Consider the following 65496-nt stretch of genomic DNA (forward strand, 5'->3'; position numbering starts at 1 on the left):
TCGGTGCAGGTCCTCTGTCTCCAGTGAGACCTGCTCTCCTACTCCTGGTGCAGGAGAAGGGGGGCACATTCACAAAGGGAAATTTATGGTCTGCTTTTAGGCAGGAAAGGGGAAGATCGAGAACTCTTCCTACATCTGTTGGTTCTCAATTGCCTTCAGCTCAAAATAATGTTTGTGTCCAAGTGGCATATTTTAGAATGGCATATCCTGATCTCCTGCAACATAAAAATTTGTTTTAAAGAAAGATCATTTCTAACCAAAGAAAAAGAAATAGAGAGGCAAAAGTTGTGTCAAAATCTGAATGCAAACTAAACCAGATTTGCTTGAGGCTTCTGCTGGCATTATTAACTACAAATATATTTGTGAGAATGTAAATTAACTTTAGATCATCATAAATCAGAATTCTCTGGCTCAATCACACAAAAAATAAAATCTCTTAAAATAAGGGTCTTCCAAATCTCATCCCTACCCACATTTGGCTCCATGTTAAGAAGCGTCTGCTGTTCCGCAAAATGGCAAAGAGTCCAATGGATAAAAGAGCCAGGTTTCTAGGGGAGTGGAAAGGTGTTGCTCACTTCCTAGGAGAGCCCGAGGGAAATTCCCAGAGTTCTCAGATCTGCTCCGGGGGCCTCAAGTTTCCTAGCACCACTTGTTTAGGCCACTGGTAAAAGCACAGAAATTTGAAAAGAATTCATTTGCTTTAATAAATGAGAGCAAATTCATGGTTAACCCTTTAGTTGTCCTTTATGGCTGTTTACAGACATGATATTTTAACTTTATCTGGCCATGTAACTTGCTTCAGCAAACAAAATGTAAGAGGAAGTAATGCATGGCATTTCCAGGAAAAAGCTTGAAGAGCTGGGGCACGATTCCCCACATGCCCTTTTCCCTCCCTTTGAGGCAGGGGTTCCATCAGCTTGGGTCCCTGAGTAGCTACAATGAGCTGAGCACCCTCAGAGCGTTAACTAATGTTGGTCTGAGTAAGTAGTGTGAGCAGAATATACTTGGTATGTTAATGTGGGAGCTGTTTGTTACAGCAGCATAAACTGGCTCATCTGAGTAAATCAGCTCTACAGTTATCTGCATTTAGACGAGGTGATTTGAATGAGCAGAGAGAAGGTTGGGGGTCACAGCTAGCCTGCAGCTAAGAACTGTGCTTGTCACCCACCTAGATAGTATCCATTCTGTGGGTGCTGAGGATGGGAAAGTTTGAGAAGTACTGTTCCAAGCTGGCTCTTGGGGGAAAGTTAGATGTTTTGGGAACACTACCCTTTGAGCTCATTAGAATATCACATGTGCTAATTATGAGCTGAATTTCTATTCACTGGGTCTGGAAATACGCCTCTGTATACACAGCATCTGAAGCACCATTCCTCACGAAAGCCTTACAGACATTTTTATAAACCATTTTTGTAAAAGTATACAATTGACTCTGAGTAGTTTCCAAATCAAGCTCTAAGAAACTTACAAAAAAGAGGCTGCCCAGGGGACACCTCAAAGCGCTGTGGGAGGAGGGCACTTTCAACAGAGCACCTCCCTCTTTTAGCTACTTTGCTCCTATGATTATCTTGGAACAAAATCTTCATGACTACAACAGGCTCTAAGTTCTGCTGTTTATTTATTTTTTTTTTTCAACGTTTTTTATTTATTTTGGGGACAGAGAGAAACAGAGCATGAACGGGGGAGGGGCAGAGAGAGAGGGAGACACAGAATCGGAAACAGGCTCCAGGCTCCGAGCCATCAGCCCAGAGCCCGACACAGGGCTCGAACTCACGGACCGCGAGATCGTGACCTGGCTGAAGTCGGACGCTTAACCGACTGCGCCACCCAGGCGCCCCTAAGTTCTGCTGTTTAAAGTCCACATACCGGAGACCTAAAACAGTGCTGAAAGTAGAGGCCAGCTTGTAGAGGGGCTGAACTCAGCCACAGATACGACTGGGGACAGGGATGTTACAGATGAAAATGTAAATAATAAACTTTGGTTAGGCAAGGGACTAAACACATTTATAATAATAAAAAAACAAAACAAATAAATTGCTAATATCTGTCACCATCTGGCATGATATATTTTCTAATCTGTTTCTTTTACTTATTGTCTGTCTCCACCAACTAGAATGGAAGCTCCGTACAGGCAAGGTTTCTTGTCTGTTTTGTTAACAGCTGGACTCCCCAGCACCTAGAATGATGCCTCGTGTATAGTACACACTCAACACGTATTTGGTGAATTTGGCCACATGCTAGAGTAAACCCCAGTTTTCTATCTCATTTCATTCTCACAAAGACACTACTAGGTGGGTCTGTTCTAACCTCCATTGCATAGTCGAAATAACTGGGGTGTGGGCAGGCTAAATCACTTGTCCTGGTTGTACAGCTAGTAAGCAAGGAGACTAGAATAAGAGAATATCCATGCCCTTATTTAATTTGCAATTAATGATCCAGAACTCTTCTTTCTCAATCAGTTAAGGAAACTAATTTAACTGAAATTCATCCAGTCTGCATTCTTCCCTTCACTCAGGTAGGGGTTTTTTTTTTTTTTCTATTCTTTACTGTACACATGAGTAAAACTGAGGCACAGAGAGGCTGAGAAACGGCTGACAAGGGGCTGGGCTAAGTTTTGGACCCAGGGAATATAACTGCACATATGCTTTAAGCACCAGGCTATAAAAGCCAGGAGTCTAGGGCGCCTGGGTGGCTCAGTGAGTTAAGCATCGGACTTCGGCACAGGTCATGATCTCACAGTGAATTCGAGCCCTGCGTCGGGCTTCGTGCTGACAGCTCAGAGCCTGCAGCCTGCTTCAGATTCTGTGTCCCCCTTTCTCTCAGCCCCTCCCCTGCTTGCACTCTGTCTCTCTCTGTCTCTCAAAAATAAATAAACATTTTTAAAAAATCTATTTAAAAGCCAGGAGTCTGAGTGTCTGCTTTCAAATGCAAACATGGAGTCCGAATTCCTGGTCTTACATATTAACAAAAATGATACTATAATTGACCCTGAACAACACAGGTTTGAACTGTGCTGGTCCATTTATCCATGGATTTTTTTTTTCAATAAATACAGTACAATATTGTATTTGTATTTTGTATTTGTATTTGTAAATGTAAATGTATTTTCTCTTCCTTATGATTTTCTTAACATTTTTCTTTAGTTTGCTTTACTTTAGGAATACGGTATATGATACATATAACATACAAAATATGTGTTAATTGACTATGTTATCAGTAAGACTTCCAGTCAACAATAGGCTATTAGTAGTGAAGTTTTTAGGGAGTTGAAAGTTATACTTGGATTTTCCACGAAGGGAGGGGGAGTGGGAGGGAGTGCAGTTGGCACCCTTAATCCCCGTGTTGTTCAAGGGTCAACTTAGTCATGCACTGGTATTGGCTCCTGTCCCAGATATACAAATACATTTAATTAGAGTACCCCACCTGGGAAACAGACTGCTAAGGCATCACAGGTGATAAAACAAATCAGCATACAAGGGCTTTATAAAGCTGTTAATCTTGACCAAATGCCCAAGAACTTTTCAAGTAAATTTTTTGTACTGAAGACAAACATTCAGTAATAAAAGCAAGTAGTTTACTCCTTTTTATGAAAAAAAGCTGTATTCATATCTTCTAATGTTCCCTTTATACATTCTCAGAAATGTTCCGGCCAAGTTAGAACCCAGTCTGACTTTCACAGGAACACATGGGGAACCCACTAACATCAACAGACTTGTCTCCTGGCTGCTCAATTCAACTGCAGCCAGATGGAAAATGGAAAATGAGGGCGGGGTGGGGCCTATTGTCAAAGGCACAAAGAAGTTACTGAACAGAAACAGTCCAGAGTCTTACCCAGCTGCTATGAAAGCGCCAAGTATGATGGTAAAAACACTGACGATGATGTTCAAGGAATAGTGTTTCCTGGGATAAATAGATGGATAGATGATAGAGAAAGAAAGAAAAAGGAAAAAATATAGATTATAATTCTTAAACTGAAAATACACATTGCTCACAGTTTTATAGCTAAAATCTAACGGACATCGCTTTACAGAGAGAAAGCACTGTAAGTATCTGTAAGAGGATTAATAAATCAGACCAAATGTCTTTTTTAAACAGTTGTCTAATTTAATTATAAGTGTATTTCTCTGTTCTCATTAGAAAGATGCTATGACAGAATGCAGAAGGGCTCCTGCCGACAGTTCTAGATGGTCTTATATCAAGCATCCAAAGACTAAGATAAAATTCAACATAGGACTTAGAACATTGGGCCATCATCAAAATTCCATTGCTAAATAATCTTCCTAAGCAAAATCAGGAACCACCTTTTCTGATACTGGCCTGAGTATCTTTATGGAAAATTTTAAACTAACATTATAAAAATTAATTTATTCCTATGTTCTATTGTAATCACTACATCAGAATGGATTTTCATGACTTCCTGCATTCCTATTCTATATGTACACATGGAGAATTTTTCCTCTGTATTCCTGTCAGGGTATATTCCAGCTAGCTCAGGAAACATACTTACATCTGTTTGGGGATTGTTGGGGTTGTTTTTTTTTTTATAATTTTCTATTATAAACACATATTATTAGTCTACTATAAAATCACAAGCAAAAAAAATCACTCATGTTCTTATGGAATCATGGAAACAGGAGACTACTTTTAAATGAATAAACCATTTGTCCTTAAGTTATTGCTACTAGCAATTCAAATTGACTATTTGGAAAAACAATTAGATATTGAGAACTTGCTAAGCAAAAATAATATGGGATGAGGGGAAAGGACATGAGAGGAACAGAGGAAACAGAAAAATCACCCAAGTATGATGGTTTCCAGGAGTAAAGTAAGTGGAATGGTAAATTTCCTGAGCACGGTGAACATCGGCAAACTGTCGGGAAAAGATTCAAGTATAGTAACATCAGACACCAAGTATTTTTTTCACATGCTTTACATTTTTAATTAAGCCCACTAACTTTCCAAATTAAATATAAGAAATTAACCTTAATTCTCACATATAACACCAACAAATCACATTAAATAATAGAAATGGAGATTTAGTAGTTTCATGCCACTTTTGCTTATTAGCAATTTTTTTCACTTGCTAGCAATTTTTAAAAATCATGTTATCCAACTACTGCAAAGATTGTGCTAAAACTACAAAGACTATGCTAAAATACCGTATGCAGTATACACCAACACACCCTTTGGCAAATTAAGTTGGAATTATGTATCAACAGTCATTAAGTGCTAACCTTGGACCTAATGATTTCTTTTTGGGAAATTCAGCCCAAGGTAATAATACAAAAGAAAGAAAAAAACCAGGTGCGCAAATGTGTTCATTACAACAGTGTCTTTGGAGAAAACATCAGAAACAACCTAAAAGTCATACAATAAGGGGCGCCTGGGTGGCTCAGTACATTAAGCATCTGACTTCGGCTCAGGTCATGATACTGTGTTTGCGGGTTTGAGCCCTGCAGCAGGCTCTGTGCTGACAGCTCAGAGCCTGGAGCCTGCTTTGGATTCTGTGTCTCCCTTTCTCTCTGCCCCTCCCCTGCTCACTCTCTCTCTCTCTCTCTCTCTCAGTCTCTTAAAATATAAAATAAAACGTTAAAAAACAGTCACACAATAAGACAGTGATAAAATATATGATAAATCTATTTGAGGGAACATTACACATTAACTCTAGAATGTAAAACTTTATACCACTATTGTAAAATAAATATTAAATAAAACAAGGAGAATACATAACTATGTAGAAGCTACAACTGTAACATGACACATTGTACATACGGGGAAACACTGAAATCAATATTTAAAATAGTATGTTAGATGGATGGAACTGGAGAGTGTGATGCTAAGTGAAATAAGCCATACAGAGAAAGACAGATACCATATGGTTTCACTCTTATGTGGATCCTGAGAAACATAACAGAAACCCATGGGGGAGGGGAAGGAAAAAAAAAAAAAAAGAGGTTAGAGTGGGAGAGAGCCAAAGCATAAGAGACTGTTAAAAACTGAGAACAAATTGAGGGTTGATGGGGGGTGGGAGGGAGGGCAGGGTGGGTGATGGGTATTGAGGAGGGCACCTTTTGGGATGAGCACTGGGTGTTGTATGGAAACCAATCTGACAGTAAATTTCATATATTAAAAAAAAATAATAATAAAATAAAATAAAATAAAATAGTATGTTAGAAGATAAAGTTATGAGTTATTTTTTCCTCAAAACTTTATGTAATGAGGCTATATTCATTGCCTTTTAAAAATACTTAAGAACTTTCAGTGGGGCCTCAAAACTCAGAGATTCCAAAACACAGCTCAATGCACACCCAAAAAAACTGACTAGGCTGGAACAGCCAACCTCCACCTGCTTCCAGATGTCACCCTGAGAAGATGGTGACTTGGAGAAAGAAAGTCAGAACCACAGCCAGGACAGCAGTGACCATCTCCTCTGGACCAGACCTGTGGAGGGGTTCCATGTGATCAATGATGCCACAACCAGAGAACAAGTACAGAAAGAATTTTCAGGAACTTTATACCCACACTTAAAGATATCTTATGAGGGGTGCCTGGGTGGCTCAGTTGGTTAAGCGGCCGACTTCGGCTCAGGTCACAATTTCGTGGTCCGTGAGTTTGAGCCCCGCGTTGGGCTCTGTGCTGACAGCTCAGAGCCTGGAGCCCGTTTCAGATTCTGTGTCTCCCTCTCTCTGACCCTCCCCCGTTCATGATCTGTCTCTCTCTGTCTCAAAAATAAATAAATGTTAAAAAAAAAAAAAATCTCTTATGAGACTGATTAGAACTGCCTTTTTCAAAGCACCCAAAAAGTCAATTAATTCCAAAAAGTATTTTTAATGATGCCTTTTAAAAGCAAGTAAGTTATACTTAATGATGAAAAGCTGACTGTTTTCCCCTTAAGATCAGCAATAAGACCAGAATGTTTGCTCTCAACACTACATCAATTCAACATATACTTGGGATTCTAGAAGAGGCAATTAAACTGAAAAAAAAAAAAAAAAAAGGATACTGTTTAGAAAGCAAGAAATAAAGTTATCCCTATTTGCAAATGACACATAAAGAAAATCCTAAGGAATCCACTAAAGAGTTATCATAATGAATAGTTAAGTAAGAGTGCAGGAAAAAAATTGCATATACAAAAATCAATTACATTTCTATATATATTGCAATGAGCAATCCAAAAAGGAAATTAAAACAATTCCATTAATGATAGCATCAAAAGAACAAAATTCTTAGGAATAAATTTAAGAAAATAAGTGTAAGACTTGTACACTAAAAACTACAGAATATTGTTAGAGGATTAAAGAAGCGTTAAGTGGAAAGATATTCCATGTTTCTGGATCAATAGGCTTAAAATTGTTAAAGTATTGGAAATACTCCCAAATAGATCTATAGTTTCAACACAATCCTATCAAAATCTCAGTTGGCTTTTTTTTCCCCCCAGAAATTAACAAGCTGATGTTAAAACTGATATGGTGAGGCACCTGGCTGGCTCAGACAGTACAGCATGAGACTCTTGATCTCAGGGTCGTGAGTTCAAGCCCCATACTGGGTATGGAGCCTACTTAAAATAAAGATTGGGGCACCTGAGTGGCTCACTCGGTTGAGTATCTGACTCTTGTTTTCAGTTCAGGTCATGATCCCAGGGTCGTGGGATTGAGCCCCACACTGGGCTCTGAGCTGAGCATGGAGCCTACTTAAGATTCTCTCCCTGTCCCTGTCCCTGTCCCTCTCCCTCTCTCTCCCCCACCCACCCCATGCCCCTTTCCCCAGCTTGCACTTTTTCTCTATCTAAAATTTTAAAAATCTATAAAAAATAAAGATTAAAAAAATCAAAATATGGCCATGCAAGAAAGTTAAAACAAGAAAGCTAAACCAGAAAGCTAGAACAATCTTGAAAAAGAATAAAGTTGGTGGACCCAATGTGAAAACTTATTACAAAGGTACAGTAATTAGCACTATCTAGTTATTGATTATAGACATGTAATCAAAGGAATAGGATTAAGAATCTAGAAATAAATCCATACAATTATGGTCAATTCATTTTCAACAAGGGTTCCAAGACAATACAATGGGGAAAGAAAAGTCTTTTCAACAAATGGTGCTGGGACAACTGAATATGCATCCACATGCAAAAGAATGAATTTGAACCCCTTTCTCACACCATATACAAGAATTTATCACATATCAAAGACCTAAATATGGGAGCTAAAATTATTAAAATTTTTGAAAAAAGCATAGGGATAAATCTTCATGACCTTGGATTAGGCAGTCTTCTTAGATATAATACCAAAAGTACAAGCAGCAAAAGAAAGACTTGATAAATAAGACTTCATCAAAATTTTCAACTTTTATAAATGGATAATCAGAAGGTGATATATACAAACAATAGAATATTATTTAGCCTTAAAAAAGTAATAGGGGTGCCTGGCTGGCACAGTTGGCAGAGCATGTGACTCATGATTTTGGGGTTGTGAGTTCAAGCCCCAGGGTGGATGTAGAGATCACTTTAAAAATAAAATCTTTTAAAAAGAGAATAAAATTCTTATACATGACAACATGAGTGAACCTTGAAAACATTATACTGAAATAAGCCGTAACTTAAAAAAAAAAAAGACTGTATCATTTCACTTGTATGAAATATCTGGAGTAGGCAAGTTAATTGAGACAGAATGTAATATAAAGGTTACCTGTGGCTGGAAGCATGAGAAAATTGGCAGTTATTTTTTAATGGGTACAGAGCTTCAGTTTAAGATGATGTTAAAGTTCAAGGAATAGATACTGAAGATGGTTGCTCAACATGTGAATATACTGAATGCCAATGAACCATATACTTAAAAATGGTTAAAATGGTAAATTTTATGTTACATATATTTTACCTTAATTGTTAATTAAATTTTTAAAAACCTAAAACTTTTGTGTTTCAAAGTATACCATTAAGAGAGTAAAAAGACAACCTACAAAATAAGAGAAAACTTTGCAATCTTGTGTGTTAAGGGACTTGTATATAAAATATATAAAGAGGACTTACAGCTTAATAATAAAAAGATGAATAACCATATTAAAAATACGCAGAAGATCTGAATAGATATTTCTCTAAAATATATCTATATCTATATCTATATAGATAGATGGCCAATAAGCACATGAAAAGATGCTCAATACCATTAGTTATCAGAGAAATGGAATCAAAACCATGAGATACTACTTCACAACTACTAGAACAGCCATAATCAGAACAACAGACAATAACAAATTTGGCAAGAACGTAGAGAAGTTGTAGCCCTCTTACATGGCTGGTGGACTGTAAACTGGTATAGCTACTTTGAGAAATAGTTTGACGTTCCACAAAATGTTAAACAGAGAACTGCCATATGACCAGCAATCCTACTCCTAGACATAAATCCAATCAATGGCAATCCCATTCTTCAATGAAGTCATCCTTGTCTCCTTTCTTTCTCCCACACATGTTATTTATCAGGAAATTGTGTTGGCTGGTCCTTCACAATATATCCAGAACCTAGATTGTGGCCTGAACATAACCTTTACCATTAAAAACAACCAGGGGAGGGGTGCCTGGGTGGCTCAGATAGTTGAGCGTCCAACTTTTTGATTTTTGCTCAGGTCATAATCCCAGGGTCATGGGATGGAGCCCTACATCAGACCTGCTTAAGATTCTCTCTCTCTCCCCTGCCCCTCTCCCCTGCTCATGTGCTCTCTCTCTCCCTCCAAAATAAATAAAATAAAATAAAATAAAATAAAATAAAATAAAAATAAACAGGGGATCCTTGGAGAATGGCAGGAAAAGTTCAAGACAAGCCTGGGACATCATGTGCCAGAAAGCAAGGAACTAACCAGAGCACTGGGGCACTAGAACATAAAAGCCAACTCATAGGGGCTCCCATTGGCCTGAGATGGGATAATGTGAGCATCAAAAGAATTATTTATATAATTAACTAAAAACATCAAGTAAATGAAATAGATCAATAGAATATACTAGAGCACCCAGAAATAAACCCACACAAATATAGTCAACTGACCTTTGACAAAGGAGCAACCATAATTTAATGGAGAATGGATGGTCTTTTCAACAAACCATGCTAAAACAACTAGACATCTACATGCAAAAAAAGGAATCTAGACAGACCCTACACCTTTCACAAATAAACTCAAAATAGACCATATGCTTAAATGTAAAATGCAACCTATCAAATTCCTGGAAGATAGCACAGGACAAAATGTAGGTGATGGGGTACAGCAATGAGTTGTTTTTTTTTTTATCTTTAAAGAAATTTTTTAATGTTTTATTTTATTTTTGAGAGTGGGGGGAGAGAGGGAGAGTGGGGGAGGAACAGAGACAGAGGGAGACAGAATCCCAAGCAGGCTCCAGACTGCAAGCTGTCAGCACAAAGCCCAACACGGGGCTCTAACCCACGTACCATGAGATCATGACCTGAGCCAAAGTTGGACACTTAACCAACTCAGGCACCCCTAAGATTTTATTAAGTAATCTCTACACCCAACATGGGATTCAAACTTACAACCCCAAGATCAAAAGTCATATGCTCCACCAACTGAGCCAGCCAGACACCCCTCAACAATGAGTTTTTAAATACAACACCAAAAGCATGAACCACGAGAGAAAAAAATGATATGGAACTTCATTAAAATTTAAAACTTCTCTGAAAGACAACACTAAGAGAACAAAAAGACAAAACTACAGACTGAAGGAAAATACTTGCAAAACACAGATCTGACAAAAGACTTCTATCAAGTAAATGGAAATTCATGAGTTTATAATGATTATAGTAAAAAAACCAAACAAGCAAAAACTCTCACTGGTCACCACTGAAGGTGACAGGACACTAATTTATTATACTGAACACGTATAAATAAAGCTTACGCCCTGCCTTTCTTGTGTGAAATGGTAAAAGTTTGTATTTATTAAAGAAGTTTACATAATACATGAAGACAGGGTGATCTGCAACTTGTAATGAAATAATGGATCTAGAAAGTCATCATCAATGAATCTAAAACCATTAGGTGAAAGACTGATGGGAGTGCCTGGGTGGGTCAGTCAGTTAGGCATCTGACTTCAGCTCAGGTCATGATCTCACGGTTTATGACTCTGAGCCCCATGTCGGGCTCTGTGCTGACAGTCAGAGCCAGGAGCCATCTTTGGATCTGTGTCTCCCTCTCTCTCTGCCCCTCCCTCACTCATTCTCATTCTGTCTCTCTCTCTCTCTCAAAAATGAATAAAACATTAAAAAAGGAAGGAAGGAAGGAAGGAAGGAAGAAAGAAAAAGAGAGAAAGAAAGAAAAAGAAAGAGAAAGAAAGAGAAGAAAGAAAGAAAGAGAAAGAAAGAAAGAAAGAAAGAAAGAAAGAAAGAAAGAAAGAAAGAAAGAAAAGACTGGCTGACTGACTGACTGATGGGGCACTTTCTAATGAAGGGACCAGACTGACCCCTTAAAATCATTAAAAGGGGAATCGATCAATGTAATATCATTATAAGTAGGTCACTTGAGGAAATCTTTATGGGTGTTAGATACTGCAGTGATAGATTTCACAGACTTATACACAGGCCAAAACTTATCATTTGTGCATTATAATTATGTACAGTTTATTTTATACCAATTATACCTCAAAAAGGGGTTTTTTAAAAAAGTGGGCTAGGGGGTACCTGGGTGGCTCAGTCAGTTAACAGTCCAAAGCTATGATCTCACAGTTCATGGGATCAAGCCCCATGTGCTTGGTATTCTCTCTCTCCCTCTCCCTCTGTCCCTCCTCTGCTCGTGCTCTCTCTCAAAATAAAGAAAATAAACATTTTTTTAAGAAGTGGGCTAAAACATTATGTGCCCCATGATGCAATAGAAAGAACCCAACATCACCAATAAACTGATCTTGTCTGAAAAACTGAACCTAATATGATCAAAGCAGTAGAACCAGCTACCAGTTTACAGAAAATATGAGGCACAGCAGAACACATTACATGACACCACGTGAACAATCTTTCTTCCTCCTTACTCTCATTTTCTGGTTAACTCTCTTCTCCTAGAAACCCCACGGCACTTGAGAAGCCATCTTCTCCAAATGCATGTAGGGAAGTGTTTAAGAACACTTGTAATAAAGATGTTTCTAACATTGCTACCTTGAGAACAGTGTTGTATCAATGAATGGAAGTTATACTCATTCCTCAATGCATGTAGAGCCTTTCAGAACACCTATAATAAGTATGCTTCTAAAATCACTTTAAAAAAAAAAGAAGAGGGGCACCTGGGTGGCTCAGTCGGTTAAGCGTTCAACTCCTGATCTCAGCTCAGGTCTTGAGTTCAAGCCCCTCATTGGGCTCTACACTGGGGGTGAAGCCTACTTTTAAAAAAGAAGAGGACGAAGAAGGTGGGGAGGGGAGGAGGGGGAGGGAGAAGGGAGGAGGGGGAGGGAGAAGGGAGGAGGGGGAGGGAGAAGGGAGGAGGGGAGGGAGAAGGGAGGAGGGGAGGGAGAAGGGAGGAGGGGGAGGGGGGAGAAAGAGGGGTGGGGGAAGGAAGAGGAAGAAGAAGGAAACAAAGCCTTCATCTGTGAAGCGGACACCCCTGATGCAAGGAGTGAGCAGCTGTCAGTGTTAACCGAAACCATTCCCCACAGCTGCAGGTGAACTCACTCAGAGACAAGCCAATAAGATCCATGGTAACACAGCAATAGCACCTAACTCCGGAAGCTTTAATACAAATTTGATACAATTAAGGAAAACCGTCCCAATCCCAGAAAGAAACAAAACAAAAAAAAAAAACTAAAATGTAGAACTAAAACCAGTATTTCACATTTTATTTTCTACAACTACAATCTGTCCTTTCCAAATAAGAGGAAAGAGGAGAGGTCTACTTTCTGTTGTCAGTTTTATATGTCCTTCTTCTGGTCTACCTTCCACCTGCCCCCTTTTTACTCTCACTATACAAATAGGGCTTTCCTCAATCTCATGTAATATTTTGAAAAAATCAAACTTGGTCTTTGTATTGTACCATTAGAAACAAACGAGTGAAGAACCTCCCATCAACCATTCCCCTGCACCATACCTTAATTTACTTGTGCTTGATAATCCACTTATGTGGTTTCCAACATAGAGGAGAGGCAGAGGAAACAGCTTCCATGAAAAAAAAAAAGAATATTTGATTAGAACTCCAATAATGATTTTCCTTCATATATATAGATGGTGACACTCACTCCCCATCAGTAAGCAAATCATTTCCCTGTAACAACTGTGAATTTTCCACAATCTAAAACACACCACAGGGTGCCTGGGTGGCTTAGTCAGTTAAGCGTCTGCGTTCAGCTCAGGTCATGATCTCACAGTTCGTGAATTCGAGCCCCACGAGCCCCACATCAGGCTCTCTGCTATCCGAGCAGAGCCCGCTTCATACCCTCTGTCCCCGTCTCTTTCTGCCCCTCCCCTGCTTGCTCACACACACACTCTCTCTCTCTCTCTCAAAAATAAATAAAATTAAAACTTTAAATAAATAAAACACACCACTGGAATGTCACAAGGTTGGTGACCCTTTCAAAAAGTTGTGTCTACCACCCACATTACTTTGGAGTTACTTTATTTGTTTTCAAGGTCTAGAATGATTACATATCTACCAAGGTTAAACAACATACCAGTAGTACTTGAATTAGGTTTACTGAGCTCTGACCTCCTGAATTATTTTGTCAAGAGAAATACTGTTCAGAACATACTGAAGAAACATACAAAAGACCTACTCTTCCATAAATGAAAAAAATATATATCCTTTCATAAGGTCACACACTAACTGAGAACTTTTTGACTGATATACAATCCACAGCTATCAAGGGGAGTCCAACATTTTTTTCCCACTAAAAAGACATTAAGTGTGCAATTCAGATAAGACATCCTTTGAAGGATTTTGAAATACTAAGTGTCATTTACCCCCCAAAAATTAGAAAACGTTATTATCAGGAGATTTGTTCAAGAAAGAAAGAGAGGGCCTCGCATCCAAGACCTTCCCCTTCATTCACCACATTCTGGTTGACAGCCTACAACTGGCTAAACAATAAAACTTCTGGGATATTACAACTTTAGAGGTTCTTAGGTATTGAAAAGAATCAGTTGCCCTCCTTTCCATGTATAATTCAAAATAAAAACAATACTGACTTCTAGTTCCTGGTAACGGTGAGCTAGATTATCTGTGTTAATCTCCCTGCTAAAAACAATTAAAAATGCTAGGTAAAATAACTTAAAACCTTTATAAAAGCATGAAATATGTGGGAGATAGTGAGTCTCCAAGCCAAAAACTAAAGCAAGAACAGAAACCCAGAAAAAATGGGAGGCAGAGGGCAGCAGAACTGCATCATCTTCAAGGGTCTGTCAGATTAGAATGCTACCCCCCAACAAGAATGTCTTTTGAAAGCAAAGGAAAAATATGCAGTCTTTTTCAGAAAAAAAAAAAAAAAAAAAAAACTAAGGGAATTTAAGCAGACTATTAGTAAAGGAAATTCTAAAGGAGGTAATTTAATCAGGAGGACAGTAGAAAGTGTGGGATGCAAAAAGGAGAGAAAAGCAAAGGGAGCAGTAAATACGTGGGTAAATATAAATAAACATTGATGGGTTTTTTTTAAAGAAAATAAAAATATATTGTGAGATCTACATAAAGTTATTCAAGTACCTGTTGAAAACAGCACATTAAATTGGGAGGAGGGGTAAATGTGTAAAAGTCCTTACACTGTTGAAGGGGAAGATACACTTATTTTTTTTTAAGTTTCTTTCTTGTGAGAGAAAGAGAGAGAGAGCATGAGCAAGGGAGGGGCAGAGAGAAAGAGCGAGAGAGAATCCCAAGCAGGCTTCGTGCTGTCAGGAAAGAGCCCAAAGTGGGCTCAATTTCACAAACCATGAGATCATGACCTGAGCTGAAGTCAAGATTTGGACGCTTACTGACTGAGCCACCCAGGAGCATGAGGGGGAAGGTACACTTATTAATTAACTTTACAGTTTGATAAGTTAGATATGCCTGCTGTAGTTTCCAGGTACACTAAAAGAACTGAAACAGAAGTCCACCTCATATATAGTTGATCCTTGGACAATGTGAAGCTTAGGGATGCCAACACCCGACACAGTCAAAAATCCATGTATAGCTTTTGATTTCCCCAAAACCTAACTGCTAATAGCCTACTGTTGACTGGCAGTCTTAGTAATAACATAAACAGGCACTCATATTTTGTATGTTACATGTGTTATATACTACATTCTTACATAAAGTAAGCTAGAGAAAAGAAAATGTTAAAATCATAAGAAAAAACACATTTACAACCCTGTACTGTATTCATCCAAAATAAAAAAAAAAATCCACATATGATGAACCTATGCAGTTGAAATCCATGTTGTTTCAGGGTGAGCTGTGATTAAACACTTTACCTGGAAGATTTAGCTAAAGTTTTAGGCACCTAACGATATGGCCTCAAAATAAATTAAACAAAACAAAAAACCTGACATCAATACCAAGAGAAATAGACAAATCCATAATCAGAGATGATGGCTACAATAATATTTTCTATTTCACATGCTCTTAAAATGTGACTTTAACACTTTCTTCCATCCAGAGGTATGATCTAGGTCCCTTCCTCTTAAAACTGCATGGGGTTGTTTCAATTAATAATGTACAGATGAAATGCTGCTATGTGACCTTTGAGGCTAGGTCATAAAAAGCAAGGCAGTTTTGCCCTGCTTGCTGGAACACTCACCCTTGAAGAATTCAGCACCATGTGACCACTTTGACTCCCCTGAGCCTGCCATTTTGTAAGGAAGCCCAAATTAGCCTATAGGAGTGACCACACAGAGAGGCCTAAGATTATAGGAAGAGAGGTTTGTGACCAGCTCCCAGCTGCACTAACCAGCAACCCCATCATTGTTTCCACTCTGCTACTGTCTGTCCGAAACTATATAGAAGCCTTAAGCCAGAACTACCCAGTTGACACTGTCCTGAATTCCTGAACCACAGTTACTGTGAGAAATAACACAGTGATTATTATTTTGAGTCACAAGTTATGTAGCAAATGATAACTGGAATAGGCATATAAGGTATCAACAAAAAGCCTACAACAAACAACACACTAAACGGTGAAATGCCAAAAGCTTCCCCTTGGAGATCAGCCAGTATTACCACTTCTACCAAATTGTACTGAGGGTCCTATACGATACAGTAACCGAAGTAAAAGAATAAAAGTTAGAATGTTGGAAAGAATGAAGCAAAACTGTCATTTGTTGTAGAAGATGACCTGATCGTGAATGTAGAAAAATCTAAAGGAAACCACAAATAAATTATGATTAATATTCTATAATTTTGCAAATATAAAAACAATATATAAATGCAATATAAAAACATATCCATCTAATTTTCCAAATTATATACATATATAAATATAGTCATTTATAATATATAAATGAGTAAACATCAAATATATATAAAAAGTATATTATTAAATATATATATAAATAAGTAAAGATTAAATTATTAAATATATATTTATACATAAATATATAAATAAGTAAACATTAAATATATATATACATTTTGAGAGTGAGCAGGGGAGGGTGAGAGAGAGAGAGAGAGAGAGAGAGAGAGAGAGAGAATCCCAAGCAGGCTCCATGCCCAACATGGAGCCCCCCACATGGGGCTTGATCTCATGAACCATGAGATCACGACCTGAGCCAAAATCAAGAGTTGGATGCTTAACTGACTGAGCCATCCAGGTGCCCCCAAATAATATATTTTTTAAAGATATATGCAATAGCAAAAACTCAAAAAAAAATGTTCACAACAGTATTCTCTTTACAGAACACTCAAGAATAGTATGAGTTCAGCAAAACATAATTCAGGGACACATATTAGAATAATTACAAAGAAAGTAAGAAAATTATTATTACGAAAGTCAAAATAGTGGGTAAGGAGGATTCTGTGATCCCATCTCATGATCTAGGTAATGATTACATGCGTTATTATTCATTCAAGTATACATTCATGTATGATGCCTTTTCCCTACATATAGATCATATTTCACAGTGCTTAAAGTGTTTTAAAACTATAGCATATCATAAACTAAGTGTAGCAAGGCCAACGATGTTCTGATTGTTCCTATGATGATTGGGTTAATAGCCTTCGTTATACTTCAATATTTTGTTTTTCTCTTTTTGTGGATGTCCCTGATGCTTAGTCAGACTGATGATTAATCTAGTGACAGATGCCAGCATCTTTCCAGGGCTTAGAGACATGGTAGTGAACAAGCCAGGAGAGGTTCTCACTCTCAAGGAACTGACAGCCTGATTTAACTTCCCTAAATCCAAAAATGTCATCAAAATATAGTTAATACTACCTGTTGTATAGGACTGCTCTAAGAATTAAATGGTTGACTTAAAGCAACTGTTTATTGAGCCAGCAACTGTTTAAAAAAGGTAGCTCTGTTCCTCATTCCCAGGAAGGTAAGGCAGGTTTTATGTTTCTAGTTCCACCACAGAAAAACCCATGTATTTCTATGTGCATCAAATTATATTTTTCATTCTACTCACAGCTTTTATCAATCCAGGCAAAAAATGAAAACTTAAAATAGGATCAGAAAAGAAGGCCCTATGAGCCAAATCTGGCCCATCTTTTGTCTATGTAAATAAAGTTTCATTAGAAGACGATGACAGCAATTTATTTATCTATCATGGTACAGTGGCAGAGCTGAATAATTGCAACAGAGATGGTCTGGCCCACAAAGCCTAAATATTTACTATCTGCTTTTTTACCAAAAAAGCCTACCAAATCCTAATACTATAGGGCTTTGCCATTTCAGAAGACACATAGTATTATTTAGTGTCAGTTGCTAAGCACACACTTTGACTATTACTACATTATGTTAATGAACAACTGAATGAATGATATAAAATCTCTGTTAAGAAGTTTCTACCCAGTGTAGGCAGGAAGCACAGTGTGTATGGAAACCGACATGCATTCTAAGATCAATTTGTAATTCTATAGTATTTTCATATCTTTCACCATAGTTATTTGTACTCGTCATCACATACCTTCACGGGAATTTTCTTGTCAAAATCAGGGAAGTGAATTATTTTATTTAGTTTGGACACATACAGTATCATTATGGTAGCTGCCATCTAAAAAAAAGGGAAGGAGAAACTTCAGCAAAATATCTGGAAAGACTGAGGTACAAAGACACCTTCAGAAGAAAATACATTCATCAAAAAGAATATATTATCCAAAAAAAATCCAATTTCTAGGTTCCAAAAAATAACTATTTCTTGGAATATCAAAATTGTTTTTCTTGCCAATGTATGAATTCTATCAGAACTATAGGCAAAAAGTGTTAAGATCAAATAGACTCACACACATATATGCATATTATCTCAAGGGGTTCAGAGAAAGAAATGGTGTCCCCAAAACTGGCCAGAGTAACCACAGTTGGTGAGGCCAGTCCTTGATCCTGGACCATACTTCCCATGTACTGAACATATGGACACCTTTCCACATAAAGTGAGTCTAGGGGTACTGCAAGGGGGCAAACTCCACACTAACACACTTTTTGTAAAGTCTAATATTCCTATAACACAGAAGACAAATTAAGAGAAAAACAATTTTAAAAGGGATCTAGTTTTCTCTTCAATCTTAGCCGGTACTGCAAAAATGTCTCATTCAAATCCTACTCATCTAGAGTACAAGTATATTAGAAATACTCCAGATTATTATGAAATAAAAAATTTTAATATCATCTTCCTATGCAAATTTTAGAACTTACTCAATTGTTTCCATATTATTATGAAAAAATTTAAGGCATCCTTCAACATGATTATCCCTAAACCCTGAGCCTAATGAATTTACAAATGTAATACTTATGATAGATCGTAACATAAGGCCATCTCGAATTATAATTATAGTTTGTATTTATAACTGACCTTATAATTCTTACAGAAATATACTAACATTTATTTAAAATATTCTGTAACTCAGACTTTTAAATGAGGTCTGCTGCCCTCTTCCCCCACAAATTGTGTATCAGAAAGGCTTTATTTTGAGCACAAGCCAGTGAATTTTTATTTGCCTTGGGGATTACTAAGGGCACATTATCACATATTCACTGATCTTTTAGAGTACTTTTTTCTACATTTTTCACACTGAAACATTAAGATGATGTATTTTTGGCATTAAGGAAATATATTATATTTTTTTATTCCTAAAATGATATTGCAAAGAGTACCTTATCAGCAAAACATTTAACCAGAATAATGTTTAATCATATAAATGACATCCTTCTCAAGATTCACAATTAAAAAATTAATTAACAGACACAATTTTCACAATTTTATGTTTTTCTCCCTATAAATTAAAGCAAAACCAACCAAACAAAAAAAAAAAAGGTGCCTTTGGTGCCTGTTACCACTTGCCTACTGGAAATCACCAGCATATGATCAAGATAGTAAACAAGCCACAAATTAATATTAATGGGAAATTTCAGAAGCAGCTAAATGGGGTTAGTCTGAAAGCTTATCCAATCTTGTCTTTATACTTGAGAACAAAAATCACAAACTGCAGGAAACAAAATGCAAACATGTTTAGTTAGGCCCACAGAGAGTTTTGTAAAAATCTGAATGTGTTGCTGGCATTTACAAATTTGATGTAAAAATTCAAAATCCCTGCTTCTCTTGGAAAACGTCCAGAGGTGTTAAAATAAGGGCATAGTGAACCCAATCTCATCTCCTGAGTCCTTTCCTCTCAGCACAGTGGCTTAAACTGAGTCCCAAATGCACACTTCAACTTTGGCAACTATATCCTTGTCCCACTCCAGCCTCCAATTTATTCATTTGTTCCCCACCAGGCCTTGAGGCTTTCAGTCTTCTGGCCCCTTGCTTTAAAGGGTAATTAAATTCAATTAAGAAAGCTGAAACAAGTAATTGCTTTTTCCTACAAATACAACTGTTCCTAAATTATAGAAAGACTTAAAATGTGTGTCAATATTTCATGCTGTTTCACCAAAAGTACCATGATCCTCTGGCCCTCCATCAGCTGAATAAATTTGTAAACCGCAGTCTTAAACAAAAGCACTTAAAATTTCTTTGTGTATAATGACAACTAATTAAGTGGTTAATTTTTCATTTTCACTTACCTGTCCAATTCCAAGAAAAATTGGTGATGGGAAACTATAAAAAACACAGAATAACAATTTTAGCAACTGATAAAAATTTGCAGTCTATAATATGTAATGGCAGGAGTTATTTAAAAATCTTAGACTTTTTTTTCATTCTTAGACCATTAAAACTTAACATAAAATTCATTGACTTTTCATTTGTTCATTTCTTTTCATTTTTAAACTGATTGTTGCTAAACTTGGCAATTTTCTATTGCCCCTTGTCTGTCATCATATTAACAGATAACATGACTATGTATATAGAAAGCCAAAATAATCTGGGGATAAATTATTAGAACAAATAATTTTTAGCAAGGTCACTGGCTACAAGATGAATATATGAAAAAAAACATAATTTCTATATCTACATGCCAGAAGAAACAAAGTGAAAATTTTAAAGAGATCATTTATAATAACACTAAAAGCACATCAAATAATACTAACTGTATATTTTATGATATTAGGAATTACCTTTAGTTTTTTAGGTATGAAAGGTATTGGGGTGGTGTTTTTTTTAAATGAAAGAGCCCTTCTTATAATTTAGAAATACATCTTGAAATGCATATGATGATATGTTTTTAATTTGCCTCAAAATAACTCGGCGGGCGGGAGGGCGCCTGGGTGGCTCAGTCGACTGAGCGTCCAACTTTGGCTCAGGTCATGATTTTGCGGCCTGTGAGTTCAAGCCCCATGTCAGGCTCTGTGCTGACAGCTCAGAGCCTGGAGCCTGCTTCGGATTCTGTGTCTCCCTCTGTCTCTGACCCTCCCCCGCTCATGCTCTGTCTCTCTCTCTCTCTCTGTCAAAAATAAATAAACATTAAAAAAAAATTTTTTTTAAACTCTGGGGGGAAATGGTAGGATTGAGTGCAAGGGGGGATACAAATGTAATGAGTTGTTGACACTGGATGACGGCTACTGGGTGATTCATTAGACAGATATATCTCATTTTATCACTCTTCACTTTATTATGCTTTGCAGACACTGCATTTCTTACAAAGTGAGGGTTTGTGGTAACCCTGCCTTGAGCAAGTTTATCGGCACCATTTTTCCAGCAGCATTTGCTCACTTTGTGTCTCTGTGTCACATTTCGATAATGCTCGTGATATTTCACACTTTTTCATTATTATTATTATTATACTTGTGATGGTGATCTGTGACTAGTGATTATGACTCCCTGAAAACTCAGATGATGGTTAGCATTTTTTTAGCAATAAAGTATTTTTTTAATTAAGGTATGTACATTGTTTTTCAGACATAATGCTATTGCACACTTAACAGTACAGTATAAACATAACTTTTATATGCCCTGGAAAACCACAAAATTCAATTGACTCACTTTACTGCAATACTTACTGTATTGTGGTGGTCTAGAACCAAACCCACAACATCTCTGAAGTATGCCTATGCTATTTTTTTTTAAATAATATATCCAGGAACAAACCTAACAAAAGATTAATTAAAGATTACAATAAATGCATTCCATTACAACTGGTGAGAGAAAAAATTCTTTAAAGGCCTGGGATATAAGAGAAGCCATTTTGGATTTCTTTCTAAGTCAGCATAACTACACGTACGCTTTGTTGAAACCAAAAGCCTGATTCATGGCCCACCAAGCATACAATGTACCCCTGCTTTGTGAATGAGTAGCCTAAAAGAAGACCATGTTGTTCTTAAGATAGCAATCAATGCTCCTACTCCCTGTTCCTTGACATTAAAACTTGTGATTCTTGCCTATATGCTAATATATAATCTGAGCTTTTACGAGATGTGAAAACTGTAAAAACCCTGTAAAACCTGTTCATTCTCTGGAGCTCTTTCTTCTTTGTAAAGAATATGTTTCCTGGGCAGCTGTCCTAACTTGGGCTCGAATAAAGCTCTTACTTTTAGAGACTCCAAAAGGTTTGTTCATTTTGCATCCACACAATGGAAGAGAACAAAGATGAGGACAGATACACACATACATGACACAGATGACAGTGCACAGCAGTGAGGGAAAGATGGTCTTTCAACAAACGGCATTGGGTAAGTTAGATGATACACTTCACACCACATTTAACAAGGCAGCACATCACCTCACCCTGCTCACTACCCAAACCTGCACTGGCTCCCAGTCATTCTCTCAGAGACTCTCCCACACACACACCCCTAGCTCAGCCCTCAATCTGCATGTCAGAGGAAAACACACCTATTTCAGATAGGGCAAGAAGAGAGTAAAGAGCTGACTCGCCTTATCAAAGAAAACAGAATGAATGTCTGGACAGTAACACCATGAGAATGAAATCCATTCTAGTGGATGGATACCAGTTGTGCCACCCAGATACCCCCTTCTACGCTGAGGTATTCATTCCCCAGTTGCCCAAGAACATCCTCAGCTGAAGAAAGCTACCTTGCCAATGGCAAACACCCTCCCTGTGAGCACCCTGCATTCCAAGCCCCACCCCAACTCAGAATTCTGTTGAGTCCTCTCAGCTCCAGAGCCCCTGGGATCAGGCTTTTAACATTTATTCGTTTTTGAAAGACAGAATGTGAGCAGGAGAGGGGCAGAGAGATAGAGGGAGACAGAGAATAGGAAGCAGGCTCTAGGCTCTGAGCTGTCAGCACAGGGCCCAAGGCTGGGCTGAAACTCACAAACCACCACGAGATCATGACCTGAGCGGAAGTCGGAAGCTTAAGGGACTGAGCCACCCAGGAGCCCCCAACCCCACAAAATAATTTTTAATTTTTTTTAATGTTTACTTTTGAGACAGACAGTGTTAGTGGGGGAGGAGCAGCCAAAAAAAATTTAACAGATATTGATTCTAGGTAGGGGGAATATAGATAATTATTTTCTTTGTACTTTTCTGTATTTAAATAATCCCCAATTTTTTAAATGAATTCTTGTAGGAGTGAACACGAGGAAGTGAAGACAATAAGTGTGTACACAACTGGTAAGACTCAGACTCTGAGAGGAACAGAGAAACGAGGGTCCACGAGGGATCAAAAATGGGTTGTTGCTGCTTAAGAAACCTGAACACGTTTTCAGGGCTAGAGCTGCTGAGGCAGAATGAGGAGGGGGTAGAAGGAGTGAAGCATTGCACCCACAGAGAGGAGAGGGGGACCTTAGGTGGATAAAAGGCTCCCTACATATTATAATAAGGGCACCGTGGGGGCCTCAAATGACACCTTCCACTTTCTCAATAAAGTATCGGAGAAGGGGAGTGGAGGGCGGGGGGAGAGGGGGCGGGTGGGATTCCAGGAGGCAGGAGAAAGCAGAAAGGAGTCAAAGCAAAACCCCAGAAGAAACGAGTGGGCAGGAAGGAGAGTCAGCTGAGCTTTGCGATCACCACTCTAAAGCTCAGAAGTGGTTTCCCTCCCACAACAGTCTGACTTGCTCAGTGAAGGAAGGAGGCATGCGGCAGGCTGTGCCAGACCAGGGCCAGGCCCAGTGGGCCCCAGAAAGGACTCCAAGGTTGGATGTGGACACCAGCAGGAGACAGCACTGGGCGTGAAAAGCTGGTGGGTCACAGCCAAGCATGCACCCCCCGGGGAGTGTCTGCAGGAAGCAAGGCCACATCGACTGCCAGGGTTCCCCGCAAGGAGTCCCTGAGTCCCCAAGGTTGACACCAGTCCAGATGGAGATCAGGCCTCTTCCTTCTGTGAGTGACAGGAGCTCAGAAGCCACCACAAAAGACCATAAGGAGTGGTAAGTCTGGAGCACACAGAGTCTGGGCAGTGGGGAGCCACGAGGACCCCACCCCACCTCCTGGCCACACCTGCGGTGAAACCAACATCCAGCTGCGTCCAGGGGCCAAGGAAGCCAAGGAAGCGGTGTCTTCAGGAGAGAGCAGGTTTTCACCAAAGAAAGAGAAAATTACAAGTTGTTTTTGTTTTTAGTATGGATTTCCAGTTCCCACTGCCCGAGACTCGATACAATATATTTTATAAAAACCTCTCCAAGTAATTCACAGTCCCAGGCAGGTTTGAAAACCACTGTGCTAAATGATCCCAATATCCTAGGATACATAAAGAACTAGACATACAGGAAATACTCATTGAACTGAGTACAACTAAGGTCTATATTTTTATTAAGCACCATTAGTAAATTCTTGCATGTCCTAGAGAACAGTGTATTTCAGTGGCAACAAAAAAGCAACTCCAGACCACCCCACCACCCTCATGAATCTGATTCCAAAGACCCACTAGTGTAACCAACTAGCCACAGATTCTTAGGTGACCTTGCTTTTCCCTCCCACCCTAACAGATTCTGAGAGTCCATATCCTTCAAAGATTTCTCCGTCCAACTAGATAAATCTAGCATTACAATGAACCAGATAAGTCTAGCGTAAGAAATAAGGAACACCACTCATCAGACCTGAACCCCAACCAGAAACAATCTGTTCAAAATGCAGGAGAAAAAAAATATTCCTTGAGCTACATTCCCATGACCCTGTGGATTAGGTAATTATCAAAATGCCCTTCTTTCTACTCTACAACACAATATTCTATCTTCAAACATCTAATGTTTGGATCAGATTTTTGTGGTTTATTGTTGTAACCAAATCAACCCAACCCTCCTCCCCTCAAAGATGTGCTCCTAAAGCATTTTGAGATGAGAGAATGAATAATGTTATTTGAACAGGGTTCTCCAACTGTATATTACATTACGGAAATGTGAAATGTTTACTTCTAAGGATTGAAAGAGTTTTGTCTTACAGAGAAAAAAAAACTCCATTTCCTCCTTTAATCATGGACCTCAACATTTTAAAGATGGAAAGGCTAGAGTGTAAGATATCTCATATAATCCTTCCTGGTTGGAGACTTCCCCTTCATCTTCAAAGCACTTAACCACTGTTTACTGGTCCCTGCTTCCAACAAGAAGACACCTGTTTTTGGAGGCAGTGACTGCCATGGCCAGAGAGCACACGGCTCATTCAAGTGCAGAAAATAGAGACCAACCTTCAAACTTCATCCAACATAACTGCCAACCACTCCCAAACAAGCCTATTAGTAGCATTCTCTTATTATTTTTGGTCAAAAATGTTTAGTTTTCTTTTTTGTTCATTAGCAGTGTTGGTGTTTCCCATGGACACCAGCAAGCATGCTTGCAACACACTGGGAGAGACTTGTAAAGAACATCAACAGCTGTAAGATCACCAAAAAATATCCCAGATCTCTCTCTTCCCTCCATATCTGTCTGCTGCTGCCCCTCCCCACAGTCTAAGACATCTTTTAGAATTATCTAGAATACTAGATAATTCCGTGCTTCCACCCTGGTCCTCAAGATCATGTTACTCCTCTGCTCAACACTGGCTGGTGGCTCCCATCTCCTGAGAGCCTCCATGGCAGCTTCATAGGCCCTCCAGGATCTAACAATCCATCACCCTCACCTAGTACCATTTCTACCCAAACACCCTTCTCTTTCACGCTTGGAATGTTCTTTCCTCATTTCCTTCGTGTCACTCATCTCTTGGCTCAACTGTCACCTCCTCAGTGAAGCTTCACTGATCACACTGAGATGGCAAACTCCTTCCCATGCCACACTCCCTAACTCCCTTCCCTGCCTTATTTTTCTCTCCTGACCACACAACTGCATCTGACATAATATAAATTCTATCAGTTTATTTACTGATTCAGTAGAAAGCTCCATGTAAGCTTTAGGAGGATAGATATTTGCTCCATGACATTTAGGTTTCTGATCTGCTTTATTCACTCCTATATCTCAAGTGCCTAGAATAGTGCCTGGCACATAATAGGTGCTTAAGAAATATTATTGAGTGAATGAAGGGTCTGATCCTGCCTTTCCTGCCTCCCTCCTCCCATCATCTCTCCTACCTTCTTCCATTTGCTCATTCAGTTCCTCCAACAGAGCAAACTCATGCCCACTTCATCAGACTGCCTGTCTGGAATGCTCTAGCACCAACCGCTCCATCCCAGGCACTCTCATAACATACCTGAAATCACCCTGCTTATTCTTGAACCCACTTCCTTTCTGTCTCTACCAATGGTATGGAATCTCCAGAGCAGTGGCTCTGTGTTGATCACACCTGCTTCTCTGGTACCTGCAATGGGCTTGGCACACAGTAGGTGCTCAGTAAATATCTGTGGGAGATGTAACCGGCCAAGCACCTGTGGGTCGCAGCTTTCTCAGGTATAACATAAGAAACCTGAAGATACTCTCTGAGGTCTCTTTAGGCTCTTTATAAAATTCTGATTTTACACTCTTGTAGCACAGACAGTATAGTTTACAAAGAGCAGCTTTACTTAAACGGCAGCTCCTGTGAAGCTTTGGAAGGTAATTAACAGGTAATTAACAGGACTGTAATTATCCGGCTTTTGCATTTGAGAAAACTGCTGACTTTGGGTCTGGCCCAACAGGCACAGCTATTAGATGGTGGAACTGGATCTAAATCCACAGTGCTCTCAGTGCTGCTATAAGGATAGCAGAATTAAACAGGATTTTCTAGTCCTTACAAATAGGCTCAAGGAACCAGGAATCTGGTTTACTGCACACTAATCCAAGAAAGTACGTCATGAGAACTTTTTTTCCTCGTCATGTGAACTCCTAATGGTTTTCCCCAGTCTTCTATGAATACACTGGTAATTTGACAATGAATGATCAAACGATAAACATAAACTTATCCGCTTAGGACTCATCTGATTGTTGAACATCTCCACTTGTGTAAACTGTTCGCCTTTAAAGTTCACATTCAGATCACTTGTTTCAGCGCACCGGGGCACTTGAACGCTTTGGGGTGTAGCTCTACAAGCGCGCTACGCAGGGTCTCTGTCTCGCAGTAGTAGTAAGCGGTGGAGAGGCGTATCCGCGATTACTGAGAGTAAAACGACTTTGTTAGCTTGTGGCTTGGGTTGTGGAAGGTCCCGGCTCGGTAAAAACGCGGTCAGTGTGTCGAGCCCACAGCCACCCACGTTGGCACCGGAGTCGGCAGTGAGACCCCACGCGCTCCGTTCCTGCCAGCCCGCGGACCCCCGCGCGGCCAACGTGCTGGGAGCGCAGGGGCAGCCCCGCCGCGCCCCGAACCCCGGGACCTCACGCGGCGCCGCGAACGGACGGTCCCGGGACCCGGCGCCCCGCGGACCCCGCCCGACCCCCTGGCGCTCTCCTCACCGGTAGGTGGTCAGCAGCGCCTTGTTGACCAGCACGATGAGGAAGGAGCAGGCCCCGTAAAAGAGCGCCGACAGCAGTTTGGCCACCCGGGAAGGCCCCCGCGCGGGCGCGGGATCCGCGTCCGCGCCCTCGGCCTGGCGGCCGGCAGTCATGTCCCGCGGCCGCGCGCCGCCCGCCGGCCTCCGCCACTCTCCGGCCCGCTCCGCCCCAGTTCCGTCCCCGCCCGCGGCCGGCCCGCGAGAGGGCGCGGCCGAAACAGGAAGGGCCGCGGCCGCCCCGAGCGCGCCCCGCCGCTGCGGCGTCGAGGGGCTGGAGCCCGCGCCCCGCAGTGCCCGGGTCTGAGCTCGGCAGAAACGGGGTCCCGAGAGGTGAAAAGTCCTCGCTCCTTCCCAGCGCCCCTCCCGGGGAGACGCTTCAGTTTGGTCTGAACGTTTGTTTTGCCTTTTTTTTTTTTTCATACATTTTAAACATATAATTAACGTACAACGAAATGCAGGCTTTATGACCCACAGTTCGTTGTTTGGACAAATGCGTACACCCTTGTAACCACCCAATCAACACATTAACATCACCTCAAAAAGTGCCTTTTGTGCCCCCACTGAAACCAACCCCATCTCATTCTGACTTCTATTGCCGAGTTAGAGGTCCCTTTTTCTAGAATTTCATAAATAAATTTCATGTATGTACTCTTTCAAGGCTTTTTTGTACTCTTCTTTATTGCTTTTGCTTCCCACCCTTGTTTCTTTAACTTGCTGAAGAGGACCACAGTTTGCCTATTCACCAGTTGATGGGCATGTTGGTTGTTCCTCGTTTAGGACTATAACCCAAAATGCTTCCATGACCATTCGTGTACAGGTTCTTCTGTGAACCATTTCCATTTCTCTCCGGTAAACACGAAGGAGGAAAGGTTAAGATGGGTGCAAAGTCTCGAGTCTTTTCTTGCCTCTATGTGCTTTATGGCAAGTTGTCTCCTTACACACGGGCCCATTTCTTTTCTAGGCAAAGGGCAACTAGCTCCAGTGTCTGTTGTTCATAGGAATTGAAGAGTCTCCCACAACGGTCTACTTTGACCACACTCTACCTGCTGTAACCATTTTGCAGGTAAGTGTCCCCTATTTTCATTCTATAATGAACTTATAAAAATCTTAAAGTCTAAGGGTGCCTGGGTGGCTGAGTCGGTCAGCCATCCGACTTTGGCTCAGGTCATGATCTTGCAGTTCCTTGAGTTTGAGACCCTCATCTGGTTCTGTGCGGATAGCTCAGCCTGGAGCCTGCTCCGGATTCTGTGTCTCCCTCTCTGCCCCTCCCCTGCTGACACTCTGACTCACTCTCTCTCTCAAAAATAAATAAACATTAAAAAAAATTTAAATTAAAAAAATCTGAAACTTTGGCTTTTTAGAAAAGCTGAAGATTTCAAATGAAAGAAACATTTGAGTGTAACTGTATTCATGCCATGCAATTGTTTGCCATGCAATCTGTAGGCATTGAACAACCAGGAACATTTTCAGCACTGATAAGAACCAAAGTAGAACTCTTAATGAATAACTAGCTCTTAAAAAGCCATAAAGAGTCCACATTACCCAAAATAAGAAAGCAAACACACATTAAGACCATTTTAAAATAGAAAATGAAGTCAGATTCCAGTTGAACCAAAAACTCAGAACTTGAAGTCATTTTGGATTATTTCCTTTTAAAAAGATCAGTTTAGTTCCCGTGAGTCTCCAAATAGTTTTGACTGCAAAACAGTAAAGTCATTTTTAATATTTAATCATATTTGCACTTAATTTGCTTCTACATACATACTTCCAGGACCTTCAGTCACTATTGAAATCTCATCCTGTTTAAATCACAACTCACACTGAAGAGTTGCGTGTGAAATTCTCTTGCTCAAAGCCTGGACAAGCTGAACCTTGCCAATTGCAAGTATACGACTAAAGATAAATAATGAAAAAATTAAACCAATTTGCTTGATTCTTTAAACAGTAAACAGGCCCCGGGGTGCCTGGGTGGCTCAGTCGGTTGAGCTTCTGACTTCGGCTCAGGCCATGGTGAGTTCCAGCCCCGCGTCAGGCTCTGTGCTGACAGCTTAGAGCCTGGAGCCTGCTTCAGATTCTGTGTCTCCCTCTCTCTCTGACCCTCCCCCATCCATGCTCTGTCTCTCTCTGTCTCGAAAATAAAATAAAACATTAAAAAAAATTTAAAACAAAACAGTAAACAGGCCCTGAGCGTCTCCTCAGGGAGGTGACCCCAGATTCAACACATCCTGAATATACGATCTTCAGTCTAATGCTCTCCCAGCTGCGCTATTTCGGCTGCTCAACACATCCTGAATATAAATGAAATGAAATCCCAGGTCCTGATCACCCATCAGGCCTAATATAGAGCTGGCAATACTATCCACACCAGTGTATTTTTAACACTGTAATAATGAACCAGATGAGGAAGTTAAATTTACATCTATAATCTAAAAGGCCATAATTTTAAAGTAAAAAAAGCAATCTACACTATGGTGTCTACTATGCTGAAAAGATACCTGAGATGAGCTCATACTGGAATGAAGTAGAAAATGCACCAAATAATAATGATAGGAGAACGCAGGGCCATAGGTGACATTTCTACCTTTTCAATTTTTTATATTATGGTTATTGTTGACAGGAAAACAAATTATAAAGGGTTCAAGAATGAACATGTACTTTAAACTGTAAATTAAAATAAATTTTTATTCAAAGCATCTTTTAAAATTACAGCATGTTTATTCTTATGCTGTTATCTCTGCCAAACTACATCTTAGCCATATGAAGCATAAAACACTTCAAAAATTTGAATGTAAACCACATTTTTAAAACAAAAAGCAGTCTTAACATACCTCAAATTTTAGATGCCAATGTATTTTTTCCAAGCATATAGCTTATATCAAAAAAGAACATTTTAAATATTTCTATAGTATGTAGTTGTAATAATTTCTTAAACTTCCAATTATACAAATAAAAAATGTTTGCGAATATAACTATTATAGTTGACAAAAGCTGACCAAGAAACAAACAAAAACCCTTACTTTTGAAGGCTGTAAATTTTATTATCTGTGAATTGACAAGTATTTGTATTTTTAAAATTCCTATTGCCCTTCCTTCTTTAGGTAAGTTCATCAAATTTTAAATTTCCCAAGACTGATGAGTGTTGCTTTTCATAGTTCATTTAAGTCATATTTGAGAGCAAAAAATCTAGAGAAAATGTTGAAACCTAAACCAAGAAAATTCAGATGCTACAGTCTCTCTCCCTGTGCTTATAAGTGCTCCAAGTTAAAATTCTATATACCAGATTACAAACAAAATTCTCAGACCATTACAAATATAAATTCTCTTATTACAAAAAAAAAATCCCTCAAGATTTGTAATTTACTGTACAGAGGAATTACATTTTTAAAGTATGTCCTCATTCATACACATTATTTGTTACTATCATCTCTCACACTTTTGCTTCCTTCCAAGACATTTACATACCTCCCCTTCCCCATGGCTAGTATTTTAAACTATCTGTGTACTGCAACACACTGGGATTTTTGGATAAAGAAGCCTACATTTTAGATAATGTTTAAACTACATCTGTAGGCTACTACTTCAAAAAAAAAAAAAAAAAAAAAAAAGGCGCTGAAGAGCCCATATTGCCCTCTATTACTCTTGAGGTCTACTCCAATTAAGCAATCTATCAAATTACCATGCTATGCATGTTATTTAGTTTCTGCTTAAAACAAAAGCATAAATGATGGAGGTTTATGCCTACATAAAGGAGGTGAACTGCTCTGGTCTTGATTTTTCTGTTCATGCCTCAGTACATAAAGTGGTATTTAAAAACTTCATCTATTTGGAAAAATGGCTTAAAACCACCACACAAGTTAACACACTTGCAGCTGAAACTATTCCAGAAACCTACTTATTTGAGTAGCTAATATTTTCTGCAGTGTTTACCTGATAACTAAATTTAGTGAACACAAAATAGCTTGGCATGTTATTCTGAAGAAAAGCAAGAAGGTGGCTTTATGCACTGAAAATATAAATAGGAGGCTTCCATTTGCTAGTAATTCTAAACAAGCAATACAATTAAAATTTAGTGTTTGCTAACAAAAGATCTAAAACAGTTCACTACAAAACAACCCTGTAGGTGTCCCTTTTATTAATAAAAATCCAAGTGCCAAATCTCTTACAGGGCCCATAATATATATATAAAAAAATACCAATTACCAAGTTACCTAGACTTTGCAAGATTAATCACTCAATTTCAGCAAATGAGAAATATGCAACGTGCAAAAGCTCCCAAGTTAACACAACAGGGATGCCAAGTGCTTTTCAAACCTGAACATCAGAGTGAGCTGTTAAGCCTCGGAAAGACAGAATAATACTGATATTATCCAATTCTGAAAATTCTCAACTATTGTGCATCTTGCCAAGATCCTCAAATATCTCTTTTCTTCCAAAGTCCATAACTTAGAACATCTTCCAAAATAGTCAGTTTTCCACTTTTCATTAGGCACACTATTTTGCAATTTAAAAATCTATATCTTACACACATATCTTATACTTTCTGGCTTGCCTCAGTGTTTACAGTATTGTTAAACATACTAATATACATTGTTAAAAAATGATCTTATAAATAATCTATTTCAACGTTCTTTGGCTACATGTACCATTCTGTTTTTTCATACAAGTGTCTTATTCAGAAAGTGCTTCCTGTGAGAACTGCTTCCAATGAATGCATTAAACTTGCAAAATCTAGCTTCCCACAATATGTCCTTTTCTACCCTGTACTAGAAGTCCCATATTTACAAAATATTTTAAACTTTACAACAAATCCATTACCATATAAAAAAAGTGCAATTCTCTCTCACCCCATATTCTGGGGCAATGACATTCTTCATAAGTTTCTACAGAATAGCAGCCTATGATAAGCAAATAAGGTGCTTAGCTTATGCCCAAGGATCTACTTTTTAAGTACGCTGGGCAGTACTTTTTGTACAGTGGCAGAGTCAGTGTCGAGGCTACTGGCGGAGCGGCGCCCCGGTCAGGTTGGCGAGCTCTATGAGAGCAAGGGCTCCGTGCAGACGCTCCCGCTGCTCTTGCAGCCGGCGCTGGGCACCGCGCTTCTCGTCGTCCTCCTCGTCAGACTGAAGGTACTCCAGAGGGTCCTGCTGCTCCTGATCAGCTTTCTGCACGAGCTTCCCTTTCAAGGTGGGGGCACGCTGCTCTCTTGTCTCCCAATACCTACATGGAACGCAGGCACATAAGCTATTTGTATACACGACCTCCTCAAACCTTTACTTTTCTTTAGCAAACAGGTTCTTTACCACAGTATTGTTTTCTGTGTCTTAGGTTATAAAGTTCTAAAGTGATTCATATACTTTACATATATTTCCCATTATAGAGGGAAAGTTGAGGGACACACTCAGATTTCCAAAATCAAAAACTGGCAGTTCTGGGTCTTATACTCAACTCTCTAATCATAGGTTTTCACCAATTAACTGCCTTTAAGATCATATGTGAAATGGACTACAGTAAAATACACAAACAGTAGAACAAATATTGTCTGTCAATTACACCTCAATAAAAAATTAAACAGAGTAGAACAAATAATCATTAGAAAACTATTTATCCTATTCTTCTGACAGAGTTAACTGTAAGAAATTTTAAACCCACAAAATGTGACAGATTAGTGTCTACAACACACAGAGCTTATTCAAAAATCTAAGAGGTACCATGATTATTCTATTACAAAACCAACTGATAATTCATAAGAGAAAATATTCTACCTTTTGGTAACTAAAGAAAGGCATATTTAAAGAACAGTACCACTATATACAAAAATGTCCCATACAAAGACCTGCATATCAATGCTCATATTAGCTTTATTTGTAATGGCCAAAAACAACCCAAAAGCCCAGCAATAGGCAAATGAATAAACAAGCTGAGGTGTATCCATACAATGGTGTACTACTCAACAGTAAGAAGGAATGAGCCTAGGGTTATACGGTGACAGATGGTAGCTACACTTGTGAGCCAGCATAATGCATAGACTTGGAGAATTGCTATGTTGTACACCTGAAACTAATGTAATATTGTGTACGAATTATACTTCAATTAAAAAAATAAACTAAAAAAAGAAAAAGAAATAAACCATTGATAACAGTCAACAACATGGATGAATCCCCAAATAATTACACTGAATAAAAGAAGCCAGACAACAGAAGTGTATACTGTATGACTCCATTTGTATAAAACTGTAGAAAATGCAAACTAGTTTATAATAACAGAAATCAGATCAGTCTGGGGAGCAGGGGAGCAGGAAAGCAGGGAGGGACAAGAGTGATGACTTACAAAGGGGCATGAGGAAACTTTTGAAAGTGACAGATATGTTCACCATCTTAACTTGGATGATGGTTTCACAGGTGTATACATATGTCAAAATGTATCAAATTGTACACTTTATTGTGTGCTGATTACACCTCAGTAAAGCTGTTTTTAAAATTATACAAAAATAACACAACTATCAGATTTCAGGAAATCCAGACATCTCAAACCTGGAAAAACTTGGGCAATACTCAGAGATACAAAAAAAGAACTGCAAACAGTTCAGTATGACTTGAAGGACAACTTGGAACGGAGAATGGCAAAGAAGTTTAACAAGGTCAGCAGGGACCACCAGGCAATGAAGGACTTCGAATCACATGATACCGGGTTTAGACTTTATACTGAGTAGAATCCATTAGTCTGTCATTGAGTAGATGGGAGAATGAGAGGAAAACACAAAGATGACCAACAAGTTTCTGACTTGAGCAAAGTTAGAGCTCATGGGGTGGCAGAGGCCAGCCAGGAGCAAGAGGGAGGGAGGAAGTGACGCAGTAATCCAGACAAACAACGCCTGTCTGAGTGGAGCTTCTGGTCTAACAGGGATGACAGACACTAAACGAATAAATAAATGTGTGATGAAGGTTTTGAAAAAGAAAACACACTGTGTTATAAAAGGATCTATTAAGTCGGTCTAACCTTGTTTGTTCTGGAGGTTAGTGAGCAGGTTAGGGAAGAACTTCCTGACGCAATGTTTGACCTCAGTAAGAAATGAAGAATGAGTAGTGGCTAAACGAAGAGGAAAGCAGCATTCCGGGCAGAGGGAGCAGGGGGCACAGAGGCCTGCAAGCCACAGTGAGGGTGGTGCTGACAAACAGGAAGGCTGGGTAGCTGGAGACAGGTGCGAGGCCAGAGGGAGGCAGAGCTAAACAGCACAATGAGGGATTCCAGACTTTTCCTTAGTGCAGAGGAATCTGATGAAGGAGGGGGTGCCCCGAACAGCCAGTGCTGGTTTCTACACAACAGATGACCAGATGACTCCTTAAATCAGAATACCTTTAGAGATACTTTTTCATGCTGGCCCCCTTGTTGCCATTAAAAAAATTCAACCAGGTGCTTTTCAGAACTTTACTTTAGAAGAATCTCTAGTCTATATCCCAGGAATAATCAGCACCTAACTGATATGAAGAAAACAAAGACAGGCTGCACGGTAGAGTACAATTCATATAAAACAATCTTTAAGAATGAGGAAAATTCTTGCTTTTAAAATAAATTGTGGTCTGGGCACTCAGACTAATTAATATCGTGTACTTGTTTTCTATGGCACAAAGATCCTCACACCACTCCTAACAATTCTGTGGTTTAAAGAAATAAAGCACCATTTCAAGTTATTTTATAAAATATGTATAAAAGCAACTTATTTAAAAGGAGAGAACTGTCAAAGCTCCCAGTGCCAGCCCATGTGCAGGGCAGTACTGTGCAGTGGAGTGCAGGGAGAGCCTTACTTCGCCAACCACTCGGCGGCAGCCTGGTTGTCCACAGCCTGGTGCTTACTGAGAGCGTCTGTGGGCTCCTCCCGTTTCAGCCTGGCATAAGGGTGCTTCGGACAGTGGCGGTTTGCATGGGTGAATCTGCTTAGGCAGCCTTCAAAACACAGAGGGAAACACTTATCAGAATCTGGACATCCAGCAGACGTGGAAAATGTTCATTTTCACTGGTATCCAAGAAAAGTGAATTAAGACCATGGGATTTAGCATTCTGTAACTTGGAGGAGAAAAAAAACCCTAAGGAGAAGCAAGCAGTGCCTTCACCTTTTGGTCATGGCAATATAAATGCATCAACCCCACCAGAAAGTGATTTATTAGCAAAAATGATCAAAACCTCTGACCCAGGAATCCCATTCTTGGAATCCATCATAAGGAAACATCCCATAAGATGAACAAAGCTTTAAAGAGGAAGCCGTGTCCCTCAGCTTTGTTGGCAACAAACAAATTTTAAAAACAAATATTCAATATCCAACATTGAGACAATCATAGTGTATATGCTTACGCAAATGAAAAAGCATATAGACATTCATAACAGCTGACAACAATCAAGAGAACCACACAACAGCAGCACAAAACTATACTGAATTTCAGGTATAACTATGTAAAAAGGTGCATAAGGAAAACATCTCAAGAAATGTGATAAGAGATTTAGAAAATCACTTATGAAAAGTGGTAAGAAATTACTAACAGTGGCAGTAGCAAGATGGTAAAATCTCCCCCTTTGTTGAAAATTAAGACAATGATGTATTTCTTTCCATTTAATAGTTGAAAAGTTTAAAATCAATTAAAAGCCTACTATAAAGGCTGCTTTTACTTCTATAGATCTTTCCACCACCTCTACCTAAATCTACTATTTTTTTTTCTTTTTTTAAGTAATCTCTCCACCCATTGTAGAGCTCAAACTCACAACCCCAAGATCAAGAGTTGCATGCTCTGCCAACTGAGCCAGCCAGGTGCTCCCTGAATATACTACTACTTTTAATTACCTTTTAATATTTTCACCTAGAAGGAATATTTTATTTAAAAATCAATTATTCCCAGAAAATGAGCATGGATTTCAATTTAGAAAGAGAACTTATGATGTTTTATAAAATTTACATCGAAATCTCTCCTCCCAAAAATCTTAAGTAAAAGATATTTTAGCTTTTAACTCACAACCAGTTCTTACATAAACTTAACTCTTAACACCATACCATTTTCTGAACAAACAAAAGGTTTCTCTCCGGTGTGAAGACGCTGATGTGTTTTGAGCTGTCCGCTTTGAACAAAGGCTTTTCCACAGTCTGGATAGTCACACAGATAGGGCCTCTCACCTAAGTAGACAAATAGTATATATTATTTCTGAGACAATAATGTAAGAAGAGAAAGGGACAGAGAGAACTGACCTCCATATAGGTCATGACTCCAAACAACAATAAAACATGTCATAGCCTCTACAAAGCTGCAAGTGTTAATGCTAACAACAGCTATCCATGCTACCAAGTAGCTATCCACTTGAAAGCAAAATAATATTTTCGTTAGGCCTTGAGCTTTTAGGCTCCCAGGTTCAAATCCTTGAAGTTATCTTCGGCTTATCCTGTCATTTTTCTCCCCATAATCCAAATCACTAGCTCTTGCTAATTCTTTTTTTTTTTTTAATGTTTATTTATTTTTGAGAGACAGACAGACAGACAGACAGCACAAGCAGGGGAGGGGCAGAGAGAGAGGGAGACACAGAATCCGAAGCAGGCTCCAGGCTCCGAGCTGTCAGCACAGAGCCCGACACGGGACCCAAACCCACGAACCGAGAGATCATGACCTGAGCCGAAGTCAGACGCTGAGCACCCAGGTGCCCCTCTTGTTAATTCTTTAAAATGTCTCCCACTCCTGATTTCCCATTGCAACTTCCCCACCCCTCCCACCCAGCAGGAACCCTAGCTGGCCTCTATTCTCCACCCCTGCACAGTACTTCTGGAGTGAATGACATAGAACATTTGCTTTTGTCATACAAACTACCTCCTAAATCACTCCAAACCCTACTACACCCCTTGAACAGCTGAAAATTATCTGCTGACTTTTCAGTGGTCATATATCTGCACTATAGCTACTGCATAAGAGGGCAGGGTTTAACTTTACTTCATTCCATGAGATTCATTCCATCCACAAGGCAGTTAGTTCCTCATGTTGTTGTACTCCTTGAAAATCCAATCTTCTCTGCCCATTCAAATGTTCCCAGTCCTGTAGGCTCTCTCAGTGAATCTCCTTATACCTCCCTGCTACCTCCAAATAATTGAACTATGTATCCCTTCACTACCTCATAATCCACTGTTATTTATGTATCCTGGTACTCTCCTGACACAAAGATGTATAATACTTTGTATTCCATTGCAATTCATATATACAACACAGTGCTAGGCTTGAGAAAGTGCTCAAAAATATTGTTTAACCATAATTAAAATCATTTTTTGAAAAGTCATTCTGTGATCAACAAGTATCCACTGGTACTTCCAATATGACTCAATTAACAGTAACAAGTACTCCCTTAATTTCTCATTATTTAGAAATGTACCAAATGATTGTGATAGACACGTGTTAATAAAACAGGGGTATGGGGGTATTTAAAATAGTAAGAGATGGGGCGCCTGGGTGGCTCAGTCAGTTAAGCATCCAACTTCATCTCAGGTCATAATCTCACGGTTGTGTGTGAGTTCTACCCCTAAGTCGGGCTCTGGGCTGACAGCTTAGAGCCTGGAGCCTGCTTCAGCATCTGTGACTCCCTCTCTCTCTCTGCCCCTCCCCCACTCATGCTCTGTCTCTGTCTCAAAAAATAAATGTTTAAAAAAATTTTTTAAGTTAATAAATAATAAAATAGTAAGAGAAAGTTTTTTGCAAACCATATACATACTACTAGAGCTTAACCATACCATGGAGATCTTGGGCTCAGCCCCCTGGCATACAGCATAGTAGGCCAAGGCCTGAAAATACAGGGTGACACATGGTGGACTGGTGGTAGATCAGGCCTGAGACTCAGGGATCTTATCATTACACCACATGGTCCCGAATCTTATCTACACTGGCAATATGTACTCTGTGGCTTGTGAACCAGTTATCTGGGGATATTTCAGACCAATTAGATTGAAAATAAATCTGAAAATTCTCAAAATCATGTATTTCGTTTTGTAATGGTTTTACTGAATGGTTCCTAAAGTCAAAAACCTCTTGGCCACCTTAGTTTGTAATAATTCAAAATTAAAACTTTTACCCTTTTTCAGGGATTTAGCTAAGAAAACTATATTCTAGCATATTATTAAAATGTATCTTTTCAAAAACAAACCAAAAAACCAAACAGGTGGTGCCATAAACACTGCAAAAAAAATAGGGAACTAAGCCTTAACAGCCCAAGTTCTAACTGGTACTGCCCAATGGAAAGAGAATAGGAACCACTTCTAGGAACCACATTAAAAAAGCAAAAATAAACAGGTGGAATTAATTTTGATAATATATTTTATTTAACCCAATATATCTAAAATATAATTTCAACATATAATCAATATCAAAAGTAATTAAGGACATTGTTTACTCTCTTTTATTCATACTCAGCATAGTTTACACATATTGCCCATCTCAATTTAGACTAGCCAAATTTCAACTGCTCAAGAGCAGCATGTGCTACGATATCTGCAGCACAGCCCTAGACTTAAAGGTATGGGAGGCTGTAAGGCAGTGGTCTTTGCTTTTCTTGATGCCTCAGTTTTATCATCTGTAAATTATTAAATACCATTATTATAACCATAAAGCTCCTTCTTCTGGGGCCAACTTTCTCTATGGAAAGAACAAGGGCTCTTTCTATGTTATTTCTTTGCTCTCTAATATGGTATTTAAAATTTAAGTATAATTTCTCTACACAAATAGAGATATGTGATAGTCCTGGGATAGCTACCTATAATACATTTAATTCTGAAAAATTATACTTCACCTTAGATTAAATAGCTAGGTGAAACATTCTGATGGCACACTGGGGATTCTAGTAATTCTGCTAAAAACTGGACACTGTTTTAGTATTTGGCCTACAAATCAGTCTTATCAATTACACAGACAACTGAAGGGCATATCAAATATTGACATTTAAGTAGGCAGAATGATAGAATTCAATTTAGCAATAATATTCCTATGACAACTAGATTAATTACCATGATACTTTTAGAAGTCACATGGTACCAATGCTGAGAAAACCAGTCTTTCCTACCAAAAAAGAAACTGACTATACAGTGCCTGTCTTAAAAAACTTCACAGTAAGGAAATATAAAGCAACTAAAATATTAATTTATGGGCCCAAACATCAAATCAGCTTTTAGTAATACTTCTGCTCAACTTACCTGTATGAGTCCTTTTGTGAGCCTGGAGTGATTTCTCCCGTGGAAACACCCTATTACAGATGTTACAACGGATTCTGCTGGATGAATGCTCTCCTTCATTTATTAAATCCCGGACAGTATCTGCTCTAGGTCTACCACGTCGGATTCCATCCTATTAACAATTTGTATAAATGTTAATGTAATTTCTTAGATCCTCTCATTAAAGTAAAATATCACAATAAATCATTTTTTAAATCTTTCTTGAGTGACATCAGTGAATATAGTAGAATAGGTAGTTCCAAAGGCCCATCCCTCCACAGATCACTGAAAAATTGAGAAAAAACTGTCAAAATCACCTTTATCACAACTCCAGAAAATAGATTTACAGCAACACAGGGAACACTGAATCAAAACACAGGCAACCTAAAACAATAGGAAAGCTTTGCAGTATTTTTATTCCCTGCCCTTGCCTCTCCCTGACCCCCACCAGTGATCTTGAAGAGCCTTCATTCTCACTCAGTCCCTGGCTCCACAAAGAGCAAAGCAGATTTAATTCTAAAAGAATTGTGTTTGTCTGTTTTGATCTGTCAGGGTGCTACTTGAAGAACTAACACAAGGTGTTTGTCTTTGTTTGACCTAACTCAGAACTCTCTCAGGGCAGTAAAGTGGCTAAACAGAGCCGCTCAAAACCTTGTAAGGCTAGGAGCACCTGGGTGGCTCAGTCGGTTAAGCGTCTGACTCTTGATTTCAGCTCAAGTCATGATCCAGCTGACTCTTTGGTCCAATTCTTTGGCAGCTCTGTGTTGGCATTGCAGAGCCTACTTGGGATTCTCTCTTTCTCTCTCAGTCTCTCTGCTACTCATGTGCACATACTTTCTCTCTCTCAAAAATAAACAAACATAGAAAGAAAGAAAGAAGTCACCATCTTTAAAAGAGAGAGAGAAAAAAAAAAAAAAACCTTGTAAGGTTTCAATAATAACTTGCTGCCACCAGGGGCAAAACGTTTCAACTGAGACAAAAGGACACATCAAAAGCCCGGGAGGAAAAGCTGGAGGGAGAGTTTCTTTGGGTAATTAGGGCATTGAAAATTGCCCTGGTATCCTAAAGATAAAAATTTAGAAAGCCACCGACTTGCCCAGGGCAGGAAGCATGCTCAGAAAAGACCTGAAAAGACCCTAAACTGTCACACCTCTGATCCTCAGCTAGGCACAAGCAGGAAATGAAGGCTAAGACAGAGTTATAATGAGTGTAAGCATTGAGAGAAAGCTACAACACAGAGCCATCTCTGCAAAGTCAGGTATTTGTTCCCTTTCAGTTTTTGGCTACAGGCATTCAAGGCAATCTCTAGCAATCTCTAGCTGAGAACACACACAACAAATAGAGTTTACAAAAATAGTTTAGAAAATTTGCAAACCAGGAGAACCTGGGTGACTCAGTCAGTTAAGCTTCTGACTTTGGCTCAGTTCATGATCTCACAGTTCATGGGTTGAAGCCCTGCATCCAGGCCCTGCGCTGATAGCTCAGAGCCTGGCACCTGCTTCGTATTCTGTATCTCCCTCTCTCTCTGACCCTTCCCTACTCACTCTCTCTCTCTCTCAAAAAATAAATAAACATTAAAAAAATAATAATAAAAAAAAAAAAGAAAAGAAAAAGCAAATTTACAAAACAAGTAACTACAACCCCCAGCACACAACCAAACCAAACTCTGGGGAAACAGAAGAATCTGATTTCCAGAATCACCACAGTAGAATATTCAAAACATCCCATTCTCAACAAAATATTACTAAACATGTAAAGACACAAAGTATGGTCCATACACAAGAGATATTCATAGAAACAGACCAAGAGGAAGTAGATGCAGGTCTAACTAGACAAAGACTTTAAATAAATGGTCTTAAATATGCTGAATGAGGTCATGGAATCCATGGACAAAGGACAAAAGGAAAAACGGAAGAACATTGTTGCAACAAACAGAAAATATCAATAAAGAAACAAATTATAGGGATGCCTGGGTGGCTCAGTCTGTTAAGCATCCAACTCTTGGTTTTAGCTCAGGTCATGATCTCACAGTTTGTGGGTTTGAGCTCCACATTGGGCTCTGTGCTGACAGTGCAGAATCTGCTTCAGCTCCTCTGTCTCTCTCTCTGCCCTTCCCCTTCTCACACACTCTCTCTCAAAAATAAATAAACATTTTTAAAAAGGTGGGGAAGACACTTGGGTGGCTCAGTTGGTTAAACATCCAACTTCAGCTCAAGTCACGGTCTCACAGTTCGTGAGTTTGAGTCCAATGTCGCAGGCTCTGTGCTGAAAGCTCAGAGCCTAGAGCCTGCTTCAGATTCTGTGTCTTCCTCTCTCTCTGCCCCTCCCCCACTTGCACTCTGTCTCTCTCTCTCTCTCACTCTCAAGAATAAATAACCATTAATTTTTTAAAAAATTATAAAAAGAAACCAAATAGAAATTCTGGAGCTAAAAAAAAAAAAAGTATGATGACTAAAATGGAAAAATTCACTAGAGAATTTGAATGGCAGATTTGAACTGGCAGGAAGAAAGAATCAGCAAATTTGAAGACTAGTCAATTGAAATTATCCAGTCTGAGGAACTGAAAGAGAAAAGAATGGACAGAGCCCAAGATACCTGTAGGACATCAAGTGTCTTAGTCCATTTGGGCTGCTATAACAAAATACCACAGACTGGGTAACTTACAAACAACAGAAATGTGTTTCTCACAGTCCTGGAGGCTGGAAAGTCCAAGATCAAGGCACCAGTATAGTCAAGTGAGGGCCCTCTTCCTGGCTCATAGATGGTACCCTCTAGCTATGTCTTCACATGGGAGTTCTCTAGAGCCTTTTTCAGAAAGGCATTAATCCCCCGTCAAGAGGGCACCACCCTCATGATACCACCTCCCAATGGCCCCACCTCCTAACAGCATCATCTTTTGGCAGTCAGGATCTCACCACACAAACTTTGGGGTGCATAAACACTCAAACTATAGCATCAAGCATACCAACATACACATAATTGGAGACCCAGAGGCAAGAAAGAAATGGGCAGAGAGAATATTTGAAGAAATAAGGGATGAAAACTTCTCAATTTTGATAAGACATAAGTGTAAACATCTAAGAAGCTCAAAGAACTTCAAGAAGGATAAACGCAAAGAAAGATCACTCTGAGACACATTAGATCAAACTGTCAAGAGACAAAAGGCAGAGAATCAAGAAAACAGGAGAAGCAATTCATCAGTTACAAGGAGTCCTCAAGAAGATTAAAAACTGACTTCTCAGGAGAAACTACAGAAAGCATTAGGATGACATGTCTGAAGTGCTGAAAAGAAAAAAAAAGTCAACCAACAATCTTATATCCAACATGATTATCCTTCAAAAATGAAGAAGAAATTAAGACATTTCCAGAGAAACAAAAGTTGAGTTCATGGCTAGTAGACCTGCCCTACAATAAATCTAAAGGAAGTTCTTCAGGCAGAAATGAAAGGACACCTGACAAAGTCAAAGCCATACAAAGAAATAAAGAACCCCAGTAAAGGTATTTACATAAGTAAATACAAATGCCAAAAGTATTGTATTCAGGGCTTGTAACTCTTCTTTTTCTCCTATATAATTTAAAAGACAATTGCCAGGGGCACCTGGCTGGCTCAATCAGAGGAACATGCGACTCTTAGATATTGGGGTCATGAGTTTGGGCACCACACTGGGTGTAGAGATTGCTTAAATAAATAAACAAACAAACAAACTTTAAAAAAAAAAAAAGGCAAATGCCAAATGTATTTTAAAAATTATAAATCCAGGGGCACCTGAGTGGCTCAGTCAAACATCTGACTCTTGATTTGGGCTCAGGTCATAATCTCAGTCAAGGGTTCAAGACCCATGTCAGGCTCTGAGCTGACAGCATGGAGCTTGCTTGGGATTTTCTCTCTCCCTGTCTCTCTGCCCCTTCCCTGCTTGCACTTTCTCTCTCAAAATAAATAAATAAACTTAAAAAAAATTATAAATCCGGGGCACCTGGGTGGCTCAGTTGGTTAAGCATCGACTTCAGCTCAGGTCATGATATTAAAGTTCTCAAGGTCAAGCCTGCCTTGGGCTCTGTGCTGACAGCTCAGATCCCGGAGCCTGCATCGGATTCTGTGTCTCCCTCTCTCTCTTCCCCTCTCCTGTTCATGCTCTGTTTCTCTCAAACATAAATGAGCAATAAAAAGAAATTATAAATCCATGTTAGTGGGAACATAATGTAAGAATATGTAATTTGTGACTATAGCAGAGTTTTTGTTTACTATTGTAGCTAAGGTGGTTATTAATTCAAAATATATTGTTTTAAGTCTAAGAGATTAATTGAAATTCCCAGGGCAGCCAGTTGAAAAAACAAAAAACAAACAAACAAAAACCCTAAAAATCAAGAAGAAAACAAGAAAGATATGAAAATAGTACACTAAAAGAAGGCAGTGAGAGGAACTGAGAAATGAAACAGGTAGAAGACATACAGAAAACAGATAACAAAATACCAAAAGTTCTTCCTTAACAGTAACCACTTTAAATATAAATAGATTAAAATCACCAATTAAAAGGCAGAGATGGGCAGAATGGATTTTTCAAAAAACGGTCCAACTATATGCTGCCTCCAACAGACTTCTTTAGATCCAAAAACACAAATAAGTTAGAAGAGTTAGAAGAGAATAGCATGGAAAGGAGGGGCTCCTGGCTGGCTCAGTTGGTAAACCATGTAACTCTTGATCTCAGTGTGGTGAGTTCAAGCACCACCTTAGGCCTAAAGCTTACTTAGAAAAAAAAGAATGGAAAAAGGGATAACAATTATAAACACTCACCTAACAGAACCCCCAAAATGCATGAAGCAAAAATTGACAGAATTGAAAGGAGAAAGAATTCAAAATAGTTGGGGTCTGACTTTTAATAATAGATAGAACTAGACAGGTCAACAAAGATATAGAACACTTGAACACTCTAAACCAACTAGACCTAACAGACATATATAGATCACTCAAAATACACAGCAAAATATACATTTTTCTCAAGTGCACATGGAATATTCCCCAGGAAAGACCATGTGTTAGGCCACAAAGCAAGTAACAATAAATTTTAAAAGACTGAGAAAATCATCCAAAGTATCTTCTGTGACAAACATGGAATGAACCTATAAACCAAAAACAAAAACAAAACTGGAAAATTCACAAATATGTGAAATTAAACAATGCAGTCTTAAACAGCAATGGGTCAAAGAAGAAATCACAAAGGAAATTAGAAAATACTTTGACACAAATGTAAACTAAAACACAACATGTCAAAACTTATGGGATACAGTTCTTGGATTTGAAGGCTTCATAGAAGATAACAATGCTACCTAAACTGATGTGCAGATTTGGTGCAATCCCTATTAAAATTACAAAGGCCCAGAAATGGAAAGTGATCCTCCAACTCATGTAAAACTGCAAGAGGCTCCAAATAACAATATTTAAAAAGAACAAAGCAGGACACATATGTCCCTATTTCAAAACTTACTACAAAGCAGCAACAATCAAGACAGTGTGGTACGAGCCTAAGTAAAGACACACTGAGACAGAATTGAGAGTCAAGAGATAAACCCTTATTGGGTTGCCTGGGTGGCTCAGTTGGTTAAATGTCCAGCTCTTGATATAGGCTCAGGTCATGATCTCCCGTTTGTGAGTTCAAGCCCCATATCAGACTCCATTCCAACAGTGTGGAGCCTACTTGGGATTCTCTCTCTCTCTCTCTCTCTCTCTCTCTCTCTCTCTCTTTCTCTCTCTCTCTCTCAAAATAAGCAAATTAAAAAAAAAAAGAATAAATAAGCTGGACTTAAAATGAAAAAACATTTAAGTATCAAAGGACAGTCTCAAGAAAATGAAAAGACAACCTTACAGAACAGGAAATTAATATTTGCAAATTATATCTAATAAGTGTCTAGTATCCAGAATATGTAAAGAACTTTTACAACTCAACAAAAAGACAAAGAACCCAATTTAATGTGTAAAGATCTTAAAAACACATTTCTCCAAAGTAGTTATACAAATGGCCAGCAAGTTCATGAAAAGATGCCCAACATCATTAGCAAAATGCAAATCAAAACAATTATAAGGTAAATTACATCTCGATAAAATTAATTTTTCAAAAAGCACAATAAGATACTACTTCACACCAACTAGATTATACTCAAAAAAAGAAAAAGAAAAAAATAGGAAATAAAAGTGGTTTTTGGCAAAGAGGTAGAGAAATTGGAGCCCTCAAAATCACTGCTGGTGGGAAAACAATTTCAGAGTATGGTACAATGTCATAAACATACACAATGGAATATTTTCAGCAATAGAAAGGATACATGCTACAAGGTAGACAAACCTCAAAAACAGTAGCTAAATGAAAGAAGGCAGACTCAAAAGGCCAAATATGTAGGATTCCGTGTAATGAAACTTCCAGAATAGTTAAGTGTACAGAAACAGAACTCAGATTGGTTTCCAGAAATTGCATGTAGTGGAGAATAGGAAGTAACTACTGAGGACAGGGCTTTCTTTTGGGGTAATAAAAATGTTCTGAAACTTGATATAGGTGGTAGTTGCACAACATTGTGAATTATTAAATGTTACTGAATTACATTTTAAAATGGTTAATTTTGGGGTGGCTCAGTCAGTTGAGTGTCCGACTTTGGCTCAGGTCATGATCTCACCATTCCTGAGTTTGAGCTTCACGATGGGCTCTGTGCTGACAGCTCACAGCCTGGAGGCTGCTTTAGATTCTGTGTCTCCCTCTCTGTCTCTGCCCCTCCCCTGCTCATGCTCTCTCTGTCTCTCTGTGTGTGTGTCTCTCTGTCAAAAATAAATAAACATTAAAAAAAAATTTTAATGGTTAGTTTTATGTTATGTGAATTTCACTTCAATTTAAAAAAAAAAACTAAGGAAATCTGAATACACTACGGATGTTAGTTAATAACAATTTATCAAGCTGGTTCATTAATCGTAACACACATACCATGCTAATTTAAGATGTTAGCAATGGGAAAACTGGGTATGTGATTTATGGGAACACCCGGTACTATCTTAACTTTTCCATACATCTAGAACTAATCTAAAATAAACATTCACTTGAAAAAAAAAAACTTTCTCATTTCCCAGGTAAGTTAAATTTTATACATACAAGTTACATGAAAAAAAATCATAAAAGGATTATATACAACTACAAACAAAATGAAGATGTTTTTACTGCCTACAATATAAAAACGTAAAGCCTTCCAAATCCTTAAAAACATCAGGCCAAAGCCTTGATGGATAACAATAAGCTCCAGCAAAATTCCATTCCATCAACTTTCACTTTGAAAGAAAAGCTCAATCTCAACATGGGTGAGTTATCTTAAGGATAAGTCATGTTTAAAAAATTCATAGATATTAAAATCCATTTCCTTAACAGTCAACAGGTGGAAGCAATCTAAATGTCCATTGACAGATTAAAAAGAAAAAAAAGGTGGTATTTACAATACAATGGAAAATTATTCGGTCTTAAAAAAAGAGAATCCTGCCATGTGCTGTAATGTGGATGAACTTTAAAAGGGCTACGCTAAGTGAAATAAACCAGTCACACACACACCACAAACTCTACAGGATTCCACTATGTGAGGTATTGAAACTAGTCAAACTCTTAGAAAGTAGAATGGTGGTTGCTAGGGACTATGGGGAGAGAGAAAAGAAGAGTTCAATGGGTACAGAGTTTCAGTTTTGCAAGATCAATAAGTTCCTGAGATCTGTTATACAACAATGTGCATATAGTTAACACCAAAAAACAATTAAGATGATAAATTTTGTTGTTTTTTTGCCATACACACACCCCAAAAAAGGAATGTGGAAAGGCAGTATGGCAGATAATAATACTGTAAAAATATTCACTGCCCCTCTTCTCACTGTGGGTACCAATGAGGCAAAGTTGACCATATGATTTGCTTTGGCCAATAAAATGTGAGTGGAAATTATATGTATGACCTCTAAGCAAAAAAGCTTTAGAAGCCATCACATGACTCTTTCATCTCTCATTTCTCTCTGCCTTGAGACCCAAATGTCCCCAGGTAGGAGATGTTCCTTCGGGGTCCCAGAATGATCAAGACAAGGTGCATACCAGCACAGGACAGAACAACCCTCACAGGACAGAACAACATGAGTCATGATCAGGCTGAAACTGGGATTTCCAAAGTTGCATTCTGCACCATGCTCCAGCCTAAGCTGGAGGCACTTTGTTAATAAATATTTGCTGATGGGATAAAGATCTCATCAATTCTTTTTGATATCAAAATTAACAAAAGAGGCACATAATTGATGTATTTCCTTAACCTTATATAACTCTTTTAGAAGTTTCCATTTATAATGAAGCTAGGAATTGGGAAGGTCCTACCTGGACCCTGACTTAGTGCAAATTAGCAAATCAACTTGTAGCAATTACTGGTCATTACCAAATACTTTCACCTTCACCTTTACTCCTTGGCTGGGACTCTTACTAGCTACACTTTGCTCTAGTCTTGCTTACTGAAACTGTTAATCCAGAGTCAGCAAAGATCTAACCAGGAGTAAAACTAGAGAATCCATTACCATCATTTATTGAGTTACAATAATTGGATTGTTGCTGGTAATGTTTATATGATGAATAATTGGTTTAAATCTTGTTTTAAAAATGTAAAATGCAAAATAAATAAATAAATAATCAATCTATGATCCATAAAAATAGCAGGTGATTTTGTTAAGAAATGGAACATGAAATTAGGTTAATTAAAAACCTTAGTAATATAACTCCTCTGCCATGAAAGGATCTTTTCCTAATATTTTTTTAAATACATAAAAATAATGCAAATGCAAAAACAAAATGATACTAGACCACTTCCTTACACCATACACAAAAATAAACTCAAAATGGACTAAAGACCTAAAAGTGAGATGTGAAACCATAAAATTCTTAGAAGAAAACATAGGTAGTAATTTCTTTGACATTAGCTATAGAAACATTTTTCTAGATGTGTCTCCTAAGGCAAGGGTAACAAAAGCAAAATTAAACTATTGGGATTATATCGAAATATAAAATTTTGCCCAATGAAGGAAACCATCAACAAAATGAAAAGGCAACCCACTGAATGGGAGAAGATATTTGCAAATGATATATCCAAAATATACAAAGAACTTATACAACAACACCCCAAAAAAACAAATAATCTGATTAAAAACAGGCAGAGGACTGACCAGGGCGCCCAGTTGGCTCAGTCAGGTATGCATCCAATTCTTGATTTTGGCACAGGTCATGATCTCACGGTTCATGAGTTCAAGCCCCACATTGGTCTCCAGTCTGGCAGTGTGGAGCCTGCTTGGGATTCTCTCTGCCTCCTCTCTCTTTCAAAAATAAATAAATAAACTTAAAATAAAATGGGAAGAGGACCTGAATAGACATTTTTCCAAAGACATAGATGGCCAACAGAAAAATGAAAAGATGCTCAACATCACTATTCATCAGGGAAATACAAATTAAAACTGCAATAAAATACACTTTACCCCTATCAGAATGGCTAAAGTCAAAAAGAAGTAACAGGTGTTGACACGGATGTGGAGAAAAAGGAACACTTTTGGTGGGAATGCAGATTGGTACAGCCACTTTGGAAAACAGTATGGAGGTTCCTCAAAAAATTAAAAATGGAACTACCCTATGATCCAAGAATTCCACTACTAAGTATTTACCTAAAGAAAACAAAAATACTAATTCAAATAGATGCACCAAATATGCACCTCTATGTTTATGGCAGCACTATTTACAACAGCCAAGATATGGAAGCAAACCAAGTATCTATCCATAGATGAATGGATAAAGAAGATATGGTATACATATACACACATACACACAATGGAACGTTACTCAGCCATTAAAAAGAATGAGGTCTTGCCATTTGCTACAACATGGATGGACCTAGAGGCCATAATGCTAAGTAAATACATTACAGAAAGACAAAAACCATATGATTTCACTCATGTGAAATTTATGAAACATAACAAAGGAAAAAAGAGACCAGCACAAAACAGATTCTTAAATACAGACAGCAGGGTGCCTGGATGGCTCAGTCGGTTAAGCGTCCGACTTCAGCTAAGGTCATGATCTCATAGTCTGTGAGTTCGAGCCCCACATCAGGCTCTGTGCTGACAGCTCCAAGCCTGGAGCCTGCTTCGGATTCTGTGTCTCCCTCTCTCTCTGTCTCAAAAATAAATAAGAACATTTAAAAAATTAAAAAAACAAATACAGAGAGCAAACTAGTGGTTGCCACAGGGGAGGTAGGTAAGAGGATGAGTGAAATAGATAAAGGGGATTAAGATTACACTTATCTTGATAAGCAATAAGAAATGTATAGACTTGTCAAATCATCATGTTGTACACCTGAAACTAATAATACTGTATGTGTTTAATTTTTAAAAAGCCTTAGTGACACAATTACTGCATGATGAAAGAATCTTTTCGCAGTATTTTTATTTATTTATTTTTTAAATTTTTGAGAGAGAGAGTGCACACACACATGAGCAGGGGAGGCTCAGAGGGAGAGAGAGAATCTTGAGCAGGATCCACACCCAGTGTGGGCCCAACTCAGGCTGGATCTCAGGACTCTGGGATCCTGACCTGAGCCAAAATCAAGAGCTGGACATCTAACCAACTGAACAACCCACATGCACCTTCCCAGTATTTTTAAATACATAAAAGCATACTGTTGCCTCTATTATAATTTGAAATAACTCACTAGTTAATATCAAAATTTTTAGATTATCCATTACTATCTTCTGTTTCCATTAAAAAAACAAAAATAATACAAAACAAAAAATTGTTTTCAATCATGTCTAACGGGGGTTTGAGTATTTATAAAGTTAACAATTTGTTGCTTCCCCGCCTAAATCATATATTTGCAATTTCCAAATGAGAAATAGAGAGCTAAAAAAATAAATAAAATATAATACAACATCCTAGCCATATACAGGTTAAGGCTTCACTAAGTATATCATTTCAACTGTGAAAATTAAGCAAGGTAAGTAATCATCTTATGCCCTAAATAAATAAAGAGCATCTTTTTTTAACCATACATACAAAAATGAGCTGCATTACTTAAAGGTCCTTTTCATTTTGGCCTTAGCAATAAGAAAACTATGCATCTAGGTACATTCTGACAATAACAGAGTGTTAACTAACTCCTCAGCAATCCAGTATGCCTGGAGTCTAAGAGACAAATCTTGTCAGGATTGCTTGATGGCTCACAAGAGAAAGTTAAGTTAAAAAGAAATTCAACAGGCACCTGGGTGGCTCAGTCAGTTAAGTGCCCAACTTCAGCTCAAGTCATGATCTCACAGTCAGTGAGTTTGAGCCCTGTGTCAGGCTTTGTGCTGACACCTCAGAGCCCGGAGCCTGCAATGGATTCTGTGTCTCCCTGTCTCTCTGCCCCCTTCCTTCTCACACTCTGTCACACAGAAATAAACATTTTTAAAAAAAAGAAGTTTTTAGTTCTATAAAATATTTTTTAAAAATTTTAAAAACAAATTCAACACATTATTTTGTGGCATCTCCTGCAAAATAAGCTACTAAAAAGAAGCAAAATGATTAAATTACAAAAAAACACTTGCAAACTTTGGTAATTTATTTAGAGAGAGCACAAGATCATGCATGCAAGGTGGGAAGAGGGGCAGAGAGAGACAATCATCAGCAGGCTCCACACTCAGCACAGAGCCCAATGCGGAACCCGAAGCAGAGCTCGGTCCCACGACTCTGGGATTATGACCTGAGCTGAAATCAAGAGTCCAAAGCTCAGCAGAAGGAGCCACCCAGGCATCCCTAAATTTCATTTTTAAGACAGACTTTCAGTACCACCAGATGGTAGATTAGCAATTTTCAAAGTGTTTTCTGAAATATATATGGTAAATGTTTTGAGTTTTCAATGTCAATAACTATCTTTAAAAAGTTATTTAAGGGGCCCCTGAGTGGCTCAGTCGGTTAAGCATCCAACTCTTGATTTCGGCTCAGGTCATGATCTCACAGTTTGTCAGTTCAAGCCCCACATCGGGCTCTATGCTGACTGCACAGAGCGTGTTTGAGATTCTCTGTCTCCCTCTCTCTCTGCCCCTCTCCTGTTCTTGCTCTCTCTCTTTCAAAAATAAATAAACATTTTTTTTAAAGTTACTTAATAGGGGCACCTGGGTGGCTCAGTTGGTTAAGCATCCAACTTTGGCTCAGGTCATGATCTCGTGGTTGGTGAGTTCAAGCCCCATGCCGGGCTCTGGGCTGACAGCTCAGAGCCTGGAGCCTCCTTCGGATTCTGTGTTTCCCTCTCTCTCTGCCCCTCCCCTGCTCATGCACTGTCTCTCTCGTCTCAAAAATAAATAAAACATTTAAAAAAAAAAAAAAGAAAATCTTTACGAAAAAAAGTTATTTAATAAAATTTGGGTTATTTCTCAAGCCACTTAGAATAATGGACACATTTACCTAGATTTTACAGAAAGTTATACTCAAACTGGGTGATGACAAACCTAAAAGTCCTTGGCACATTTTTATACAAAGTAAAATTCAAATAAAGTGCACAAATATAACCTAGAAGGAAAAGGCATGTGGACCTTGACAAGAATATGAGAAAAATGTAATTGATCATATTTCCCTTTTTAAATTCAGATTTAGATCCAAATTTTCTTTGGCTATCATATCTGCTTCCTCATTCTATCCCCCACCTTGCCTTACCTGCACAACTTTCCAAGTCTTAATTTGCATTTGTCAATTGTATTGTGTGTACCCTCATAAAGCAGGTCAGTTGAGAAACATACATGTGTAAACAATGTGTATTTCATATGTCTACCATCATCAGCTTACTACTAAAAAAATAATAAACCCCTAAAGTCAATTCATACATGATATATACAGAAGCAATACCACATAGGGATTAAGAACACGGGCTCTTGAAAGTGCCAATCAGTTCTGCCACTTACCATACTATGTTAACTAAACAATCTTGGAGACTCTTTTCTCTAATTCCTCCTTGTTCATTGGATAAACAACGAACAACGAATTTAATTAAGGAATTCAAAAGCCCAGCAGTTTGCTGTGCTAGGCAATAAACTGTGGCCACTACATTAACAGGTTATGTTTAACATCGTGGTGATCAAAATTATATGTACTAATCTGCTATCTGTAAGACTCTGTGCAGTGTTCAGGTGACAGAAAGGCAAAGTGGAATAGGCAGCTGGCAGGTCCTGAAGAGTGAATGGTATCTGAGGCTATGCACAGAGAAGCCAAACACAGGTCCAACAGTGAAGAGTAACCTCATGAACATAGTCTGAGTAGATAGGACACAAGGTGCAGAATCTTGGAAATAACCTAAGGGCAGAGAGAAATTAGACCTGCACCCTCCCCTCCACTCCCCTCTCAGAATTCACAAACTGAGAGAAGATAATGCTAATATATAATTATACCCCAACAGTGCGAAGCAATCTTGTGATGATGGGCCAAAATAAGTTGGTGGATGGTGGATGTTCTCCCCACAGGCAGGAAAGGAAGTGTAGGGCAGGAACAAACAAGAAAGCTGGCAAGAGCTGACACTTAGTGTGAAGGTCTCAGATGTTAACACCTCCCCTTGGGGAGGGGGGGCAATGGCAACAAACAGACAATAAACGAACACAAATGTTTTTCTCAAACTCACAACTGTTATTGCCTCTAACCTGTATACTGAGAGAAGGGACTAGGGGGAAACATGTTACTGGTGTCCTATCTTTCCGTAAAGTAAACAGATTCAGTCAGCATGATTCACCCGTGTAGAGATAAAGAACTACAAGTACTTTAGAGAAACAAAACAAAGTAAAGGGGACTGGAATTCCCTACCTTTAGTCTAGAACTGATTACAAACAAAACTAGTTACCATCCTTAAATAAAGGTATATTCCAGACCTTTCCCCTCAAGATGGAAAAGCTAAAATGAATGAATTTTTGCAGCTGTAGCTGATTGCTTCACTGATTAAAGGACAAATTAAAATCAAGTCATCTAGTAATTCTGAAATATGACTGTGTGAGAAAAAAAGTGAAATATAAAACAGCCTTTTTGCTTACATATTCTTCAAAATTTCTGGTATATTTTACCTCTAAAAAGAGGTGGAGAAAGAGGACCTAAAATTCAAACCCACGCACTGTGGGCAACTTTTATATAAGGTTTGTTAAGGTAAGTCTATTTTAGGCCAAAATGAACATACCTATAAATTTCATTTATCTATTATAACACTAATCTTCTTGGATAATCCAAAATTAGATTAGTAAAATAATAAATGCAAAATATTTTACGAGTACCTGTGCACTGTATGCCTTTATGGTTCCAACTACATAACCTAACTTTTTTTTGTTTGCTTTTTTAAAGACTAGGTATGTTAACACAGGAAAGTATCTAGGCTACCCAGCCATCTCACTAAGGGCTACCTAGAAACAGCAACAGGGATTGTTTCCTTCACAAACTCACTCAGCACTATTATGAGTATTTTCACTGCTTGTCCTCTCAAATTTGTTTTAAATTTCTACTGAAGTGCAGCTTCAAGAATTACAAGGGTGTCAAACACAGAGTTTTATAATTCTGTAGTTCTTTAATAACAATGCCATTAGTAACAAAGTATATCAATTTCCTCTGGGCTCAAAACACATGGAGTTTCAACATCTTTGTTACTGCATGTAAAATCATGACCAAGTTAAACTTGTTTCAATTTGTAGATACAGTATTTGCCAATATCCAGGCACTTATCCACTAATTTACGGTTTTTTCTTCAGTAAACTGCTTATCTGACATAGCCACTTAACAAATAGAACCTGAATATTAACCTTGTATTAGCACAATTCATTCATTACACAAATATTTACCGAGCACTTTTATTCAGCATTTGGAGTGTGAGGAATTAAAGTTGAACAGTCTTCCAGAGAAAAATTATCCCGGCTCTCTAGCAGCTTACAGTCTATAGAGATAAGTATGTCAGCAGAGAGGCACCCGTGAATACAAGCTTCAGGACTGAGAGCCACAAAAACTACCATAGTCCCAGTGTTCCCACTACCTAGCTGTGGGACCTTGAGGAGGTCCCTTCACCAATCCCTCTAAGGCTTAGTTGCCTGATCCATAGTAAGCTTGAACCAGGTAGTCCTATCTTTCCCAGCTCTCAACAGTCTGAGCGTAAGCAATTCAAGGTTAACAGCCTCCCATTCCACTGCTTGCTCTCAGCCAACTAGCAAGGTGGTACGCTGGATGCATGAGGGGCAGTGAGGGCCCACTTCCGCTATGGAAGATTGCCCTAAAATCCCTTCTCGCTCTTCGCCTATCTCTGCTGGACATCTTTAGTAGGGCCGGGTTATCTGCATTGATGGAGGGAATCCGAGCAATCCCTCCCGTCCAGCACCCAGAGGAACAGCTGAAGGCCCGCATCCCTTCGCTCCCTCTCCGGCCAGAGAGGACTCAGCGGTCGGCCCAGCGTCTGCACCGCGAGTGGGCCTCCTCCGCGACCCCAGGCTGCGCTCACTGCACCTGCTGCTGGGTGGCCTCGGGTCTGCCCGCCACCCCTCCGCTAGCCTCACGTGACCGTCGCCCCGCCCCCCCCCCCCCCCCGCGAGGACCCGTTTTTTGGCGCGCGGCAGTGACGTCAGCGTCCTGTCACCCGCCACCGCCCCCACCGCGGCCAGAGGCGACCTCGCGTTTTAAACTCGGCCCCGCCCCGCCCGCCGCATCCGCGGGCACTGCCGGCTCCCTGGCCGCGCCGTTAACGGGCCTTGGCTGCCCCGCGCTCCTCCCACCCGCCCGCGCCGCTCACCTTGAGGTGGCCGCTGTCCGGGCTGCTCGCTTCCTCCTCGTCCTCACCTCCCGAGGCGGCGGCGGCGGAGGCGGCGGGCGGGGGCGCGCTCCGGCCTCGAAGCCCCGGGTGCTCGGCGGCGGCGGCGGCGGCAGGCAAGGCGGCCGAGGCGGCGCCCCCCGCGGCCCCAGGGCTGAGTGTCACGTTGTGCGCGTTCTCGCCCCAGCGCCACGGGTATACCATGAAGTCGCTGAAGCCGGGGCTGGTGGGGATGAGTGGCGGCGGCGGCTCCGGCTCCCCCCCGCCGCCGCACGTGGGCTTGATCGGGGTCGTCCTGATGACCGACACCAGCACCCGCTTTGGGGAGTCGTGGCAGAAGATGACGGGCGGCGGCTGCGGCGGGTTGTCCGCCATCGGCGCCTCCATGCCCCGGATCATCGCCCGGCCCCGATCCGCAGCTCCGGCAGCCGCACTCCCTAAGCCCCGGCCTGGCCCTTCGCTCCGCTCGCCCGCGCTGCTGCCCAGTCGCCGGCGCTCAGTCCCGCCGGCTCATGGCCGGCGGACGTTTCCCGGAAACCCCTTGCGCGGCGGCCAGCGAAGCAGCGGAGCGGCTCGGCTGGCACCGGGCGGCCAGCGCCAGACCCCCAACCCTGAGTCAGGCCCGCCCTCCGCTCTTTGTACTCCCCAACGCAGGCTGCACCGGCGGGAAGCTGCGGGCGGCCTGCCTCTCGGTGACAGGAAAGCAGGACGTGCTGCGCCGAGCCCCCGAAAATAACAACCTGCCGCCTGGGTCACTGCTCCGGCTTTTCCCGCGTTACATTTCGCGCCTGGGCGGAACCAATCACTGCGAGGCCCCTGCCCGCTGGCCGCAGCGGCGAGTGACAGGTCGCGCGAGCCAATGGCCGGGCCTGGACTTCTTTCTAGCCGAGGGGGGCGGAGCCGGGCCTGCGCGCGGGTCCTTTCTGCCACGCCATTGGCCGCCGTTCTCGTATTTTTTTCTGCCTAGAGGGCCAACTGCGTTCGAAACTCCGGGGGAGCGCGCGACAACGGCACTCGCCCAGACACACCCGCCAGGAGCCCCGGCCCCCGTCATCCCTCTGCGCGGGTTGTCAGGGTCGGAGGCGCGCGGGGCGGGAGGCCAGAGAGGTACGCATTGGAGAGGCTTCGGCGAGGGGATGAGGCCGGGACGGGGGGCGGTCGTTGGCCAGCGGGGGCGCGCGCCCGCCGGCCCCGCCCGTCAGCCCCACCCGCCTAAGGCTGTTGGGCCGCGGTTCCCGCGCGCAGGGAGTTTAAAGGGCTTGGTCCGCGGCCGCCCGCCCCGCCCCCGGCTCCCGCCACCCGCTCTGCGGGACCCAGGCCTTCCTACTGCAGGTCTCTAGTAGACGTCCAGAGGTGCCTAGTTTCTTAACCGGCTCTGCCTGTCCATTTGCTGGATTCGCTGACCCTGTCTGCACCCCCTAACTCCCCGCCCTCAGGCTGAGGTGGGCATCAGCCCTGGCCTTCGCCTTCCCGGGCCTCCGTTTCCCCTCTATAACTGGGGTAGTTAAGACGGTGGTCTTCGAAGTGCCTATGTGCTCTCAGTGCAGAGGGGACAGGAACGCAGGCCTGTGTTCTCACACCCGGGACCGAGGCCCCGAGGACCCCCGCCCCCTTGCCCTGCTTCCCCCCCCTTCCCGGGGCCTACCTCCATTCCCGCGTCTGGATGGGCGTGGAGCTCCGGGCTCTCGGGAGTTTTCCGGTCATTCCTGACTCTGTCTGCCCGCTCTTGCTCAGGGATCCCACCCTGCACCAGAGGGATGCAGGACGACCGGGTTAATGTGACACCCATGAGCGCCAGTGGGGGCTCAAAAGCACCATGCAGCAAAGGATGGGGCAAAAATGGAATGTCCAGCCTCATATTATTAACTAGAATGTGAAAGAAGTGACTGTGTGTCTGTTTTGTTCTTTGATGCATTGCCGGGGCCCAGCGTGACTCATGCTAGGCCTTCACTATTTGTTGAATGAATGAATGAATATCCAGTAGTTAGGGTTAGAATTGGTAATTAAATTGGAACACGCCTATATAATAGATGTGTGTATAAGACATGCACGCATACACACACACAAATACAAACAGCTATGCCTAAATTAATTTAGCCACAACTGTTTAAAAAGAAATTTAACCTATATGAACAACTTCTAAGATACATTTTAAGTGATAAGAAAACTATTCTATGAATAGAAAACTATTCATAGAAAACTATTCTATGGGTTCTATTTCATTCTAGCAAAAAATAAAAAGGTGAGGAAAGTATAAATTTTTGCTATATATTTTGCTATAAATTTTAGATATACAAAATAATCTCTAGCAAGATACACCAGAAATTGATATATTTGACTCCAACCAGGGGAATTATGTGGCTGAGAAAAAGAAGTGAAAATTTTTCAAAAGATGTAACTCTTTGTATCTTTTGCACTTTGAATCAAGTAACAGTATCTTCTCAATAAATAAAATTGTATATAGCTACCATTTCCTGGAGGCCTACTACAATAATATCATATGTCTACTGATATACAACAATATGGATAGATGATTTACTTACATTCTACTACAGTCAACAATTCTGTAAGGTAGATATTACTATAACCATTTTACAGATGAGGAAATATGTCCACGGTCACATACCTCAATAACTAAAAGAGGCCGGGTTTTCTGGACCTAAAAACTGCCTATGAGGGTGCCTGGGTGGCTCAGTCAGTTAAGCATCCAACTTTGGCTCAGGTCATGATCTTGTAGTTGGTGGGTAGGTTTGAGCCCCCAAGCGGGCTCTGTCCTGACAGCTCAGAGCCTGGAACTTGCTAAGGATTCTGTTGTCTCCCTCTCTGTCTGCCCCTTCCCCACTCATGCTCTCTTTCTATCTCAAAAATAACACATTAAAAAAAAAAAAAACAAAACTGCATATGGATTATACTTGAGTCTGCTGAACCAAAAGAAGAAGGCACTGAAAAATGGGGCTCCCACATTTCTAAGAACTCTTTCTCATATTTAAAACCTTCAGGTTTTAGGGGTTAAAACTAATTTGATATTTTAATAAGTAGTTGATGTGGAAAGCTGGAAGTCCACTTCTCATTTCACGTAATAAACATTTTGTTTTCACAATTTAATGCCAAATGACTGCACCGTATGCTTCTGGAAGGGAAATCTAACAAACCATTTTATACTTGAAAGATAATAAAAAGAAAAAGTGATATGTCCATCATGGACACTCAAATTATGGATTGAGTAAGATCCAAAAGATTAAGCACCAACTAATAGTTACTGTTTAACATGCCCCAGGGTGCAAGATAAATTATTCAGAACCAGGACACTGACTTTCTGTTTCTAAAAACTACTCTTCATCAACAGTAAATGGGCAACTCCACTTGCTCTCTGCCACAAGAGAATGAAAGACATGCCAGGAATGTGTGAAGTGAACCAGAGGGTGATTCCAGGAACAGAGCTGAGGTCATGCAAGATCTGCTTGTTTGGCTCCCTTTTCATGCAACTAGGAAGCTGAAGTGCGTGGATTGCATTCCTGATGTCTTGTTCTACCACAGACATCATCAACATCCCACAGTGGATATTAACTCTGAAGAATACTAAAACCGATCTCAGGATACTGTATTATTACAGTAATCTTTACAACTGTTAAAAATGTAGGCCTCTTCTGATAGTGTTTTTAAAAATTCATCTGGGTAAACTTTAAAAGATCTTATTGATTTTATTCAGTGATTCATGAGTCAGGCAGCATCCCATCTAGCAGAAAGGAATTCTGAAGAGCTGTAGAAAATGAAAGACTTTTATAGGTAAAAGGGAAAGTTAGTAGCCAAGAGGGGATTGTTTGTGTCAAGTCACCTTCTGTAGGGGGCTGTAGAAGTCTATGAGGAGGGTTACCTCACTAGAGTTGACCAAATAATTCTAGATTGACTGGTTTAAAACTTACTTCCCTAGGACCAGTTGAAACTGTATTTAAGTCTTGGTTTGGTAAAATAGGCTTAGCACAACTGACTCCATTGGGAGCCTTTGTCTCTTTTCTTAACAATAGCCCCCTTTTGATCAGGCTCTCAGCTTAATTGAGAGATGTGATCAAAATTTAAGGTATTAGTGCCGCTTCCAGCTACCACTCTGAAGTTGTTGCAGTTTTTGCCAGTCCTCTGTGTGGTATTTACAGGTCATGATGTCTTTTTGCTGAATCATTGTGATATTCACACATTACAGCCTCAAGTTCACATTGGTTAAGTTGGTCATTCTTTTTATTCCATTCTTTTTCTGAAGTTCCAGTCTCAAGATTACTTGCTTGGTGGTCTGCAGCTGTGAACGTTCATTTAAAGTTTTTAAGAGAATATAGCACACAAGGAGAATATTCTGATCATTATAAACAAAATAATTCCCAATATATGGAGTGCACTCCAAAGCCATGGTCTCTAAGACTCAAATCAATCAATCAAATAAGTCAAAGAAGTGGGGTGCCTGGGTGGCTCAGTCGGTTGAGCATCCGACTTCAGATCTCATGGTCTGTGGGTTCGAGTCCCGCGTCGGGCTCTGTGCTGACAGCTCAGATCCTGGAGCCTGTTTCGGATTCTGTGTCTCCTCTCTCTCTGCCCCTCCCCCACTCTCACTTTGTCTCACTGTGTCTCTCAAAAATAAATAAATGTAAAAATAAGTCAAAGAAGGACCCCCATTGAAGGAGTCATTTTCTTAAGCCAAGTGGCCTACCTATTTAGTGATCTTATGCAGCTGAATTTCAACTTCCCTAGAGATGTCAATCCAAATGCAGCAAGTGGTGTTACCAGAACACAGATACCTCCTGGTGTAGATAAAAGGTAATCAAGAGCTATTTTATTATCAACAACAACATTGGCCAGAGACTATAAGGTTGGTGGGGTGCGGGGTGGCAGGCAGCTATTGCTTTAAGGTAGATCCTAAAGTATTTTTAAGACTTAAAGAGAGGTTCCTGATCATGACCTCATTTGCACTCACTCCTAGCCCTAGAAGTAAGTGAAATCCTGCCAATGTAAGCAAATCCTGAATATCTCCTGGCAGGTCCTTTCTAATTTGACAGTGTAAATTCAGGGGAATTGACCAATGAGATTTCCCAGTTTGTGAACATTTGGAGGAAGAGTTAAACAACCTAAGAGGCATTGCCTAGTTGTACACCTGCCATGGAGGCATTCACAGGCCCCAGGAGAACAATAACCACCACAGACAAAGACCAAAGACAAACCCTGTCAGGACAAAAACCACTCCTCTTAAGGTGGCACTGTTAACACAATCAGTCATGGGGATTGTTGTGTTTGCCCAGGAGGTCAGTTAGGTTTTCAGTGCACTCAGGAGGTAAATCTCCTAGCCTGAAATTAAAAAAAAAAAAAAAGGGGCGCCTGGGTGGCGCAGTCGGTTAAGCGTCCGACTTCAGCCAGGTCACGATCTCGCGGTCCGTGAGTTCGAGCCCCGCGTCAGGCTCTGGGCTGATGGCTCGGAGCCTGGAGCCTGTTTCCGATTCTGTGTCTCCCTCTCTCTCCGCCCCTCCCCCGTTCATGCTCTGTCTCTCTCTGTCCCAAAAATAAATAAAAAAAAAAAAAAGTTGAAAAAAAAAAAAAAAGTTGTTCTAAATGCCTTGCCAAGATGGGTGCTGCTGGTAAGATCTTTTCACAATTGGGGGCAGATCTGATTTAGATAATCACAAGAACATGGGGGTGCAAATGTACTACAATTTACAAAGGTATTTGTGTCTAATTGTGCAAGTACAGTTATAATCAGAGAAACTTAAAATCAAGGCACTGTATATTCTGGCCATAAAAGTCAGACTCTGTAAGTGATTTCTAAGAGGGATTGGTTGTAGTTTATGGTGAGATTGGGAATAGAAGAAAAATTGGTCACAGGGAGGACCAAGGGGTCTCTAGCATCCTGGACAGATTGGAGTTTTTGATGATATATCCAATAGTCAGAAAGGTTGCTCCCATTGGCAATGGACTAATACAGATGATAGTGTTATCTTTCCATGCCAATGCCAGAGTAAAGGTAAAAAAGAGAATAAGAAAAAATTTCATTTTAGGTAAAGTATGAAGTCTTGATCCAGGGTCTTGGATAGAAATAGTCTACCTCAATTCAGCTACTTCTCTTCTTTGTCAAATTGATTTGGTGGTCTCCAGTATTTTCATGAGACCAGAAAGTCAGGTGGAGCCTTCTTCAGTTGTGAAATATGCACTCAAAGTTTAATACCTTGTAATTTAGCAGCAATGTCCATGATCAAGAGTTCTTGGGGAGACTGGGTGGCTCAGTCAGTAAGCATCTGACTTCGGCTCAGGTCATGATCTCATAGTTTGTGGGTTGGAGCCCTGTGTCCAGCTCTGTGCTGACAGCCCAGAGCCCCGAGCCTGCTTTAGATTCTGTGTCTCCCTCTCTCTCTGTCCCTCCCCCACTCATGCTCTGTCTCTTAAAAATAAATAAACATAGAGTTCTTAGTAGGGTCCTTTCCATGAGTCTCACTTTTGCAAAAGCATCACAGTAAAACAGTAACTGTCCGTAAATGACAAAAGACTTTAAAATGGCCATGATTAGGGGTCTGATGAAAGTTCATCATAATGGAACTGAGAGGGAAATTTCATTATTTCTGTAATATACAGCATATTAAGATAATAACTGTTATGATTGATAGCATTATACCAGGACATATCAGATTTCTAGGAATTTTGTACAATTTCTGGAGCACTTATGATATATACCTATACAAATAATACCTATACAAATACAAGATAAAGAAGGCTTAGTATTACTTCTTATTTGACAATGCTTTCCATGGAATTTAGCATATCAAATAAGCCTAATTAGTTTAACATCTCTCTTTTTATAAGGAAAGAGAACAGATTTTTTGAGATATCCCAGGGACACTCTGGAAAATCCCAAAGTTTCATTCAATGTAAAAAAAAAAAATTAGAATTTTAATTTGGGGAAGTTTGTCAAAAATATCAAGAAGGTTTAAAACACTTGATTAGATATGATTATAAGTCACTGTGGAACAATACTTAGTTATACATTTAAAAAAATTTTTTTTAATATTTATTTAGTTTTGAGAGAGAGAGACAGAGCGTGGGTGGGGGAGGGGCAGAGACAGCAGGAGACACAGAATCTGAAGCAGGCTCCAGTCTCTGAGCTGTCAGAGCTGAGCCTGATGTGGTACTCAAACTCCAGAGCTGCAAGATCATGACCTGAGCTGGAGTTCAGAGGTTTAACCGACTGAGCCACCCAGGGGCTGAATTACTTAGTTACCCATTTAACCTAAGTGGCAACAAAAGATGTTAAAGGAAGATTAGGCCTACTTAAGTAAATCAAAGACTTGATGATAAGGAAAACATGAACACAGTAAATTATTGTGGTAAGACACAAAACCTCTGCTTTCCAGGCATATTACTTTTAAGGTAAAGAAAAACCTTTCACAATATCTTATCAAGAACAGACCAGTAGTTTGAGAAAACTTTGTTCTTTAAACAGTGAGAAAACCAAATTCTAATTTTGTACTATTTTATATTTGATACTAAAATTCATTCCCTTCATTCCAACCTTAGCCAACTTGACCACACGTAAAATTCCTTTCTGAAGATTCCTTTTTCACAAACCTTCTACAACTTTTTAAATATCCCTTCAAATTTTGTCCTATGTTTTTCTTCTTTCTCGTCATGGAACAATTAATCATTTTACTTTCCTTACTTACTTTTTATACATAGTTGTTTTCTTTTACCCTTGTAATTTCTAAGTGGTTTTAGTTGTATATATTGATTAGAATTCTCAACCCTTAAAATCCTTAATTCCCAGTAAACACTAAAAAGTAAGTAACTGTGTACTGCACTTACATTAGCATTCTGTGGATTGGCAAATTTATAAATTCATAATTTCTAGAAGTATATTCTTCCTCATAGTAATGTTTCCAGTGTGGCACAAAACATGTTTACTAATAGACCTAAATATCTTTAGTTCTTTTGTAAAAGGAAACGAAAAATAGATAAGACTGTTCAGTGATCAATGTTTCAATATTTTATTTTATTTTATTTTATTTTATTTTATTATTTTATTTTATTTTATTTTATTTTATTTTATTTGAAAATGACCTAGATATTTAATGAATATCCATCCATCATTTAACTTATTTCAGGATAACTTTAAGTTTTTGAGTAACCAAAGCAATTTTGGAAACTATTTAAGTAGACATACCATAAAGCATAATTATTGATAAAAAGTTGACCTAGAAACACTTATCCCACTTACATCTATTGAATACTTTGTGCTTAACACTTATGTTTAAGTCACATATGAAAATTGAGAGACATTACACAAAGTCAGCCATCACCCCAAGCTATTTTTCTTGCTGACAAAATTTTAAAGGGATAACATGAACTTAATTGACCTTTACTAAACTTAGGCAGAATAAAAGAATTATATCTAATATGATAACTCTAAAGACATGCCTGATTTAATCAAACCAACAAAGTTAAACCACTTTTACTTACTAATAATTAAACCTAGACCACATCAAGTTAAAAACATTTGGGTTAGTTTCTATATTTATGAGAGTTCAGAGAATATTTCATTCATATAAGGAATTTTTCAATTTTCTATAAGTCAATTAAATAGAGCTCTTTTACAAATTAATTTTGGCTATACTATCTGGAAGTAGAAAAATACCCCACATCTACAACACATGCATAGAGAGACACACATAAACATACAGAGAGACACAAACTAAGACTTTTCTAAATAGCTACTGTTGTAAAATTTTACCTGTGAATCAGCTACACTGATACAAAACTCACTACTTACAAAAAAAAGTTGGATCCAAATTGTTTTGGGCAGGTGGAATAAATTAAGATTACCTGCTAAGATGGCTAAAGTTTTTAACTAATATTTGTGGAGAAGAAACCTAAGATTTTCTATTTGCCTAAGTTTACAATAACGTTTCTCCCTTTTGTTTTTCTTCTGATAAGAATTACCTCCTTAAAGTTTTATTTCTAAGAGATGACCTAAAAGGGTGCCTGGAGAAGACCAGGGAGAACATTTACATCTCAAAGCTACAGGGGAAAAGAAAGCAAGTTTCTCCAAGAAGAACTTTTGTTTCCTAAGGCCAGAATTTTTACAATACTTACAAGTTTTTTGTTTGGAGTTTGTTTGTTTGTTTGTTTGTTTGTTTGTTTTTGAAATAAATAGGGAAGCTTTGGGATTGGTTAAAAGGGATAGGTAGACTTTGAACTGCTCCTAGAACCTGCATTTCTAGTTTTGCCAAGATTTTTAAAGATAAAGATATTAGCTTTTAATTTCTCAAGAAATTGGGTAGCAATTTAAATTATATCATAGGTTAATCTACCCATCCAACTACATTATCCTCAGTTTACTTCTTTATATCAGGGAGAAGATTTTTATCTAAGATAGAAAGCAAAAGGATTCCTAGATTTAGAGCTGTGTGTCTTTGGAATGTTTTAATAAATCCTTTCAGAAAAGCTTCAGAAGTTTTTTGTTTTCTCCTCTTTTCTCTGTGTACATTTAGTGTAGTGAAAACCTAAAAATAAGTTCCTGTTGGGATCTGAATATCAGCTTCCAATTCAGCCAATTTCTGGCCACAAAGCTACTTTTAAAAAAAATATCCTTCCAAATATCTTGTCAGTTTTCAGTTTGGTCAAGCAGTAAAGAAAGGGACAATGTAAAAATTTATTTTCCTCTCTTGATTGGGCAGTGCACACAGAGGTTCAGAGGAGCTGAGTCTGCTAAGAATTTTTTGTTTGTTTTTATTTAAATTACAGTTAGTTACTATACAGTGTAATATTAGTTTCAGGTGTACAGTGTAATTATTCAACAACTCCGTATATCACCCAGTGCTCATCACAAGGGCACTACCATCACCTATTTCACCCATCCCTCCACCCACCTCCCCCTGGGAGCCATCAGTTTGTTCTCTATACTTAAGAGCCTCTTTCTTGGTTTGCCTCTCTTTTTTTCCCCTTCACTCATTTGTTTTGTTTCTTAAATTCCACATATGAATGAAATCATATGATGTTTGGCTATCTCTAACTGACTTATTTCGCTTAGCATAATACTCTCTAGCTCCATCCATGCCATTGCAAATGGAAAGGGATCATTCTTTCTCTTCTTTTCTTTCTTTTCTTTTTTGGCAATAATATT

The 65496-nt window shown here is 39.5% G+C and overlaps 2 protein-coding genes across 3 annotated transcripts in view; both read right to left on the bottom strand.

Annotated features, from left to right (window-relative positions):
- Window positions 1-27484, bottom strand: part of SLC35D2 (solute carrier family 35 member D2) — a 57366-nt gene extending 29882 nt beyond the window's left edge. The window contains exons 1-6 of one of the 2 annotated variants that reach the window (XM_049634313.1): window positions 27282-27484; window positions 20156-20189; window positions 18066-18152; window positions 13066-13133; window positions 4799-4870; window positions 3832-3900 (exon numbers count right to left, since the gene is read on the bottom strand). In XM_049634313.1, the coding sequence (XP_049490270.1) occupies window positions 3832-3900; window positions 4799-4870; window positions 13066-13133; window positions 18066-18152; window positions 20156-20189; window positions 27282-27433 (482 nt within the window). In that variant the 5' untranslated portion in view covers window positions 27434-27484. The remainder of the gene's footprint in view (window positions 1-3831; window positions 3901-4798; window positions 4871-13065; window positions 13134-18065; window positions 18153-20155; window positions 20190-27281) is intronic. The other variant, XM_049634319.1, reaches the window with a different exon arrangement.
- Window positions 27485-29974: 2490 nt separating this feature from the next.
- ZNF367 (zinc finger protein 367) lies at window positions 29975-56129 on the bottom strand. The gene is made up of 5 exons (XM_049634303.1): window positions 55335-56129; window positions 39519-39669; window positions 36357-36476; window positions 35122-35260; window positions 29975-32536 (listed from the first exon to the last, which is right to left on the bottom strand). Exons 1-5 carry the CDS (start codon window positions 55749-55751, stop codon window positions 32314-32316), a joined length of 1050 nt encoding a protein of 349 aa, XP_049490260.1. The 5' UTR covers window positions 55752-56129; the 3' UTR covers window positions 29975-32313.
- Window positions 56130-65496: the final 9367 nt, after the last annotated feature.

The sequence above is a fragment of the Panthera uncia genome, chromosome D4 (assembly GCF_023721935.1).
Source record: "Panthera uncia isolate 11264 chromosome D4, Puncia_PCG_1.0, whole genome shotgun sequence".
Lineage (NCBI taxonomy): Eukaryota > Metazoa > Chordata > Mammalia > Carnivora > Felidae > Panthera > Panthera uncia.

Coding starts and splice junctions, on each gene's coding strand:
- ZNF367 (XM_049634303.1), bottom strand. CDS start 55,751: ATGATCCGGGGCATGGAGGCGCCGATGGCGGACAACCCGCCGCAGCCG. Junction 39,670..55,334: donor CGGACAGCGGCCACCTCAAG/GTGAGCGGCGCG, acceptor AATTGTTAATAG/GATGGAATCCGACGTGGTAG. Junction 35,261..36,356: donor TTTTGTTTGTTCAGAAAATG/GTATGGTGTTAA, acceptor TGTGTTTTGAAG/GCTGCCTAAGCAGATTCACC.